Consider the following 72,089-nt stretch of genomic DNA (forward strand, 5'->3'; position numbering starts at 1 on the left):
GGAGTATCTGACTGTAAGTGCTGTCTGAGCACAGGTAGGCCTAATCCACACTTAAAACTAAATTCATACATAGCTGCTGCTCTGTGGTTGGTAGACCTATTTATTTTAAAAAAAAAAAAAAAAAAAGAAAGAATACTGAATGCAAGAATTAATTAAAATGGAAGCCAAGAATGTAATATTATTTATAGTAAATATTGGATAATACCAGAACTCCCTAAGATTTACCAGCATTTCAGACATTATCAGTACATGCGTTTGCACTAAATTGCAAATTTCATTGTTGCAAATCTGCAAATATGGTACATCATTTTACTGCTCTTCCCATTCATCATGTTTTAAGGAATAATGAACTATTTCTTATTCCAAGATTTTTTTTATAGCTTCTAAGGCTGAGTAAAGTCCCATGTAAGCTATCAGTGGGAATAATGGACATTTCTGCAAAAGTCAAGATTGCCAGTATGAAAGCTTGATTTTCAGGAAATTAATATATTGTTAGAGTTGCAAGTACATGGAGACAATTTTAAATTACATATTTTTTCTGTCATTTTAAGGGAAAACATCTCACTTGGTTCTTTTACTGCATGTTTTACTCCTATAATACAGTTGCAATATAAATAAGTTTAGTAGAAAAGATACCTTTCTACTTGTTTGTTGGAACAGATGGAAACATGCTCCATATTCAGATACATAGATTTTGATACATGTGAGAATATAAATCACACTGGTTAACTGGTTATGTCCATTTAAAGATTCTGTTTTTAACATTTTGTATACAGTATTGCATTTTCAGGGGTTTTGTTAGCAATAGCAGTTTAAGTGATCAATTTGGTTTTTAAATATTTTCACAGATCATGTTGATCTTTATTCCAAGGCATTCTTATGTTTAATTTTGCACAGCATTAGAACAATATATTGGACGCAATGAATCATACCCTGATCCTCAGGAAGCCCTGCATCTTACTTATTGATGTCAAAGTATTATATATTGACATTTTACATCATTTTTTATTCTTTTAAACTAGGTTAATCTGTTTTTCTGTATTTTTATTTGTTGTCACAACCACCGAACTTTATAAAATATGTTCGGCTTTCTCAAGCTTCTTAGCTTGGATATGGCATCAAATAAGCTGATGAGACTTATGATGAGGTAAATGCCTTCAGTGCTATAAACAACAACAAAGAAGCATTTCTCTTTGTGCTGTAGCAATACTAATGAATTTCGGGCAATGCATTATTTGAGCTTAATATTTGGCTAAATTTGATGATCAAATATGAAATTATGAGCATTTTATTCATTCATTCATAAAATATGCATTGATAGGAATTATCATCTGCAGCATCACTGTTTGTGGTCTGGTAATAACTGTTTGATGCGGTCCATCTATAGATGTCACTTGTGGCGTGAAGGAGTCCCAGAAGAACCTCTAATCACAGTTTGATCGGGCCCATTAACTGCATGAAATATATATGTATGACTGAACTAATCCACTTAAACTTTGGCAAGAGACAAATGTGCATGTTTAGAATTCAAGTGTGCATTTATGGGCCAAATAACTGAACCTTTCTCAGTGGCTTGTTGTCTCTCCAAGGTTTTACGGTTCTATGGCACTTTGCCTTTATTGTCAGATATGGTTTACAAGAACCATTCACTGAAACTCCCCATGCTTCAGTTGAATCTGTGCCAGTTTGTGTACATCTGCTGTAGCATTGGGTCTCCCCCTCTCACCCACCCCTTGTTTCCCCCTTACCCTCAACCCCCTGCGTGTTTCACATTTCGCATTACTAACAACATTAATAAAAACAAATATACCAAAAAAAGTGTAAAAAAATTATACATATATATATATATATATATATATATATATATATATATATATATATATATATATATATATATATATATATATATATATATATATAAATATATACCCTGCGATGGACTGGCGAGCTGCCCAGGGTGTACCCTGCCTGTCGCCCAAAGCCGGCTGGGATAGGCTCCAGCTTCCCCGCGACCCTGAATTGGAATAAGCGGTTCGGAAATGAATGAATATATATATATACACACACACACATATACACTACTCACAAAAAGTTAGGGATATTTGGCTTTCAGGTGAAATTTATGGAAAATGCAATATGTTCATGCTACAGTGATATAATATCATAAAAGTAAGACATTTAAGTAGAAGGATGCACTACTGATTTCCTCATCTCAAAAAATTCATTCAACACAAAACGTAACAACAATGGTAGTTACACCACAACAAAAAATTTGAACGTCTCAATATCTCGTCATGTGCCCTTGAGCATCAATTACAGCTTGACAACGACGTCTCATGCTGTTCACAAGGCAACTTATTGCCTGCTGAGGCATGGCATCCCACTCTTCTTGAAGGGCAGCCCTCAGGTCATTGAGGTTCTGGGGTGCAGGGTTTCGAGCCTCTACACGACGGCTCAGCTGATCCCACAGGTTTTCAATGGGATTCAGGTCTGGAGAAAGTGCAGGCCGTTCCATTTGAGGTACACCAGTCTCCAACAGCCGTTCCCTGATGATGCGGCCTCGATGAGCAGGAGCATTGTCGTCCATGAAGATGAAATTAGGCCTGTGCTGTTCATGTAGGGGCACAATCACTGGATTAATGATGTTATTCAGGTAGTATGGGCTTGTCACTGTACCATTCACAAAGTGTAGGGCAGTTCTGTACCAAGTGGACACCCCTGCCCACACTGTAACACCGCCACTACCAAAAGCTCGCCTGGTGACAACAGTGGCTGATGCATAGCGCTCTCCCTGACGTCTCCAACATCGTTGCCGGCCATCATTTCTGCTCAGTGTGAATCGACTTTCATCAGAGAACAGCACTGAGGCCCACTGGTTCCTCGTCCAGCGTAAATGCTCCCTGGCCCATGCAAGACGATGATGCCTGTGCCTGGTGGTGTGGTCAGGTACCCGTGCAGGTCGTCTAGCACGCAGACCACGCTGATGGAAACGGTTTCGAATGGTCTGACGTGACACTTGGGTGCCTCTTACCTCTCTTAAACGTGCCTGGAGTTGAGTGGCATTCATCATCCGGTTTCTCAGGGCAGTGTTCACAATGTAGCGGTCATCAGCACGGGATGTGGCCAAAGGACGTCCACTTCTAGGCCTTTCTGTGACTCTTCCAGTCTCTCCATATCTCTGTTGCAACCTGCTGATGACACTCTGTGACACTCCAAGCTCAGTGGCCACTTCTGTCTGAGAACGTCCTGTTTGAAGCATCGCAATGGCAAGGGACTGTTGTTCCATTGTTAGGTGTCGTCTTGGTCTCATGATGTCTAAATGTGAACAGCATGATGAGGACAACTGTTTAAACACCAGCTCTAATTGAACCAGGACATTTATTGGTCAATTCAAGGATCACACACCTGCCGTGATTTTTGCCGTTAAGCTCCTTGTTAGAGAACAGCAACTTGTGCAAAATTTATTGAAACATTTAACAGTTGGACATGTGCATTTAAAAGCTTAGAGAAGATCACATTAAGTTCACCTGTACAGGTTTGAATGCATTTTAGGCTTGTTGTGAAATTTCACCCAAAAGCTGAATATCCCTAACTTTTTGTCAATAGTGTGTATATATATATATATATATATATATATATATATATATATATATATATATATATATATATATATATATATATATATATATATATATATATATACATATAAATATATAAAATCCACAATGCAAAAAATGGACATCTTATAATAAAAGATCAAAAGCTTTTGTTGTCCTTTCCAGATTGTAACATGACTGTGTTCTAAATTTCACTAAACTGTAATAAAAGCGAAATTACAAAACAACGTTTTCAAAATGGCTCAAAAGTAGGCTGGATTGTGCCATCATAGATCAAGATTTACTGCAAAAGAACACAGTTTAAATCTCATCCAACCCAAAATTGTCACACAGGTTTTTATTTCATGGACTTTGTTTCCAGTCCCAATAGACAGTGGAGCAACATGCAAACTTGCCTTCAAGTCCTTTTTGTCCACTCTCACATCCAAAGTCTGCCATACCTAAAATTAAAACAAATTTTTTTTTTTTTTTAAATGTAATTCAACTATATAAATAAGTTGTAAATAACTGTTATCAGACAGATTTTCAAATCATTTGGTTAAGGCTTAAAAATAAATATATTGTTTTGAAAATGTTATATTTCCTAGATTGTTTTTAGTGTCACTGCAGTAATGATGCATTCAACTGCAGTTATTTATTTTGTGACAAGTTTTCTGCAAGAAAGAAAAATTACATCCACATGCAAGTGAGGTCATACTGAGAGGGGAACCATGTTGCAGATTTATAATTCATAATTCGTCAGCGGTAATGCACTATTCACATGATAATTAGAATTAATTTTTGATTGGTGCCTTAGGGCAGCTCTGCATTGTTATGCAGGAGAACCTGTGCCATTATTACCTTATTAGTGTAACTGTCAGCCGCCTGTTTTATTTTACAAATACGCATCTTGTATTTTACTATCATCTGCTTTTTGTCAGCGCAGAGAGGGACTGTTGTTATTTTTCAGCCACTTTAACAGGAGACAGTGTCACTTAAATGAGGAAATAGCATCTCTGTTTAGATCAATCAAAACAATTAAATAACTAAAAACTGCAATAACTGACCAGAAAGTAAATGAGTTTAAAACAATTTTTAATGCAAAACAATCCATTATTCTTTTACTGTTGACCAATCCTTTATGTTTTCTTTTTTTAATAATGTAGATGAGCTCTATTTAGACAATATTACAAGTCATTTGTCTAAAAAAAAAAAATTTACAATCTATTGTATACTTAAAAGTAATTGCAGCAAATTTTAATATACATTGTGTTAAAAAAAAAAGACAGTATAATCGGATTTCATGACCATTGTTGTATACATTTAGAAAATTCATTAAACAACTTTTTTCTATATTGTGCTTTTTTCATTCACTTCAGTGGAGCTGACTAATATCAGTGAAATGGAAAGCATTTCTTATCATTGTTGTAATGTTTGAGTCATTTTTCAAACATCAGTGTTTCTCTGATATGAGGATTTGAAACTTTTATTTATCTTTATTTATCATTTTTAGAATGTTGGATGTAAAACTGGAAAAAACTTTGGTAAATTTGTAGACTTTCAGCTCGCTGAGACCGCAGTATAAAGCATGACAGTTTAATAAGGCCAACAAATAAATGGAAAATGGAAAATTGACAATAAAATCAATTAGTTTTGTCTTTAGCATGAAGTCAAATCATTGTGTTTTGCATGTGGACAAGTTTAAATGGTTTTTGTGGCTGTGCTGACTTCCATCCTTCTCTTCGTGCTCTGTTGGATTCTGCTTACTGACCAGCTGACAAACGTTCTGTCGTGATCTGCTTGTTTTGTAAAGCACTCATGTTCTTACACCTGAGGGAAGCATTTCAGTGTGAAGGAAGAGGTTTCAGCATCACTTTGGGGTATTTTATCAACAGAACAGCAGGTGCATGAGTCTTTGACCCACACCCTCCTCCAGCTGTGTGTGTTTGTGTTTGTGTGGGCATGTTGAGCTGCAGAGCTGTGGGAAAACTAACTCAACTTGGCAAATCCACTGCAGACTCTGGTGAACCAAAAGTTGCCTACTGCTGCTTTGGTCATGTTTCCAGAGGAAACTTTGAAAAGCAAAGGGAACTGCTTTTTTTCTCTCAAGTGAAAAAAAAAGACCCTCTCGATTGACAGCGCCTTTCATACTGTATTATCCGGCCTGGCTTTTAACTCCAGGAGAACTGTGTTCACAAATTGATGCTCTGCTCCTTTGGGGCTGTAGCTGAAACATTAAATTGTACTGAAATATTCATATGTGAGTGCATTTAGCTGAGAGCAATTGATGTGCGACTCCCTAGAGACCAGATGGAAATGCTTGCAGGGCCCCAGCACGGGCTGGCAGACACCCTGTGCTCTTGCTGGGACAGAGATTGAGGTTTAGCAGAGGGTACCAAATCAGACAAAGTTGAAGGCTACTAGATCAAAAAGGCAGTGTGTGCCCCAGTAACCAGAGGTCCTGCAGAGTATCTGATGTGTTCTGCTGGGAACCTGTTTACAAACTTGTGCTTTTGGAAAACAAAAATCAGCCATCAGTACCTCATAACTTAGTTTTGGTGGGGGGTTCAAACATGCCACAAAGTGGATGCTAGCTGACCAGAATTACATTTTGACAGGTTTCAAATAGAAATGTTGTTCAGTACTCTGAAAATTAGTCTTGATTTGTTTACCTGATGCAATCAGCGTGTTTTGTATTCATGGCAGAAGCAGCACAAAGGAATTAAACATAAAGCTATTTGACCTACAAAGCATTTCAGAAAGGCTTAAACATCGAGCACTTTCCTAAAGATTTATGATTTCAACTTAAAAATGTGTTACTTTCTCTCTCTTGGCTCTCTTTTGGCCAGTCATGCATAGCAACATACTTACACATTTGATTACTGAATTAATTGTGATGTTTGGTAGCTTGTTTCAAAGAGTGATGTTGTGTTGTGTATCCCAGAGGACTAAGGCACTCGTGTCCCTGTGTTTATCACATGACTAACTAGAATACATCTTCTTCTGATTGATTATGCAGAGGCCATTGAATACAGCTTGTTAGCTTTTATTCTTTGTCTCTTTTTTGTTTATTTAAAAGCCTGAAAAGTCAAATCAGATTTAAGTGTTTTTCTAAACTTTATTTGGCCAATAATTTTAAAATATACTATTAAATAATTAATAATATACCCCCAGAGGATTGAAGTGATTTATTTTGATCACTTAGTGGTTCATCTTACTAGTATTTCTCTGCTCTTTTGTTTGTTGACCCGCTTTTTTAAAAAAATATATACATATGCACAACAAGCATCTTAGAGGAGGGTACCCAAGGAAAACTGCTTTAAGGAAATGTGAAAGAAAGAAAGGAAGAAAGAAAGAGAAAAGTCTTCTGTAGCCATGACAACAGTCTCTTGAGTGGATTTCTTCCACCAGGCGAACCTTTGGATCCTGAGCACTTAAGAAGTATGTTTCAAACAGAAAACGTGGGAAGCTTTTTAAAAAATGATTTATAATTTATTTGTATTTTTCTCCTGCTTCAGAGCCTCATGAAGGAGTGTCCTGCGTGAGAAGTGTTCTGAATCTGTCAGACCACAGCAGTAATGCCGTCCTAGTCCCCACATCTATTTGTTCTCAATGAGACATTTTCATTTATATACCCGGCTGCTTGGTGTCTGTCATTAAGTTGTGTTTAAAATCTTTACAACACACTTTATAATAAATCTGAGTAATAAAAAGAACCCCTGTTACTTTCAACAGAAATCACTAAATTCCTCTGTAAAAAATGTTCATGATTTCTTTTAAATATTCTTTTTTTTTTTTTTTTTTTTTTTAAATTCATTGAATGAGTTATCTTAAATTTATGCCAATATAAATTTCATGGACCAGACTTTGTACAGGAAAATGCAAAAAAATCTTTGAAATAATCAAGATAATTATTGGTTGCATGATAAAGAAAAGATTTTAGCACATGTTGCAATCGTTTTTATTTTTTTTATTGGATCATTTAAACATCTTTTTAAAATAACATTAAATGTATAATAGTTTTATTTTCCAGTCAACAAATGATTTTTTCAGTATGGAAAGCTGTAATGTACACTGAGTTGAAAATAAACTAAAATAATTGCTCCTATAACTTCAGTTCCCCTTCCTCCCCCTTGTTTTTACTGCTGTACCTGTATGCCTTCATAGTGATTTTATAAGGATTCCCTCCATGCAAATAGCAAAACACTCGACTCACAGATGTCGCTTCAACTATGTTTAGTGAAACAAAATATTTCAAATGCTTGACTGCAGTGATTTCACACTCCTCTTGATGATTTAGATTAAATAACTAAAGAAAAGAAATCTGAAAAAATCTCAGTAACATTCAGAAAAAACAATATGGCTAAAACTGAAAAGTCTATTTCTACGCAATTCTATTCTTAGATGCATGAATAATATTATAATTGTAACATTATGAAAAACAAATAAAAGGGATACTGGACAAAGACAGGATTTGTATATAATTTGTGTTAGTTGTCTCCACCAAAACCAAAAGGAAATATTTTCCTTTCTTAAAGATTTTTCCCTACTGCAGTGGCTAACTCTATTAAAACATTAGGAATAAATCAATACTAATAAGACCAACAAATCAACACTAATAAGACCAAAAATACCATAAAACTCCACAGAGCTGATAGAGTGTTTATATAAAGTTTGGTGAAAATACTCTGTAAGTACGATTTTTGAGATGCACATATTTTGCATGTGTAGGCCAATTTTTACAGCTAAGAATACCACCAAATATGAGCTCATACCTAAACCATTTTTTTCCCCAAATTTTTACCACTCAAAAAAAGACAAATGTAAATCTTATTTTGCTAGCTGTTGGTTTTCTCTGCTAATTAAAATGAAAACAATGATCATGTAATGTTAATGCTGTTAAAGTGACTCCCTCCGTGCCATTATTAAAACATTTAAATTATTAAGAATCTAATGGTCACTGTTAATTCACTTATCTTCCTGTGAGTGTGACAGGGACTGTACCTCTGATTTCATTGGAGAGGTCCCAAAAGTAATTTACTCTTTAGCATGTCTCCTAAAGGTCCTCACAGTACATCATACCTGTCAGAATCTCATTGTTAACCCAGACTGAAGGGTATGATGGGTAATGGCAATGTGAACCATTTAGGCAAACTTTAATATACCTTTTAGTAGAAAAAAGGGCATTAGGAACTCAGTCTTATTCTTCTTTGTCATGGCTGGCTGCTTTGAAAAGGGCTTAGAATAGAGGTACTAAACCTCCACTTGATACATTAATACAAAGGCGATTATGATAGATAGGGGCCAACCCAGGGTTTGGCACCCATATTCAACAGGATTCTTTTGTGTGAGTAAAGAGCCAAGGAGATCATTATTTATTTACTTGTAGCATGGCATGCAATAGGCACTGTTGTTTCTTTGTAAATGAGATTGGTCTAGTAATAGCTAGTAGGTTTCAGATATGGGTTATCAACTTACATGTCAGCTGTTTAATTTTCTGTCTTAACTTCTCTTTCTCTCTCTCTCTCTCTCTCTCTCTCTCTTGCTTCTTTTTTGCTTAAAAATTTAAATGTCTCATTAAGTTTACATGCCTGATATATGCTTTTAAAAGCAGAAAAAAATTACCGGTAAGTGACTAAGTTAAAACTATTTTGAGCAACATTTTATGTAGAAAATTATGTTGTTTTTTTTTTATCAGCCCTTTTATTTTGACTTGTTATGGTTTTACAATTTTTTTTTTATCAAAACAATTACGATACTGACAGATAGTAATGATTAAAGAATGATAAAGTTTGCAACTGTTTTAAACTAGTCTTAGTATTTTGAAGCCATGGCCAATCTAAACATGAGATAAATGCAACAGTAAGATATAAATATAAAAGTTAAATGACTATGTGGATAATATTTGTTCATCTGTCATTTCTACTCTAATGATTCTTTTACCTCAGATTTTAAACATATTCCTACTTACACTGTTTATAATTGATAATAATTGAATGCTATTTTTCTATTCAGAGAACAAAGGACATAGTTATGCAAATTATACAAATACAACACTTTGTACTTTGTACACATTGTTTCTCCTTTATTATAACATTGTATGAATGTAAATTGGAGGTTTAGTGCCTTAACAGTCCTCACTTCTACTATATTAATTATAACAAACATTAGCAAAATGATGGACATCTACAGGTTGCACGCGAAGAGGGAGAACTGGTGTGCTTCTTTCTAGCTGCAGTATTTTCAAAGTCAATAAATAAATTAGTTAAATTGTTTAAAGTTGTTTTTGATTCTGTGTTAAAGCTAAAATTTTAAGATGCTCAATGGTTAACAATACATTTTTAAAAAAAAATACAGTTCAAATTTGTGTTGATAACTTAATTGTTACAACTGTAATATAATTGTTATTAACAATTAAAATATTCTCTGGATAGTTGTAAACATTTGACAAGCAACAAAATGGTACAGCAGTTTTATCCTCTGAATTAATGATATGAGAGGGTAATTAAAGGGGGGAGGGTTGTTGTCATGACATCCAGTGTCATACAGTGCAGTGATTTCACCAATCAGTGGCTGTTGTGACAAGTTTAATGCTAATAACCCTAAATAATTTAGAGTTTTATAATCAAACGCAACTAAGAAGATGATGCTAATGAAATAATGCTGTACAATACACAGTGGAGTGTCCCATGAAGAGCCTGTGAGAAGAATATTTTCTAACGAAGTCTTATTAAAAGGCTTAAAAATTATTTACCCACTGTGTCTTTGATACAGTTTTAAATACCATAACATGATGCCCCAACCAGAGTCAGAAATCTATGAGCAGTTAAGGAAATACCACCTTTTATTTTCGCTGTTTTATTCAGATAACAAGACCTCAATTTGGCAACAATTCCTCCATATCAAGTTTACAAAAGTGTCTGTAAACATTAAAGTGCAAAGAAATTTGCTGGCCATGTATGGCACACATCTTTTAAAGGTTCATGCTACAAGCACTCCGGTCTAGTCTCATATGTAGAGTCCATTCAGATGCCTTTTTATTCAGTCCACACAAATATACCCATACAAATAGTTTTTAAAACAAACAAACAAACAAAAAAGCTATTTAGAAGGTTTTGATCATGTTTCATGGTTTCAAATCAAACAAACTGGTGACAGAAAGGCGAAGGGGGAAAAAAGAAGAAAGAAAAGGGATCATTTGAATGGTTAGTCCTGTGTTATATGTACCCTGTGGCTGTTTGTGCAAAGAACAGCATGTTGATCATTTAATATTGATCATAGAAAATGAAAATAAAGAAGATATGAGAAAAAGCAATAGAAAATGCTTATTTAACAGCTTGAAATTTTATCAGCATTTCTGTTCTAGTTCACTATAGGCTTGAATGGCCCTTTGCTGGTTTTAATTCTTGTGAAGTTCAGTGCATTTCTGACCTGTTCAAAGTGAGAATTCCTGATGAAAACTGTGTCCAAGAACACATACGATTCCCATGACTGGGATATTTTAGTCTTTGTTGTGCTATATCCAGGCTTATCTGATTTCAAAAATCAATTAAGCGGGAACAGAAGAGGTTGGACAGTATGGCAAAGGGCCTCAGGATTCCTGTAGTCATTTCTCCTAGCTGGAAGCTACAGCTTAAGCTTGCTCTGTATTGGCTAAGACTGGATTTACGCAGCAACAGAAAAATCCTTTTTTTTTTTTTATATCTAATGTGGTCCCTCTCATGAGGTTGGACTTGTCACAAGAGAACAAATATTGCCAATAAGGATGGCAGTAAAAAGAGAAGAAAAAATGTCCTGTTTCTGTGTAAATGTAGACTATGTGTCGGGCATATTCCCCAAAGGTGAGTCAGATGGGCCGAGAAGTCGGTACTTCTCCTCCAAAGATGGCTCAGTGGTGCTGCCCTGCAAGTGGATTAGTGGCTTGGTCTGCAGCAGAACACATCCTCTCCCACGGCCTCGTCTTTCCTCTTGGTTCCTGCGATTAAAGATGTTTATTCTGTTTTCCAGCTCAGGACTGGCATTCTCTGAGCCAGTAGGACTGGGAAGCTTAAGGTTGACGGGGTCTACCACCAGGCCCTTTTGAGCAAGGCAAGAGTCTTCAGAGAGGGAGGAGAGTAGCTCCTGTACTACCATGCTGGGGTCCCTGCAGGGGTCCTGGCCTGAGAAGGAAGGAGGGCAACAGTGATGGGAGCTGTAGCTCAGACTGAGGTCCTGAGCCGTGCTGCTACTGCAGTCTGTCATGGATGAGCCTGGAGTGTGGGTGCTTAGGCTGTGAGGGCGGGCTGTCAGGCTACCACCAGACCGTGATATGCTGGTGGAGGCGTCACTCACAGCACTGCCCACCCGTTCCATAGCAAGCATTGGATTTGACTGGACAGGGTTTGTACTGGTGGGGAGGTGGACATCGATTGCTGCTGTGGTGATGACCCGGGTCCCAAGGCCAGATGCTCCAGCATCTTAACGGCCAATCACGTTTAGGATGGAGGGGTAAAAAAAAAAAAAAAACACAGTCACACAGCCGGTCAAGAAAGTAACTATTTAACAAGAAATGTTACATTTAAGATGTTGTCAAGCAAAAAAAACTCACCTTTAAATGCTTATCAAACAGATTATTCTGGGGTGATGGTACACAAAATGTGTTTTATGAGTGATTTTTTTTTATTAATTGATCAAGTTTTGTCCAAAGACATGCAACTGTTTCTAAACAAGTAAAAAAGACTTTTATCTGAAGTTTTTATGAAGCAGCATAAATATTCAGTGTTATAATTACTTACCACTGCTGGCTTCACTGTAATATTGACTGATGTAGTTGTTCATGTCATCACGCACAACTGGATCTGATTTAGATATATAGACACATATATACACAAATCATATGAGTATGATCATGATTAGGATTATTGCTGTATTTTTATTTTTTAAAACAAAAATACCAGAACATAACTAAAGAAAAGGCACTGGGACCATTATTTTTGTAATACTTCATAATTCTCTCTCTTAAGCACTTGTTTCTGCTTTTCTTCATACCACGACTTTATGCTCCAAGTCAAACATTCACACGTGCTTCATCCATTTCCATGTTTGATTAATCTTAGTAAATCTTGTTTTGTGTGATCTCCAGATCAGCTGTTATGACCAATTATGCAAATTTGAATGATATATTAACCATATTGTCACTGAATACTGTTGACATCTTTTGAAAATTCTGATGCAATGGACAAGACATAGTAATTTAACTTAAATACAAATTAACATATACACATGAAAAATACTCTTTGATTGCAAATAATTCAATTTCACACCTTTTCTTCTGTACTGTGGGTCCATTTCAGTAATCACAGCACAAGTGAGTTCAAATGGAATATATCTCTTATGTTTACAACATAATATTGACAGAAAGGACTTGTGCCCCAGGCCATGGATGCTTCAAAGGGAAGTGGTCAGGATCATGCACACACTCCTCCATTGTACATTAGCTGCACCTTAGTGCAAGAGAACTAAACTGGGGGAGGGTGGGGTTGGGGCAAAAGAAGCTAGGAGCTCTTTGTTCGGACTCTGATCCCTGCAGCCTGGCTGTCCTCAATGTGCATAGCGAATGGCTGTGATCTGCTATGCTCTTCTGCTCGCTTGATTGGTCTTGAGCTCACTGTTCGCTGGCTGAGTGCGAGCCCAGAGTACCCTGAGTGCTAGCCCCTGTCCCGTGGGACATGCAGCAGACTCTGATGGGTAATTTCATTTATTTTTCAGTCTAAAATATTAATCCATGAGCCACCCCGGGAGAGGAAGCATTGCACTCACTAAAACACAACTGAGACAATCACTCCACAATTAATAACACATGAGTTTTAAGGAAAAAGAATGGGCTGTCCAGAATACATAAGAGGCTCTTCTCTTCTATCTATAACACTCAAGTTACTGGGCTGTCATCTGACGGTGGACAAGAAGAGGTGACATGCTGAGGTCCTCTTAGTTCAAATCTAATGTGTAATTTTAATGGGAGAAGCATTAGTTCTACACCACAGGTGAAATGGCGGGGGCAGACCCTGCGGCCAAAATAGAGATACCAGAAATTATGTCTCTAAAACAATGGATGTTAATAAGACAGGTGATCCCTTGAGCTTTGCTCATTTGTAATCAGCTGATCTAAATATACATTTGTTCAACATATTAATTTGCCTCAAATGTAGACACTTTTGTGTGAAAGACCAAGCTAAGCAGAATGAGAACAATACACACATAAAAGGTTCCCCCTGTACTGACATTAATCTTACAGATCTAAAAACATGGCAGCCTCTTGTAGTCTGATATGAGTTTCACTGGTTCTGCTGGGTAACACAAAGTGTCTCATTCAGTAGAACATGCTTTTCTGTCTCTGTGCAAACAAATCTGCTGTTGTTGAAGGGATATTTCAGCAGCGAGAGCTCCATAAGCACAATGCTCCCTCAGCATCTAACACTACTTGTTTTAAATGGAAACATCTTGAGCATAACATCTTGGGAGCTGTTCAGATTGAGTTGTCTACCCACCCCTCATGTGAAAATAACTGAGTCTAAAGAGAGTTATTATTAGCACAATGCACTTTACCTGTTAACTGTGTGCTCTGCCGTTGGTAGAGCAAAATTTTCATTTGTGAAAGTTAACACGCTATCTTTACCACTTGGGTGTGTAATATCCAGAGTAAGAGTTTGTTAAAACATTACTTAGCCATGTCTTGACTGTTTAACTCCTGTTACTATATTATTATCTGTTATCACTAAAAATATTGATTCTTTTAATTACTATTGTTCAAAACATAAACATGCAAAGAAACTTTATTCATGGCTTTTTTTCTCAGATTGAACAATAAAGGGTTAAATATACATTTAACTCATCAGTCCTGTGACAGGTTCACTGAGGCCCCTGATAGCTGAATGGCACCCTGCATGTAAGAGATGACATAAATATTGACAAGTACAAAATAAATTTCACTGGATTTGAGTTTGTCAGACTTGACTTGAGCCCTGTGGCCTCGGTGCTTATCCCAGTGATGATGTTTCTGTAGAAAGCCCTGCATGTTTCTGTGAGCCAGATTTGCCACTATGCCCTTGGGGTAAGATTGTGGTCACCGAGGAACCTCCTAGTGCCCTATTGTGATTTTCAGGTGGGGAACAGATGTTGACAGGAGCCCGCTCCCTCCAAACAAGACCCAATGCACAGAGCAGTCTGTACCTGTTCTGAGTTGCCTGAGTTGGGCTCACAACAAGAGGTCAATAGGAGAGATGATTGGGGCGTGACAGAAGCTTAAGCAGCCTGACGTAGTGTCAGAGAACATGCTTGTTTTCTCCAGGATTCGTCAGATCCTAAAAGCTTTTTTGCCCTTGCATTCATCCCGTAGCGCCTGCGGTCAGATGGCTGTTGTGTGTGAGCATGAAGGGCTAAGAGCTTGGCCTCAAAGAAGCTCCAGGGCTACTGCTCCAGATTAACTGTACACTGCTCTGGCATCCAGTTTGCCTGATGTTACCTTGTTTCAGACTTTTTGTTCCACATTTTTATGTGCATACTTTATGCTGCATCTGTCTGCCAGTTTGTTTTCACGCTGCTTTCTCAAGCAAAATTTGCATTTAGACCTGTGTGTATTCAAATTTACTAATACCACAAACTGTTGCTTTAGATGCACCCATCTTCGATTTTTTGATTAATCTTTCATAACTCACTCAAGTGATCTGTCATTTAAAGTCAATTTTCAAGGATTTCAACGTAATCCTAACAAGCGCTGCTTTCAGAACAATATCGCACCTGCACTGGCATGTGGCTCCCTGGGGTTTCTATGGCTGCCCTCATCGTCTGACTCCCCAGGCGTCAAACCTTCTACGACCTGAAAACTCCTGTCCTGCTTGCCCCATACGTGGTGTATCTGCATGGCTGCTTCACGTTCAGCAGCAAGATCCAGGTCCTGCTGGGCCAGATGGGCTCTGAGCTGCCTGATCTCAAACTGAAGATGGTTGGTGAATACATGCATATGGAGAAATGAAAAGTAAGGAATGTAAGCAGTGTAAATAATCAAGAGACAAATGGATTTAAAAAGAAAAAAAAAAAAGGTGGGGTGGGAAATAGGCTTGACAAAGATGAAAAATGGAGGGAGAGAGAAAATAAGAAAATAGAAAATTAAAAGGAGTGAAAAACAAACCAGAGAGGAGAGAAGGAACAAGTAAGAATAAAGATTAAGAAACACCTAAAAGACATTGTATTTATAACAGTTATTTAACCTGATTTTCTGTAAATTATTCTTTTCAGGAAATCTTTCATCATATATTCTAAAGTCTGACTTTGTGTGAACTCTAAGGAATGACAATGTCCGCTGAAAATCTCCACCTGTTTGTGGGGTTTTGCTGCCCTCTTCTGGTGACAGTTTGACTGGCATCTTTAGATCAGTAATACATGTATGACTAATTGAAATACGTATTCAAATGTAAGCCAATATTATTAATGTGTAACTGTATCCAAGGTGACTTTAAAGTCTTTTCCTCCCCCATTTTATGTATTTTTGTATTATATAAGCACCATCATAAAAAACACTGCTGCTGTAAAGGTTTTGCTGGATTTCAGTCAAAGTGAGGCCAGATTCAGTTTGAAAATTGTTCCCGCATTTCAAAGTACAAGAAAGAGCAATACAGTTTCCATAGTGCAATATTTTTAATTCCTCTTCAGTGCTGTTTACCTTGCGTCTCAAACTTTTTGCTTTTCAAATATTGCTTCTAAAACCTCAAAACTCTTTGTAAATCATAAACAAAGACATGAATATTTTTCTAATGTATTCTCCATTTTTTGTCATTGAATAAATGTGTTCATTTTCAGCAGACATGTAGGCAAACTGGTTGTAAAGATAAATCTGGAACTCACAGCCTGCTCCTGACAGATCTGAGTGAGATGTTCCAGCTGCTCTTCTCTGACAGCTTTGGTTTTCTCACACTGCTGGATTTCCAATTCCATCTCAACTTTGACTTGTAGCACATAAGCTAAAAGGAAAAGAAAGGAAAATTTAACAGAGAAGACAAAGAAATGAATACACCATAAGGAACTATGTATGATGCAGGATAATGTCTGCCTTGTGGTAATATGTATCAAGCAGAGGTCAGTGCTGATGGACAACAAGTCGTTTCCTCCCAAGATGTCTGTCATCACATAGACATCCATCAATAATTACTTGTAACTTGCAGCATCGGCTTAAACTCAAGCAACTCAAACAAACAATACAAATGAAGGTTTTTTTGTTGATGTTTTTTTTTTTTTTTTTTTTTTTTTGAATGAGCAACTCTATCATCTTTTGCTTATATATATATATATATATATATATATATATATATATATATATATATATATATATATATATATATATATATATATATATTCATGCTTCTTTATTAAACCCCTTGGCTTTGCCTGCAATCATTGAAATCATTGCCTGCAGGAAAATTTCCAGTGTCCCACCTGTGACCTATTAGAATGCCAGAGATGGTAAAAAAAAATAACCTCCAAAATATATAAAGTACAAGTACAACACTGAAAATGTCAGAAGGGAATTAAGGCTAAAATTGGTACATCACTGGCTTCAATTGTTCCATGATCAATCAGTAACTTCCCCTTTACAGTGGTGCATTTTATTCATATGTGACACAGTTTCTGGTGCAGGACTGAAAGATTTATCTTTAAAAATGTTTGAAAACAAATCTGGATACCTGCTACCATTGTACACCGTTAGTAATTTAAACCTCTCCATCATTGTATTTTTTTATTCAGTCACATAATACGTACAAGCTATTGTTGTGTCTCCTGATTCGGGGTCGTTGCAATAAGTAGCTACAAAAGTAATAATCTGATCTTATCCCTGAGTTTTTGAATTATTGAGAAATTTGACTGTTGGTTTTGCAAACACAAACAGGAGAATGAATCATTTTATGTGACAGGGAAAAGCAGACAAAGCACACAGGCATTGCCACATGCCTCTTGTAACTATTTATAGCCATGCTGGCAGACTCTCACAACAAAAGAAGGAGACTGTAGATGGGGTCAGTCCAGCCAGAATTCAAACTAGCATCATTGCTAAAACAAAAGGTTTTTTTTTTTTTGTTTTTTGTTTTTTTTATTTAACTACTATATGTCATATGTCTGTGTGTAAACTATGCTTCTGGGTCAAATGCATGTTATGCAATGTTTTGCAGTAGTACTTACAATGTCTTGCAGTGCATGTATAACATCACAATTTACAGACAACTGATTCTAACAACTCAAAGACAGTTCCCTACTCATCTTTCTCTACTCTGTCATACATGAACCTAAATCATAAAGCCCTGCATCCTGTGAGGCACATACTCAAGAACTGGACCTTTTTTTTCTATAGCAACATTGCTGATTTATAATCAGCAGAGTACTATATTTTTAATCACAAGCACATTATTATATCCGGCTACAGGTGATGCATTTTCTACAATTCAAGTTTTATTAGACTGATATGTTAAACTGAGGCTATTTATTTTGTATTAAAAAAGGAAAAGAAAAGAAAAGTTTTTTTCCTTCTTAGCTGACATAAGCTTTCAGCTGCTTATCAGTTGTGGGTCATATTTACATATTTTATTTTAAGAGGTCTAGACTGCAGATATGTCAGTTTAACACACAAACACACAGAATCATGCTGTTGTAAAGCATGAACATGGTTTGGCATGGTCTTGCTGAAATAAACAAGAACTTTAAAATAAAATAAAATAAAATTTGAACAAGAGAATGATCTTCATCTTCTGTTAGCCTTTACATTGTTGCATTCATAATATGCTAAAATGAATTTCAAACTTTCTATCAGAGCACAGGACAGTGTTTTACACTGCATCCACATTTTATGTTTTAAATAAATGTACAGAATTGATCACTATGAACATTTGATATCATGTCTTTATGCTATTTTAACTTTAAAGTATAATTTCAATTATTTTCAAGTCTAATTTTTTCTGTTTTTCACTCAGTTAAGCAATAAAAAGCTAAAATGTTAGCTCACTTTGGTTGCCTTTTATTCATTTTAGCTTTTCTTGGGGGGGGGGGGGGGGGGGGTATTTGATGTTTTGCTTTTTGAGCTACCTATTCTTGAAAGGTTGACATTTCCCATCTGCACTGCTAAAAAATTGTTTTTCATTTCTTTCTCAATTCACTCACCTTGCTTTCCATACCAAACAGGCTGACACAAATGTTGCCACTTAATACTTCAAGAGTATTCTGCAAGCCCCTAAGTCCCTTTCTTACAATAACTGAGAAAGTCCCTCAGCAGTGCATTTATTGGTTTGACTCTTTTTGGGTAGGAGGGATTTCCCCCTCTGAGATGTGCTGCTACCTTTCAAACAGGAAAGCACAATCACTCACAAATATCAAACCCAGCAGGCTGAGGTGATCAGCAGGGAAATCAGGAGTTCATTCCCTGGAAATCAATTCTGGACTTGCATGCTAGGAACCAAACAAAGGAAGTCCTGCTGGGTGCGTTCTAACAATGTCAGTCAATGTCGGTGAAGATTGTACTTATTCTTAAAATTTGCTGTTATGGTTATTTTCAGTAGTATAATCAATTCCATCAGTTCAATCAACAGGCATGAGTGGATGTTAAACAACATTAAAAATAGATATTGACCTTAATAAAAAAAAAAAGTAAAGTTCAGGTACTAAGACATCATTGATACAAATACATATGTATCATTAGTAAAAGAAGGTATATGCTGTCATTACCATAATCTCACTGGACAGGACTGGGCACTGACTGCAGACTGAACTCCTGTTTGCTTTGTATGCAGCTGATTCTGTATGCAGTCAGAGACCTGCTTTAAGGGTGACCTCTGAACAGATATTGAACCATTCTACATTAGCATAGGGGAGGACAACCATTATATTCATTACGGTTTCTTTGAATCTACTTAACCATACACTTACAATCAATATGAGTTAGATTGAAGAATGGCAGCAATTTACTCCCGGGAACGATCAATATCTGTATAGCAGGGAATAGCAAATAATTTGTATGATCATAGAAAGAACAATTATTTTTTTCAAGGCCAGCTGTTCTTCTTGCATCTGCATGACCCCTCTGTGTTCAGAAAGATTTGACTGCTTGACACTAGTCAGTCTCACATGTGGACTTTTTGGATTTTGATGGAAAAAACGGTTTTTCTTTTTTTCCTCCCTCACCATCAATGATCCTCTTGACTCTCCAGATGCGTAAGGTGATGATGAGGCTGATGGCATCCCAGGGACTGCTGGGCCCATTGGCCACTGTCGAGGCCACCATTGGAGCCAGAGACAGCACAATGACAGCACCATCAAATACCTGAGATTGTTAAAAACACAAGAACATATACATTTTCAGGACATGCCACTTTTGTTGTGAACTAGAAATCCCCTTAAATATAACCACTCAAACCTCCAGCCAGGGCTAACCAGTCATAATTAGGCTTTTATATTAGGTATTTTTCTGGTAATTCTGGGCTGGTTATAGGAGTTATTTCAGCATTTTGGAACATTTATGCTGTCTGCAATTAGTTAACTGAGATTATCATACATGGTGAATAAGTTGTGTTAATCTTTCCAAAGGCAACAAAGTATGGCTACAAGCACATTTTGGGTTAATAGTTAATAGTTGGTGATATCTGTTATTTTGGAGCACAGCTCGCTCTTCCTTTTTATTCCCAGTGCTCATGCCACAACTATCATGTTAAGCCAACTTCATGTATCCTGACCCTTACATATGTGTAAGATAAAACCTAAAGATTTTCTCATCAAGTCAAAGCGAGAAATTGTCAGAATATTAAATATGCATTGATATCTCCCTGAAATTGGCAACCAGACTGAAAAATAATACAGAATATCTTGAATATATATTTTGTATTATCAATATCAGTGGGAATATTAATACTAACCTCAACTTTGTTTTCTATGTAGTCCCAGATCCCAAGCACTACAATCCTGAAGACAGTCTGAGTGAGACAGAGAGATAAAGCAAAACTTTAAAATAGATAAATGAGGGAGCATGCTGACACATATCAAAAGCCATTTTGATGTACTCAGTCTTTTGAATTGTCACCACTTGCAAGAATCTAGTGAAGGAAGGTCTGCGCCTGCTTTATTCTTTAAATCACTTTCATTTTTCAAATAGTGTGGAATAACAATGTAGGAACGTTATATCTAAAGCTAGACTAAAAAGAGGCCAAAAATAAAATGGCCAACCATATTTGACTATAGTTTTTAGCCAAATCATTTCCATTCAAATCTCATAAAGACCCAGCTAGTTTTAGTTACATAAATATATTTCATAAATGTTGTTTGCACCATATAAAAACAGCTCATGATTTTTTTTTTGTTTTTTGTTTTGTCAGAATTAAACTAAAAGTTGAAACTTGACTCATAAGGTTATCAGCTACCAGCAGTTCTTTTGTTAATAAGCTAAGAGGATTAAAAGTCTGGATTTCACATGTAACACTTACATGCAAACGTTCAGTCAACATGCAGTAAAAAAAAAAAGGTATTTATTAAAGTACATAAACAATGAAATCAAATTCATCAGTTTGAACAGGGTTGGCGTGACTGAATCAACAGTTTGGATATTCAGAGAAAAACAAATGCACAGTTTAGCTCGACAAAAACAAACATATGAAAGATTAGATTAGATTTCTTTTTAACATCTTAAAAGGACTTTTTTTCTGTTTTGTTTCTTTTACAGTGGGTTTGTGTGAACTAATTATTGGTAATGAGTGCCTTAATTATGATACATAGCAGCCAGAGTGCTCTCAGTTCTAAAATTGAAATGATTTGAGCACATGGTTTGAATTGCACAATGCAACAACAGGGGGCTTCAAAGTCCTTTACAGAGACGTTGAAACATTGAAAATTAAGAAACATAAATTCACAAGCAAAAACAAAACACTCAAAGACCTCAGAACTGGACTGATGTGGTCCACTTTCTTGGTCTTAGTGAGGAATTGAGCAGCAGAGTTCTGAATGAGCTGCAGTCATCTAGTTAGGTTTTTAGGAAGATCCATAAAGACACTGCGACATTAATAACGCCAACTAAAGATGAAAGGATAGACTAGTTTTTCCCAGTCCTGCAGAGAGACCCTTGATTTAGTCCTACTGGTATAATAGTCTGACTTTATGAAATGAAGGTGTGAGTCCATCACTGCACTCAGATTTCTGACCTGGTTGGTGGTTTTTAGATGTGTAGAATGAAACCCGTGGTGATGTTCAATCATTTCTCTTTGGTTCCAAAGACAATAACCTCAGTTTTTGTGTTGTTTTTGTTTGCTTAGAACAGAAGTACAATTTTTTCACCACCTAAACACATTCTCTGGTTAAGAATCTTTACTGACAAAATACAGACCTGCCTGATGCGTCTGATTAAAAAAAAACATATATGCTGTCATCAAAAAATGTTCTATAAGAGAATGTTAAATAACAATATTTCTATATATAAAATTTCCTATTGTTGGCTTTGGGACCTTTTGTTGAGCAGAGACTTAAAACAGGATAAGCTGTCATATAAGAATCAACCTGTTAACCCATCATATGGAGCACATGTTGGACCACAGGTCTGTGCCACACAAGAAGAGCAGGTGATCCACCCACATGCCATGATTCTGTTCTTTGATTGGGCCAGCTGGTTATTTGTCATATCCCACACCCCTCCCAGGTGTCTCTCATTCTGTGAAGTCAGTAGGTGAGGAACATGGATGGATCCTATCGCTGTAACCCCATCCTTACTGCTCATTAAACTCAGTGTCAATGATTGTTCCTGTTGGCTTTTTGCTAATTAATGTTTTGTGACGGCCATTGGGGTTGAAGCTGTCAGGGTAATTGGTTTGTATTAGAGTGGAGGCCAGTGGATCAAATTTGACCCTTTCTATCTTTACCTCCGCCAAGAAGGTTATGTCTTTACCAGCGTTTATCTGTTTGTTTGTCTATTTGTGTGTGTTCAAGATCACTCAAAAAGTTATGGATGGATTTTCATGAAATTTTCAGGAGTTGTTGGAAATGTAAAAAGGAAGAATTAATTTAAGTTTGGTTTGGTTATGTGGAGAAATGTGGCCCTTGGCAGAGGTTTGTGCTCTCCAAGTGCTATTCTAGTGTTGCTGATAATTCTCGAGTAAAAACTTGACATTATTTGAGCTAGATTGACAAATATGCTTTAAATGGCTGACATCAAAGTAATAATTATGAAGCTGAGGCTTAATCCAGATAATAATGGCAAAGAAATGGAAATCACCATCTTCTTTAGGTATTCATTGGGCCAGCTCACATTACCATAGAAAGGACATCTTTAATCTACAGTTGTTAACATATGTGATATTTCACAAATGTTGTGCATTTGAAATGTTCTTGTGATTACATGACATCACATGAGGAACAAAACACGGAGAGGGAGGAAAATAACACATTTAAAACTACACTACATAGTTTCCCTTTATTTCGAAATGGAGGAAGTACACATAGTTTTTACAGATACAATATTCATGTCTTACCTCTGAAAAGAAGAGTGACAGGATGATAAGGCTGATCCAGTGGATAATGCTGGCAAATTGAAACGCATTGGAAACTGTCAGGAAAAAGCCACACAAAGACAAACGTTGAGATAGATATGAGACAGTATACGACACAGCAAAACACGGTAACAATCACTATTGAATTCTAGGTCATGTCTAGAGTTGATATATATTTATTCAAATGTAAACGGTCAATTTTATGAACATTTCCTATAATATTTGTGCCTGACCATTTTTATCTATTTCCATGATCTTAGAGTCCATCCATTGACCTACAGTGCCACATTACACATTATCACCCATCCCTCTATTTGTCTTGAAGGACTAGAAGCAGACTAAGAACAAGATTATAATAGATCTAATGTGACCAGAGTCTTGCAGCAGCCCCACTTTTGAGACTTGGGTATCATCAGAGCTGGATGCTGGCCAGTAATCAATGATGATGTGTGCCTGCTGCCATTGACAAAATACTTTGTTCATTATCACCTCGCTCCATCACTCTTCATCAGAACCATTTACCATTCAGCTGCACCATCTTTTCTGTGACAGACAAGCTTTCACACATATGTTCATTCTTATAATGTGCATTTAAACAGTTTACTTATATGTACAGAAATTAATATGTAGTAAACAAAGAAATATATAAAATGTTACATCATATTTACAGGTCCTGTATTCTGAATTCTCCTTAAAGACCCTAAATTAAGTTTTTAACTTGACATGTAACAGAGTGGTTTTTATGTGCTAAAGACACATTATAATTTAAATAGTTGCTCAACACATAGTTAAGCAGTTCTACATCAGAGCCATGGTCTACCAAATACAGCCTCAGACAATGTTAAAGCTCTCAAATACCTGTTGTGTTAGCTTTCAGTGTGCCTTACAGGTTAATAATGAAGGGTGAAATCAGTCTTTAGTTAACCTTTACCTGTCAAAGGCATCTCAGATAATGCAAATATCTAAGCTTTTTAAAGGGCAAAATAGAGTTTTAATTAGTTGCATTAATTGAAACAAGGTCTATATAAGTGGGAGCTTGTTATTTCTTCTATTTCAAAATGCAGTTATTGAAAAAAAAGTGCTATATGTATATGTCATGTTGCCATCAATACAAAGAGTTGTAACTAACCAAGTTCAAGCACCCTGTGATGAGTGTGATAAGTGAGTCAAACTCATGTTTCATAAGAAAATGTTCTAAAGAAAAATATACTTATACCAAGTTAACCCCTCTCAGTGTGGAAGTGTGAGTTTTTTCTGCTGTTGCATACAAAATAGTAGTCGCCAGTATTGTAAATGGAGTCTGATTTGTTCTGCTGGATTTACATTAAAGATAAAATCTCTAAATTTTCCTCATTTTTATCTGACTTGTCTTTTTTCATAAGGTTGATCATAAATGTATAAACAAAAGTTTCAATACTGATAGTTGTCAGACGACATATGCACACCTATCCATTCATTCAGATTGATAGAAAATCATCGTTTTGATTTAAGAATCTTTGAGCAGACATTTTTAACATTTATGATGGAGTGCAGATGTGCAGTAACAGAAAGGTTAATTATAAAGAAGGCAGCATATAATTTTGTACCTCTGAAATAAATTCCCTTTATATAATCCATTCAGCAGGTCGGGCAAAGTCTAGGAAAGGTGCCAATGGAGTTAATAAAGATTGAGTATAATGCTCAAGGACACTAAAGCATTTAACTCCCAGCTGTTCCAGTGGAGCTGCCGCTGTGAGTTGCACTGTGTGCCTCCCAGGTGTTTCATGAATGTCACAGCATATAGGTGAAGAACATGCATGCTCAGCAAATCTTTCCAGGCTATTTACATTGTAGTAGTTTGGTGTCAATGAGCAGCTCCAAAGACAGGAAAAGAACCACTAGGATAACACAGGCCACCAGGATGCAGTTGAAGCCGGCACTGAGCAAGCAGACCTGCCACAGGGCCACTCGACGGCCGCAGCATGGCTTCAGCCAGTTGGACCTAAAAGAGAGCAAAGAAAGAATGTAGGATTAACTCCAAAACAACGAGTACTAATTCACAATTCTAGTTCCATCCATAATTATTTGTTTTGCTTTTAAATAAAAAAAATTAAAAAAATCTAAAGAGGGTGAACTTGCCCTGGTTAGTTTCTTCCCACAATGCTATTTCAGTGTGTATTCTGTTTATTTGAACTTCCTGCAATGCCCAACAGAGGGTGTTAGTTTACAGTTATAAAAGGAGGCTTCTACTTAAAACCACACAAAGTCTGGGGGCAACAGTCAGAGCAATGGGTGGTCAGAGAAAGCATTGACAGAGGGAGGGACAGTGGGGCTCTGTTAACTGGTGATGTGACCATCACCAGTGTGGATGGAATTCAAATTAACTCCTTTTTATTTGGCAATAAATGGAGTCACTGAGGAGGATGCTACAAAGAGGGAAAGATCTTGTGCTGGATGAACACAGTAACCTGGGATAGAAGCGATAAGGTGGAATATTTACAAAAAAAGAAAAAAAAAATCTAAGAAAGAAGGTGTTGTTTTTAAAAAAAAAACATGTCAATAAAATGTCACACAGACTATTTTAGATGTCAATAATACACCAACTGATGAAAAATGAGAGACTATGCTGTATATAAAACAGAAAACAGCCTATAAACATTGTAAAATGTTTTCTCATTTTGACAGGTGCCGTAGAAATCTAGCATTTATGCTATTAAAGTATCTGGCAAGGTAGTTAGATGCTAATGTTTTAAAAACATGAGGCGGACATACAGATCAACTATAAGGGCGGACAGTCAGAGTCGAGAGAAAAGATATCTCTCACAAGCTCTCCATCTGGAATGGAAAGTTGGCTCTGCCCACTCCCTTTCCCTTCTCCCCATGCACTGGCATGGAAGACTCAGACATTGGCAGAGCATTTCCCTCCTCTGATCATGTCTTCATTCCTTGGCATGGTGCTAATATGAGCTGCAATGGTGGCATAATGGCTCTATTTTAACTGCAGCTCCAGAGTTGATTTACTGCACTCAGAAGAATGTGAATGTTTTATTTATTGTAATGCCACTCAACTCAAGCTCATATTTTTTTCTTAAATTATGGGGATTTATTTATTTTTTTTATACAGTGGGGCTCCAAAGTTTGGGCACCCCTGGTAAAAATTTATTTTAATGTGCCAAAAAGAAGCTAACAAAAGATGGAACATCTCCAAAAGGCGTCAAATTACAGATTAGACATTCTTATAACATGTCAAAAGAAGTTCGATCTTATTTCCATCATTTTAACTTTTAAAATAACAGAAAACAAAAAATGTCCTCTGCTAAAGTTTGGGCACCCTGCATAGTTAGTACCTTCTATTCCCCCCTTTGGCAAGTATGACAGCTTGTAAACACTTTTTATAGCCAGTCAATAGTCTTTCTAATCTTTTTTGAGGTATCTTCACCCATTCTTCCTTGCAAAAGTCTTCCAGATCTTTGAGATTTCTGCGCCATCTGTGACACACTGCTATTTTAAGGTCTGTCCATAGACTTTCAATTATGTCGAGGTCAGGAGATTGTGAAGGCCATGGCAAAACCTTCAGTTCATGCCTCTTGATGTAATCCACCCTGGATTTTGAGGTGTTTTTAGGATCATTATCCATTTGTAGAAAACAATCCTCTCTTTAACTGCAGCTTTTTCACAGATGACATTAGGTTAGCATCCAAAATTTGCTCAAATCCCATTGAATCTATTTTTTCTTCTACTCGTGACATGTTCCCTGTGCCACTGGCTGCAATACAACCCCGAAGCATGATTGATCCACCCCCATACTTAACAGTTAGATAGAGGTTCTTTTCATTAAATTATGTGCCCTTTCTTCTCCAAACGTACCTGCACTCATTCCGGCCAAAAAGTTCCATTTTAACCTCATCAATCCACAGAACTTGTTTCCAAATTGCACCAGGCTTGTCTATATGTTCCTTTGCAAACTTCAAATGATGATTTTTGTGGTAAGGACGTAAAAGAAGTTTCCTTCTGATGACTCTTCCATGAAGTCCATATTTGTACGTGTACCTCTTTATAGTGGAAAATTGCACCACGATTCCAGTATCAGCCAGATCTTCCTGGAGGGATCATGCAGTCAAACTTGGGTTTTGACTTGTTTTTCTGTTCTGTCTGATATTTTTCTTGGTCTTCCTGATCTTGCTTTAACTTCCACTGTTCCCAATGACCGCCATTTCTTGATTACATTCGGAACAGAGGATATTAGCATCTGAAAACACTTTGCTATTCTCTTACACCCTTCTCCTGCTTTGTGAGCATCAACTATTTTCAGTTTCAGTGTTCTTGACAGCTGCTTAGAGGAACCCATGGTGCCGATTGTTGAGGCAAGGTCAGATGAGTCTGAGCATTTAAAACCTTTGAGATTGACATCACCTGGTCTTTCCAGACACTAACTGTAAACAATCCAGGACAGTGTCAGGTCTCTGTTGTCAAATTTGGGGCGATTTGTTTTCTGTTATTTTGAAGGTTTAAATTATGGAAATAGGGTGTAACTTTTTTGACATGTTATAAGAATGTCTAAACTGTACTTTGATGCCATTTCGAGATTTTCCATCTTTTTAAAGCTCCTTATTTGCACATTAAAATAAATTTTTACCAGGGGTGCCCAAACTTTGGAGCCCCACTGTATATATATATTCTTGAAATCAAGTTATAAAACTGACATTTAAGGGACATTATTGAGAGAAGAATAAAACAAATGGGTCCATAAAATAAATGCTGTCTACTTCTGATGCACATATTCTAATGAAGTCATTCTGCAACATAAAGAATTAGGTGAAGGCTCCATGTTAAATTCCCAGCATAAACAATATGGTTTGTGGAGCATTTACTGCTGTTGATGTGATCCCGCATGGGTGACTTTTTAATACAAGCAATCAACCCATTTGGTGCATTTTTGTCTCTGCTCAGAAGGCGGAAGAAGCCACACGTGTCTTTTTTTTTTTACTTCAGTTGTGGGCTTCTCTGGTTATCTGAGTAAAACCAAAATCCCATAATATGCTAAGCTGAGGTAAACACCGAGGTTATGGATATTACTTACACTATCATAAGTCCATTAGTTCTTCCTCACATATTCATAAAAAATAAGATGAAAGAAAAATTCAAATCAGAGTTTTATTATGATGTTTTGTCTTTGCAATCTCCTTTCACAATAACATATTTATGAAGCAATAAGGGATACGTCTTCAGCTGTTGAGGAGTTCATCACTCCACCCTCCCACTGGTTTTCCCGAGAGAAGTATTCATTCAGCTTGGCACGCGTAAAGCCACAACTCTGCAAACAATGCATGGATAATCTAATAAAAACGTGACCATGCTGATAGCAATCATCTTCTTGGCTTTGGTTGGGGTGGCATAAGTGTACAAACTCCAGATGGTGTAGAATCTGCTCTACCAGCGCCTTGGCGAGACTCTGTGGATGCCAGGTATTATGCCATTACTTGTACAGGCCTACATGCCAGAACACGGCACCTTGCAGATACAATGCAGCAAAAAAAACAGCGATTCTATTCATTTATTTGTTTGTTTAATTTCACGAGGTCATCTCAAATTGATGAATATTTGACTTAAAATCCCACTGCAGGTTTGGTACAAGATGATATTCTGAAATCCAGGCTGAAACTGTGCCAGAAACTGATCAAGGAGCAGAAACACACACTTTATGTGCATACACAATGTAATGATGTGTTCACTGAACCTTGTGCTCCATCTTACTCATGCTAATAAGCCATGTGGTATAAATAAACAGACCAAGCTGTGATGTTTAAAGATCATTCAGGTATCTGAACTGGACGTCATAATAAGAGGGGTTTGATGCAAAACACCTGCTTTGTATAAATCCATTTTATAATCTGACTTGGTGACCAAATTACCTAAAGAGATCTTAAATGCTTTCTCGATCTAACTTTAATTTTCATCATATGGAACAAATATCTTCCAACTCTTCCAGCGCTGTGGATCTGCACCAATTTTCTCTCTGTGTTTACAACACCACCATAATATTTGAGCCAATCCACGTTTTACAAAAGAGAACAATTCAACTAAAGTTGTTTCATCCATGTTGTTTGCAGTTTGTGCTTCACAAAACCAACTTATGAGAAATTATTTCCTGTTGATGAAAGTTACATGATTATGACTACAGGTAGTTTTGATATAAGCTCTTTCTTAACAAGAAAGAAAATTTGCTTTGGTGATACCATCAGAGGTTAAGGTTTAGCTAACTTACACCATAATCAGGTCATCTTTTAAAGTGCACCTTTTATCTGATGGTTTAATGCTTCGTTTTATTGCTGCAAGGAAGAAAAAAGTTAGAAAAATTACCACAACAATAAAGCTGAGTGGGAGTTGTAAAAAGAGGCAATAAAACTGAAATACTGTCCTTACAAACTTTATAAAGGGTGCTGTCTCCTTCAGCTTTGATGGCTCCAAGAATGGTCTCATAGTGAAGTCAATAACAATAAACACCAGTGGAAGCATTGTGTAAAAAGGCAACTTATTGTCTAATTTTACAAGTTCCCTTCTATAAATTCTGAAAAGGACCACAGTCCAAATATAAGATACAATGAGATCATAAGAAAACTTGATTTTTCATTAATTTATTTATTTTCCTCATTTATATACTGAGAAAATTAACTAATTATAAACTTAAGCTCCCAAGACCCTGCATACAGAGTGAATTGATCTGCCAACTAATTCAAACTTTACTGACCTTTTAACCTTATTGAAAGTTTGGAAAGAGTAACTGTTTGTATGTAAGATTAATGCAGTTGTCTGGTGCCAGATATGAGGGTGATGTGGGAGATTTTTCAAGAGCAAGGCAGCTGATGGTGAAAAGTTATTGGCTTTAAAACATACATTTCCAAGGAAATTGCATTCAAAATCTTTATCATCAACTGTCAATGAAAGAGCACAGACATATCACTAGGATAACACAAAGTATGGCGTTACATTGTATCCTGCTGTACATGTAGTTATCACAACTCCATGAAATAATCGGCTAGTTTACTAGTTTTAATTGAATTCTGAATAACGGCTCCACACAGCTGGAGAATAAGCGTCCAGCTCTTTTAACAACAGGCAAAAAAAGAAGAAAAAGACAATATACATAAAGTATGCTATACACTGGTTCAGCCAAACAACACACAAAAGATGATAATAAGAATGGTTAAGCAGCTAATCGCACTGCCTGACGACAGATTTTCACAGCCCTCAGCCATCACATGATGATGTGTGTTGGGATGTTCCAACCATGTTTTTCAGCTATTACTATGTTCTTTCTTCAGCCTATATTTCTACAGATGCAGCATGGACGCCTAAATGTTCATTCTGTATTAGGAGTTTTCTTCACTGGACTGTATCTTCCAGATACATTCTGTCTTTCTGAGCTTTCATCAATAATATTTTTTTGCATTTCTTTAACAAATCAGCCACAATTTACAGTTAAAATTAGATCTGGGGTTGCTGCTGCAGTTGGTCAGGTCTAGGTTCAGCAGCATTACGTGCCCAAAGAATGAAGACAGCTGACTACCTGAGTGTACTGAAAGAGCAGGTTATTCCGTAATTGGAAATATTCTTCCCTGACGGCACCGGCAGATTCCAATATGACAATGTCAGAATTCATCGGGCTCAGATTGTGAAAGTGTGTCTCAAGGAGCATGACATCATTTTCACACATGGATGGGCCACCACAGAGTACAGATCTGAACCCTATAGAAAGATCTTTGGGATGTGCTGGAGAAAGTTTGGCACAGTGGTTGGATTCTCCCATTATCATTCCAAGGTCTTGGTGAAAAATTGATGCAACTCCAGATGAAAGTCAATTTTGTGAAATTGCAGTAACTTATCAAGACAACACCACAGGAAATGCTGCCATAATCAAAGCTAAAAGCAATTCAACAAAATATTAGTGTGTGTGTGATCTATTTTTGTGGTGGGGACTTTCTTTTAGGCCTGGCAGTGTATAGGCATACACACACACACACACACACACACACACACACACATACACACACACGCACACAATAAAATATTGACTGTGAGTTTGCAGGCAGTATGGAGACTCTGCTTTGATGTATATGACAAATAGGCTGAATGTGTGTGTCCTTACTTCATGTCATGCCAAAACCAGCCTAGCCCAGGGGGGACACAGTCAGACACTGCTGGTGACACATGCAGTATATTAATGAGTCTTATTAAAGCAACAAAACAGTAGCAAATGTTTTTTCTCTGACCTGGTCTGCCCTGACAGTCTGACAGAACCACCTGGTCCGAGTCACTGGTGGACAAGCGCATTCAGCTGACAAGGTCAAACTATCAAACTGGGTGTTTTAAAAACCAACTGTGGCTTCACAAATTTCATCAGTGTCATACTGAGTTACTGTCTGTGTTGTTTTGATCAGTCTGCAAGTGAGACTTTCAGAACTAATGTGGCTATGTTTATCCATATCGGAGTCTCTGTTTGAGCCTTATTTCTCAAGAGAAAAAAAACCTTTCTGGCACCAGTGTGCATGCAACAAGTTAACACAGTTGTTATGTTTTCTACTGTTAGTGATACTGAGTGCAGCTGGACAGAGGAACTGAGGGGGGAGATTAAATCAGGTAAAGTGATCAATGCCATCATGTCAAGTAAGCCATCAAGCTGTAGAACTGTCCCACTCACAGGAGATGATGGTCTCATCAGATAAAGTACTTCACTGCAGTGCAAAGAGGTATTGCTAAGACATTTTTTAAATGTTGTTGGGATTGTTTTTTGTTGTGTTTTTTTGTTTGTTTGTTTTACTTTTTTGTACAATGTTATAAAAAAAATGTACAAAGGACATTAGCTTTTTTCACATTTCTTTTATATTTTCTCTTGTAGTGCATTGCCTGTAAATAAATAGTACATTAATTCAAAAGCACAGAATGTATTCATTTCATTGATTTTTTTTGTTGTTGTTGTTGTTGTTGTTGTTCAAGGTATTCTTGATGAAAATTTTTGTAAATATCCCTTGATGAAAGAATTAAATGACAGGATCATTGTCTTTCAATGGTTTATCATTTAAACAGTACACAACCAGTTAGTCTTTTCAGTCTCTCCTCATACCTGCACAGTTTTAAAGTGAATCTTAAAGACCATGTATGTGATCATTAATTAGTGGTAATATCATAATTATGTGCATAACACTATCTATAAAAAAAAAAAAAGGGTTTTGACTGAAAAAAACAACTAAAATTGGTTTAATTTCCTCTTATTATGAGTAATGCTCTGTTAACAGTAGAAAAAGCATGTGTCGCAATTGCTGCTGCAGTCTAAGTTCAAACAAATTCAGTCCTTGGCAAACTCTCTTTCTGGACTAAATATAATTGTTTTATTCATAATAGAAGGCTTTTAGCTCTCATCAGACTTATATTATTGGGCAGTCACCTAAGGTGCTTTAAAAGAAGTAATAACAACTATACTTGGGGTGAGAAAGGCGTAAAGAGAGATAATCAACACGTTTTCCGATGCTGAGACAGTGATGTGACAGTGACCCATGTCGATGAAACAAATCTACATCTCTACTGAAATTCACAAGAAAGGAGAGAACAAAAACAGCTCAACCTTGTTATTAAGTTCAGTTTGTGTACCAGTCTGAGTTTACTTTAGATTGTTTACTTGCTTCTGTTTACTCTGACAACAAATTTGACTTTAGTTCAAGAAAATCTTTCCCGATTAGCAAAGAAAATGGCAGAATAGAAGCTGAAGGAGCAACAGTGTTACACTTTCATTCAAAACAGGATCTTCATCCTCTGACAAGTTTGCATGAGTGCAGAAAAATGTTGTTCCCATCCATCCCATACTTATTTTGGTATTTCATCATAACCCAAGGGGAAGATGGATGATGCAAAATTGTCAACATGACTTAGAATCATCTCAATAGTTTCAGAGCATTTTTTTTCCTTCTATTGCTGAATCCAGGTAGGTTTTCAGTCATTTGAAGCTATTCTGGGAAATTTTTCATAACTATGGGGCTGTAATTAAAAGCAATCTTTAAAAAAACTGTTTTATTGCACATTTTGTTACAAAAGATGCATATTATCTGTAAGAGTAACTGTCTAAATGTAAACAGTCAGTGACGGTTTTTAATACAGGCAATATGGGCAGCCGCCCGAGGCGGCGATCTCCAAGGAGCAGCAGTCTGTGCAAGACCGCAGGAGAGCAAAAATGTTTCATTTCTGCCCATTTTCATGTCAAATTATGGGGAAATGTGTTCCCTTTTTTGTGGTGAGACACATCTCACCTGCAGCTGGAAGTTGCTTCACAGCTCCTTGAAGATTCACCATCTTGGTAAATGTTTACCTTCAAAAGTCACCATTATGTCATTATGTTTTAGATTTAAAACTATTATATAGGCGTTTTCAGTAAAGGTTGTTTAATAGGACTAATTTCTGTAACAGATTTTGTAACAAACTTAAAGAAAAAAGTAATGTTTTTGTTACTTTTCTTATTTTTTTAGTTTTACTTGCTGTGTTGTTTCTTGTTTTTTCCAGCGCATCTGTACAAAAAGATGGATTTGAGGGGAGGGGTAATACCCAATCAACAGGAAGAAAAGAAGATATAGATACATAAATAAATAAATGGTTTTTTTTATGGGAAATGGAGCATACAACAGACTGTATAAAGCCAAACTAAAAACTTTAAAAGAAATATTTCACCACTTAAAAACTAAAACAAAACACAGGAACAGCGGTGGAGCCAACTGTTTATTAAACCAATTAGTTTCAATAGACACTAGAATTTTTAGAAGTATACTTCATGTCACAGCTGGAAATAAGCTGCTTGAAAAGGGTCTCTGCTCTAAGCACTTTTCTGTTCTTCGTCTTCTAGTTAAGTGGCAGAACTTTTGAAAATAAGTTAGAATTGAAAAATCTTCAAAAAAAAGTTTTGATCTTTCAGAGAACTGAAGCCTGGACTGTTTATCAATCACCGTGAAATCACCCTATAAAATACTTATTAAAACAGCATTTAAAAGATTTAAGACAACATGTTAAATATCTAGAATCAGAATCAGAGAGGCTTTTCTGTCAGGTGCAGTAAAGTTCAGTTACAGTGCAAGTAATTAAATGTGGGGTTAGGTGCTAAATTAATTCTTTTTCAAGCCTCAATCTGATTGAGAATCTGATATGTGACCGCTGACACCAGCAGAAACTATCCATCTTGAAGAAGCTGCAATCCTTTATGACCAGAGGAATGAACAGAAATCCCAGTGGCCACGTGTCCCAAACTTAGAGGCAAACACAAGAGACTTGGAGCTGAAACAAAATTACTTGGTAAGGCTAAAAACTTTGAAACACTTTATATATTATATTTCTTGTTTGTCTTTTTCGCCTTCAAACTACAAATCATCACTTACTGATCAAATAATCTTACAACATTTAATTTGATCGATGCACAAGAATGATGACATATCAAATTTATAATGTTTGAAAGGAAACAAAACCCAGATTTAATCTGAGCAGCTGCTTCTGAGCAACCTATAATGAACAAAGGTAACTTGTGTTCAGCTTTCCATCACTGTACTGTGAGAAGGTTGGGAAAGACTCATTTGTATGTTACAAGGGGACAGAGAGGTCAGTGTGTGTGTGACTGCACTAAATTTATAATCTGTATTCTGAGTGTGTGTATACCAGTTTACATACTGATACGTGAGCTGCCAATGAAAGTAATCCCTTGAAAGTATAATTTATAACAAACTGCGCATTGTCACGGAGCTCAGCTCAGAACCCAAAAAATCTGCAGTTTATTTAAGATGAAAACTACAAAAGTCAAAAGAATTTTCCCCTCATAGAGAAAATCAGTTATTGGACTGCATTGTTGGATGGTACAGTTACATCTAGAAACGACAGAAGTGTTTTTAATTATTCACAAATTAAAGGCACATGTTCATCATCAATGGTTTTATAGTCTGTAGAACACATGCAGGTAACACAACACTTTACAGAAACATTAAAATAAAAGCACTTCCATAACTACTTGGTCAGTGTTAGAAAATAGTTGTGGTTAAGATGAGTGTGTGCTTTTTTCATGGACCATTTTTACAGTTTAGACCGTTGCAGGTATGATCCAAAAGGTTGTCTGTTGTTTGACAGCAATTATACCAGTAGGTCGTTTTGGCTTGCTTGGGTAAATGATCCATTCATTCATTCATTCATTCATTCATTCATTTTCTGAATCGCTTATTCCAATTCAGGGTCGCGTGGAAGCTGGAGCCTATCCCAGCTGGCTTTGGGCGACAGGCAGGGTACACCCTGAACAGCTCGCCAGTCCATCGCAAATGATCCATGAGATAGAATTTGGGAGATTGGTCTTAAATTAGCTATAGGTGGATCAATATTATCAGCCATTTCATCGACAAATCTATGGAGAAAATCCTCCTGGAGAAACAAAACTTTTTGTTGTGTCCACCTTTTAATTTATGTACTAGGCCCAACAGTAACATGACCCATGTTGGATGTGAAAGACCACAGCAGCCAGAGATTCAGTACAATTAGGTATATTAAATCTTCAGGCAATTAATCTGGCTGGGCTTTACAATAGCAAGAAACTAACAAAAAGTAAAACAATAATTATTTATAATTTTATGATTTTTAAGATTAAGTTTTTAATTTCTTCAGATTTTTTTTGTAAAAATCAAATGCATACAAAACTCATTCTGAAACTTGGTACACACAAAGTCATCTGGTTCTTATTATATTTTGATGTATTATTAGTAACTGACCTTCAACCTGTCACTCCTACAACAGTGTTTGTACTTATTTTGGGAGTAACATAAAGGTTTCAGAGCCCATGAACCTTCTCCGTATTTTAAGAAAAAAAAAAATCAGAGAATTTGACATCTTTCATGTCAGTGAGAACCAAACAGTACACAACCCTGCTCCTTAAAGCCAAGTGTGGTTTTGGGACCGAACGCAAGGTTGACGGGTTAAAAGCTATAAAATGAATTTCTTATTTGTTTGTTTGTTTTATTTCTAGATTTATTGTAGCATATATGCACATAACCAAAATATCAACAGACTTGTTATTTCTCCCCAACTTGATTAAATCAAATCACTAAAGTATAAAGTCAAAAAAGCTGATTAACAGTCAGGTATGTTTTACAGGAAAACATACCCAAATTAATCTACAGAAGTCATAACGAGCAGCATTTCAAAGCTTTAAAGTAAGTGGGGTTTTTTTGTTTGTTTTTTGTTTTTTTTCAGAGGCATTTAATACAGTAAAGGTTTTAGGTTTATTTATGCTCATGATAGACAAAAATAGCTGTTTCTCAAACAATGAACTTTAATGATTACATGGGCCAACAGTCTTCCCTGTGGTAGAGGAATTAAGGAGCTGGGGAGATAACAGAAAGGCCGGTCACTCCCTGACCGCTGTTTCAGACAAACTTCCTGTGCTCTCTAATTAAATCAAGACAAATTGGCTTGACTTGATGAAAGCCTTCAGAGAGTGCATTACTCCAAAATGCAATAATTTAACATCACCTTTACTCCTCTTTATCAAACTAAGTTAAAGAATACAAATTAAAAAGTCAGTGCAATACTACAGTAAATGGTTTCATAATTATTGCTTAAAATAACAAGAAGAGACAGTTGTTCACATCTTCAGATTCAGGTTGATCTCTCTGGACTTTAAACTCTAAATAAAATAGTGCTTTAAATGGTCCGTGTGCAAAACAGCCACATTGCGGTTTATGCTACAACAGCCAAATCCAAGATTCAATATGAGCACAAAACCATTGTAATGTAGCAAATAGACAGTAGTATTTCCAAAATAGAACATTTGGACCCTTGGCAAAAAAAAAAAAGCTGGTAGGTGGCAAAACATGGGCGCACTTGTTATTTCCTCCACCTCCCCTCACCCCCCTCTTTGCTCACCACAGATTTAGATGAACCATCTGGTGTTGGTACCTAACCACGGACTCCTTGCACATTTGGACTAGTCGTATCAGCAACATATGCTTCTGTCTCAGCGTCTGGCAACCACACACTCATCACTAGGATGGGAGGTGACATCATTCCACTGCTCAGGTGTTCACTTGTAATTGCATTCTGGGGGTTGGGGTGGTTTGTTCAGCCAGTCTGGCAACTTATTTTTACAGTCAAGGTTTTTTTCCAGATCAGTAGTTTCCTCATATTTCATACACTGTCGACAAGTCTTTAACTTTTTGTTGTTTTATTTAAAGTATGTAGCTGTTATAAAATTGTTTGTGAAAATCAGACCCAAGAAGACTTTTCATGTATTTTATAAAGAGAATTTATTAGGAATCAGTAGCTTAAGCTAAAAACTGTCTGCCCTACAGTATGTGTGTCTTATTTGTTTTCTCACTGGGTTAGTGTGTGTTATAACTCAAAAAAGGGGGGGGAAAAAATCAGTCTATAACTTTGCTATCTTGAAGTGCAACACACCAGAATATAAATATTTATAATAATTAAATAAAAATTAATCACATTGTTTTCTTGACCAAAAAACTCCTCAACTTCCTCCCAAAACCATTAAAAAAGTTTAAAGTGGTGAACAAACAACCGAAAGCAGTTTGATGACTAGGGGAGGAGTGGATGGCCATGAAACTGCTGAACACAAGCCCACGCCACCTTGGTCCTCCCAGCATTTTTCCCAGACAGGAAGATGGATGGGCCCAACTCTAATAATAACTACACTCCACTTACCATGGCGCCAAAACTGCTAACACTGCAACTGCCCCCTAATGCTAGCTAGAACAACCACCTCCCACAATGTCGCCCACTTCTCTCCCGATAAGAACATTCTCTATGGCAACAATATGGGAAATGGGTGGTGAAAATCTCTAACCTGTCCAAGTTTACCACAGTATCATGCATCTGCAGACCTGAGGCGGTGCTTCAAGGCAGTTTTGGACAACAAGATGCACTAATAGGTGTGTATGTGTTAAGGAGGATTTACAGTGATGACAGGACATAGTTTATTAATTACTTGTATATTTTTGGTATTACAGAGCTCATCTGCACTCAGAAAAATAAATTAAATAAAGACTGAGGGCATACAGAGATAGAGGAGACAAGACAATGAATGTGGAAAAAAACCCAGCAATAATCTAAGGGAATATTAGCAGAAGCAATAAAACAGAGGAATATCAGCAGAGATGCACAAACAGAAAAATAGTGAAAGAGAGAATATAAAGAGCCTATCTGAATGTGCAGAGGCATCAATGAAGGAGCACTATTGTTCCTAATGAGGTGTGACAGCCCAGTATAAACTGGAATATGAAGTGAACCATGATTACAGAGGATTAGATAACAACCACTACGCAGCGCAGTGAGAAGGCTTTTCAGGCCTGGCCTTGTTTCCTGTCTCTCTTTCTCAGTGTACAAATCCACTATGTGCTGCGTTTTGTTCATGCATAAATACATATATGAGTGCAGAGCGGAGGAAGACTGCAAAAGAATGAGGGGTTGTGTTTGAGTGACTCCTTTGTCATTATGTGACATGAGGGCAGCACACTATACAAGAGATGGCGGTAAGGTCAGTTCCACCTTCATGATGCTACAGGCTATAATATGCAAACATGCCTGACAGTAGGTGCTTCATCACACAGTGGCAGCTTGACATGGGAGCTTTTTCTCTTGATTAATCCCCTTTATTCACTCCCTGCTATGATACATGCTGGGACTTCATAGTAACCATAGCTGTAATACCACAAAGCTATTTGTTTAGACACCAAACTATAAGTGTCTTAAAAGGAAAAAAGGCAACATGCACTCCTTTTCAATTATTAATGTAAATAGTTTTCTTTAATACAATAAAATAATTAAAAAAATTAAATAATTAATTTCAGAAAAACTGATTTAAACTGATTAGTTGGCAACTTTTAAAGGGATATCATTTAACTTTTGATGCAAACATTAGTTAAATGACAGTAACAATGGATGATTTCTGGGCTCATAATGCTTGACACGTGTTGGCAATCGGGAGGGGGGGGTGACCCCTTCAGAAATCAGACATTGCAACCTTGAGGAGCAGCCTGTCTCTCATGTGATCATATGACCTGGAGGGCTTTGCTTTTCGACTCTCCCTCTATAAACACAAAGGGCTCTGCTTTGTGTTGCTTTTTCTTCCTCTTCTAAGAAAAAGTTTGTAATGGCTGAACAAAGTAAGAGAGTATTTGAGGAGGCCAGGAAGAGAAAGTGGGAAGGGGATCACTCCAGATGAACGACACAAGTTAACCTTGGCAAATAATTAGCTGGAGTCTGATTTAACAGTTTGGATGCAAAACTCACTCTCTGTTTGCTTTATTATTTGACTCTTTGCCTGTTGTGCAAACATATCAAAATATGATGTATGTTTTCATGTCTCTCAGCCAACATTTATTCAAAACAATGGCAGTAAGTGCCTAGTGAGCTGCAGAAAGTTGCCATGTACATCTGTGTCTTTATTTTGCCATTTAGTAAAAGCCATCTGTGGCTAATCAGCTACAGACCAAAGCTAATGTGACTCCCTAAACATTTCAAGCAAGTTGGGCTGGTTTGCATGCAATAAATGCCTTTTCTGTAATCCATGTAAATGTAAACACTTACGACAGTGTCGTGTGGCCTGTGTTAGGGTACAAGTTTAGCGCCCCTAGTGGCCAAAAGTTACACGGTATACGTTAAAATTAGATTAAAGCTGGTACCTAACATTTATACAAAGCCATGTCCTTATTTGAGTAAAGTATTAACATATCAATCAAATAAGCATATTTTCATTTATGTTCACTTTTTCATTGTAATGAATAAATGTAAAAAAAACTTCAGCTGACATACTGACTTCAGCAGTATCACATTCTTAAAATACCCCTGAACATAAGTCCCCCAATGAAGCGTCCCAACACTGATGAAGCAGTTCAACCATGTTTGTGACAAACTCACTATCAGGAGCACATTTGTTGTGCCTAACGTCGCCATAGAAGCATGCCTAAATACTCCCAATGCAAGGTTTTCATCCTGACATACCTTCATTAGCTCAGAAAGCCAATGAGCCGGGAATTACAGGGGTGTACATATTAAGGGGGGGGGAGTGTTATTAATGGGATAATCCACTTTCCCAGGTGAAGTTAGCAGAGCAATCAACAGATTCCTCCACCACATTTTCATTTTGATGATTGTGGATTGAGCCCCACTGCTGCTGTCTCTCCTCTTCTAAACTTCACTTCATCATTTCACGCGTCCATAAAAAAAAGGTTCATTTCTTCTGCTCCATTTCCCTCAAGGTGAGATAAGCCATCACTCACTCTGCAAGATACACTCCAGCTTTTCCAATTTGCATTCTGAAAGCAAAGATATGGACCCAACAGTGTTTCCATGCCGTTATGACCCAACAAAGTCAACTCACAGGTAGGTGATGCAAAAGTGCTGATTTAAGAAAGCTGCCCATCGCCTCAGGAGGCTGTCGTAAAACATGATGATGGTGTTTGTGAATGTCATTGCAGAAAGCTAATGGACACTGTCTGTTTGAGAGGTGGATCAATACAGTAATGAGGAGACGAAGACATGGGCGTAATCACCAAAAGCCCAGTGGAGCTGAAATCAACAGAAAGAAACAGAATTGGGTCCTGCAGGGGAGTAAACTCAGTGTCACATTCAGAAACTGAACAACATCTCACTGATTGTGGGACTTTAATAAATGATAGATTTTAAAAATTGGCAAAAACACCTGACAATATGAAATATTGATACAATGTTAGATAATTCAACTCTCACTGCACAAAGAATTTTAAATGAAGAGATTACGGAATATCAGCCTGAAATAATACAAAGCCACACAAGGACAGATCGAAATGATTTATGTGAACGATTATTAGAGCATTTCTAGTAAATATGTAACTGAAATGAACACTAAAACTCAAGTCTCTTGAATTTAAAAGGGAATTTCATTAAAACTAAAGGATAGAAAGATAACTTTTATTGCTCCTATCAGCAGCATTTTTACAGGCAGACATTTTGCACTAATGACTTGAATATGAAATAGTGGCCCCATCACACTAAGCGCACATTCAGAAAATTGAACTCCCTGATAAAATAACCTTCACCACAGTGTCTCCTAAATCTGTTGTTTTGAGCCTTTTGGAGCAGAAGCTCTTGCAGTTTTTCAGCATCTGAACCACAAGGAGAGACCAAGACCTGAGTTCATTTAAACAGAATGATGATCTCACTTTATATCTGCTTAACAACAGTATTTAAGTGACCCAGTTATTTAAAACTTTTAAAGAATCAGCTTACAGGTATGTAGCATGAAAATACTGCATTCATAAATTAGCACTATACTGCAAAGTGTTTCCCAACAGACGGTCGAATCACAGCTGCACCAAAAACTTGCACATCAAAACTATTATTGACCCCAATATAAAATGTATCTCTGTGGGGTCGCATTGGTTATAATATTAGCGCAGTGAGAGCGTCAACACTACCTAATGTTGACTGTGCGTCTGTGAAATCTGTTTTTGGCTCTGACCAGCAAACTGTAGAGAACCAATGGAGTGAAGTCTGATTTGGTGTCAAACGGAGTCCTTGGATGAGATGGTGTGTATGGATTTGGCATGTATGTGTGTGTTGGATCCTGTACTACAGCTTATGGTGTTTATGTGCATCCTGGTGAGAGCTCAGACTAAAGACCAGGTTTGACTCATAATTGCTGGACAGTGTGCAGGTTTTACAAAAACAAAATTGAAAAAAAAGTTCAAATTTGTGGTCACCCAAACAGACTGACTCAAGCTACATCCATAAGCAAAACTGGCATTTTATATAATGATGATTAAGAGCAAAATACTGGTTAAATTAGTGCAATATCTCTTTGAGGTGATGATCATTTGTGATTATATTTTATCCTTTAAACTGATTGTTTTAATCATTTAATACAATGGTTCTTAAAAATAATCTTGTACTTAAAATCTACAGGGCCTATTAAATCAAGACCTAAGTGATAAATGCACAACGTGATGCTGGCCATCTGCACTCTCTAAAGTTTTTTATACCAAACATAAAGAAGTAATTGAACAAGTATTGCACAATAATTTTAATCAGTCTACTTCTGATCAGCTGTAAAGTAATTGAATTTAGTGGCTTGTATATAGACAGTACAGAAGACTTACAAGATATGAAGTGCATGATACTGTGAGTTTCTGGCTCATGCACAGTAAAATGTCAAATATAATAAAGACTCTTACTGTATTGTCAGCGAGCAGGGGGAGGAGGGTAGATATTTAGCCTGCAATAATGAATTGATCTCACTTAACTTACGGACAATGGACAACCCAGAGGATGTCAGTTAATGATAAATGGATGTAATACTGAACAACAGATACAGCACATCAAGGACTTAGGGAGGGGAACTTAACACATGATGGAAGATTATTTTGCATACTATGTAGTATTTATGCAAGCAGGGTGAAGCACATTAGTGAAAATGAATGTGTGTCTCTAGAGATAAAAGGTAGCTCCTATTCAATATGAAATATAAATTGATGTTGTAACTTGCTTAAACAGCAAGCAGGAGCTTGCTCCAAAATACTGTGATCACTTTCTTAAAAAGGGAATACTTTTTGTCAAAAACATGATGATATACATCACAGAGGTGCAGATGCCGTGCAGATAAAAGACACAACTGTTCCAGTGCATCTGAATGGAAGTCTACTTAATTTGCAAACCAAGCCAAATTGGTGAGCTTGCAGCTGCAACATATATTCCCATTGTATTTGGTCCCCATGCAGCTGACTTGTTTAATCAATAAAGCACATCCACCCATTGACCCCTTGCTGCTACTGCCTTTGAATTTTCTGCAAAGACCAACACAAGCGGTGCATCACTGTCTCGTCTTCTGAATCCTGTCACCGCTGGTGATGGAAAGATCAGTGAAGTTGGCTTTGCATCAGCCAGGCCTTCCACTAGCTGGCTATCAAAACAATACGAAAGGTGGACCTCTTCTCTGTGAAGCGCTGTGTTTGGATAAGACGAGTAGTAATGAATACCATGTTATTGCTCTCACTTACCATTAGGTTTGATGTTTTATTAGGTGTAATCAGTTTAAAGGAAAGATGACAAGCTCTGAATACTAATTCGGTTTAAAGACCTATGCTCCAAATCATTTCTCAGATAATGGACTAGCCATCCTGGATGTGAGAGGATGTTGTTTTCTGTGTTCTATTACCGCATGTTACCCACAAAAGAAATGCATCTAATGATTTTTATAAGATTTATGACTTTATGCTAAAGTGATGGTGTATATTTCATTCAAAACAGATAAAATCAATATAACTTGCCCATCAATACCAATTATTTGTTGATATTTTGACCATCAATACCAACAAATAAACATGCTTCTAGAAATTTTTAAAATGAACTGAAAATTGGGGAGATATCTTGCTTCCGGAAAGTATTCCGTACATTTGTTGTGGGATGAAATTGGGGCTCAAGTTAAGCCTGTTTGGTTTAACGGCCCTCAAGATGTGTCTAGATTGATGTTCCATAACACCCATTGTTACAAAGCCATTACCGTCACTGATGAAAAGATTTCTGATGAGATCATTTTCGTTTTATGTAAGCATATCTTAGACATTTGTCGAGACTATATTGTGCTACTGGTTTAGTACAGAAGAAGCACTCTCAATGTTTGAGCAGAAGAAGAGTTTTGTTGTGAGTGCAAGGTGTGTACATATATATATATATATATATATATATATATATATATATATATATATATATATATATATATATATATATATATATATATATATATACATATATATATATATATATACATATATATGTGTGTGTGTGTGTGTGTGAGAGTGTGTGTGTGAGTGTGAGTGTGAGTGTGTGTGTGTGTGTGTGTGTGTGTGTGTGTGTGTGTGTGTGTGTGTGTGTGTGATTATATATTAAATAAATAAAATAAATATTTTATAGAATACATCAAAATAAATAAAATAAATTCAAAATATTACTAATAAACTAAAAGTCTCATTGCATGTCTGTAGAGGTAAAACACTCTATTTAAAAAAAAATACTGCATTGGTTTTTTATTAATGCATGCATGAAAGGGATACCCACTTCACTATGATTTTCCTCCACTTTATTTAATCTAAATTTAAGTCCTCTGCACAATACTCAGCAAATAGATGATGTTTCTGTCAAGTGATTCAGTATGCATAGTTGTTTGGTGGCATAATAATAATTAGAGTTCTTCACAAACTGGTTGTCACAAAATGAAACAACTGATAGAAACTGCCAGAGTGTTTGTGTAAAAAACAACTCAAGCAGTTCAGATCATTTTTAGTCAACAACACATATCACTGTTTTCATTCTTACCTGCCTATCAACAAACAGTTCAGATACATCATCAGTAGGTGTTCTACTTTAAACCGATAAACAATCATATGTCCCTCAAAACACTGGCACAGGCATTGATCATATAAAAAAATTAAATGAATAGAGAACAACAAATTTCACTCACCCATCCCTATTTTCATCTTCATCTGCATTGGAAAGCAGCTGTGAGCCAGCCAGTGAGAGGTCCAGAGCAGCAAGGGGCAGGTCTCTATAGCCAAAGCTCACCAGCTGGACTGGAGGAGCCAGGCACTGGTTCTCATCCTCCACTGGCTGGGAGATGATCTCCAAGTCTGACAAACCTGCCTGGTCCACTTCCCTAGTTGCCAAACCAGCAACAGACAGACACAAGCAAACACACAAGCACGCAGAGAAGACAAAACAAAGAGGAATAAGATTGACTTAAAATATGCTCAAATTTCTTAGAAATGTACAGAAAAAGCATTGCGATTTGATTAATAATATTGATATATCAAGTAAAGAAGTTGGAAGTTTAAAAAAAAACCACACCATAGTGAAATACATTCATGATAAAAATAAATAAATGAATAAAAAGCAGATATATTGCCAACATAGCAGAGCAGGAGAAAAGGTCAAGCATATGTAGCACCAAAGAAGTGTACATTTAAAAGGATTTTTTTTATTATTTAGCTTAGCAACCTCACTAAGAGCACCTTCTTATTTACAGCGATGGCTGTAAATAAGAAGGGTCAGAAAGGTTTGCACACAAACATGGACTTGGCACTGGGAATGAGGCTGTTAAGCACTCCGGCTATCCTCCAATGACACAGAGCAGAGGAGTCGGCGCTTTGCAACTTTGACAGCACTGGATGCATTCAAAATTTGAGGCACCCTTCATGATCCATTAGCTGGCCACGGAAAACTATTCAAACACTGAGATGAAACAGAACATACTTATTATGTTTCTAAGGCTGGTTTTTACAAACAATGCTCATTAATGAAATGCTCATTCATGCTTTTATCTCATTCCATATTGATTATTGCAATCGGGATTTCACTGGCTGCGATAAGTTGACTCTCAACAGACTTCACTTTATGCAGAACTCTGTCACCAGACTTTTGCCAGGTACATTCAGAACAGCCCACATCACCCTTATTTTATCAAGTCTTCATTGGTTTCCAGTCAAGTTTCATTTTGATTTTAATATTTTAGTATAGACTTCACATGATCTTGCCCCCCAGTATACTGCCAACTTGCTGTGTCCCTCTCCACCATTCGGTCTTCAGACCAGAGCCTCCTGAAGGTCCAAAAGATCCATTTTAAAACCTGGGGAGACCTGGTATTTTCAGGCTACAGATCCCAGACTCTGAAAGGACCTGGCCCTGGCCCGTTCTTTTGCACTAAGTTAATGTGCAGCACTTTGTTATTTTTATCTGTGAAAAGCTCTTTATGAAAAAAAAACTTTACTTACTTATGAAGCAAAGACATTTTAATGACAAGCAACAAAGTAAGCAGTTCAGTACTGAGAAATTAAAAACTAGTTGAATTGTTCGGTTTTCCTAGTAACACTAAAGATGATGTAGTGATACATTTTAAAAACTAGACACACAACTCTAAGTATTTCTCACTTAACATTTTTGGCTGCTATTTCATTCGAAATATAATTCATTATTTTATATGTGAATTAAATGGTCTATTTTTAGCCCAAATTCATCTACAAAAAAAGTCCTTCATAGGTCAGCAAAATTAGATTTTTATTTAGCAAAATTATATTTTTATTTAGTGCCCAAGAAAAAGCAGTCATACTGAAAGATATTGATCATAGCAAGGTCACCATAGTACCCCTGTAATTACCAACTGTGAACTCCTAGCAGCAGGATACTTTTTAAAGTGGAACAATGCCCTCATCTATACCAGTGTTGCCAATTTAGTAGATTTGTTGCCTGATTTTGGTACTTTTAAGATCCCTTGGTAATTTCGACTCAGTGATTTTCAGGTCAAGCCTTAGCTAAATAAGAGAGGTGTCGCCAGTACTGACCCATGAGGACAACATCTAATAATGTGCTGTGTGTGCACTTTGTTGTCAAGCAGAGGGCAGGCTATAGCTGGAGATAGCAGATTCATTCATTAATAAAATATTTTACTTTCATATCTGTCGTTTCAGTTCATTCCTTAACGTAGGAGAGACGAGGAACAGTGTCTGTACACTGTGGAGATAATTTGCCACTTTTAACATTCATGCTAAGTAATCATAAAACATAGTGTCTTAAACTTAATCACATGGATTCAGAAGACAATACTGTCTTTGGAAAAAGAAAAGAAAGACAAGAGAAAGACAAATAAGACAAAAATCAAAATTTTATTAAATAGTGAAGCAGTCTGGCAGTGTTTTTGATGTGGATGAATGGGTGAATGTACACGGAAAGCTTTTATGTCACATTTTCACATTTGTTTTGTCATCTGACAACTGAGGCATGAAATGTGAATAAGAGCAGCTTTACTGGGAATTTGGATGTATTGAAATAAAGAGCATGGAAACAGAAAACAGAGCATAAACAAACAGTTGTTAAGAACTGACTGAAAGCATAACGCAAATTGAAACTGAATTAAATGTAACTATTTTTTAATGATTTTTTTTTTAAAAAAAATACTGACTGTAAACCTCAGATGTAAGTGAAAAAGGGTGTGGGTTTTCCACCCATCCAACTTCTTGTCATCCACCTTTTTCCACCTAAAGTCCTAGGTGGAAAAAGGTGCTGCAGGGCTACAACGCTGCTCAGTTGTAGCCCTGCAGATTAAGCCCAGCGTGCCCACAAGCCCCAGTTGTGTAAAAGCTGGGCCATTTCAATAGAGCGTGGAGGTGGAAACAAATGCTGAGTGCAGCTGCAGACTGACTGTGTGTGCCCTGTGGTGTGTATTTTTAGACCAGAGCAGATGCTGGTGTATCATGTCAGCTGTGACGTCATTGCCTCTCCCTTTGTCAGCTGAGTGGATCCCCACTCTCCTTCAAACGCGAAAGGAAGTCAAGAAAAAGGTGGATGGGAAGGGAAACTACAATGAGTGGGAGGAAAAGGGGAAGATATCAGGGGTTACACCAGAGGAACCTGGGAGGGGTTCAACCAGAAAGAAAGGAGCAAGGAAAAGTGAAATGGAAGGAAAGAAGAACAAAAAGGCTGAGGTGGAAACTAGAGCTGAGAAGTCGATGTAATGTAATAATCTGAGAAAAGAGGATAGAGAGAAACTGTTAGTGACAGAGGGAGAAGGGTGGTTGGCCAAATATAGGGCAACGTGGAAAAGAGAATACCATTTAATTCCAAAAGCACAACTGATTGCAGTAATATTTAAACACATAAAGAAATCCAAGAAGTATTCCCTGCAACCAAATGTGTAAAGATACACTCTTCACTGTAAGTCATCTTCAAGCTGTTGTGACAGACAGCATAGTTGACCTAAAACACAACCAAGGGAAGATATGCAACCTGACAGTAAGGACAGATAAACATGCAGGTAACAAGGAACCACATGCACTCACAAACTATAATCTTCCATCACACAATACAACCGTGGTTTATTGAAATAAACAGCGACAGTGTCAATGCCAAAAGAGCTTTGATGCTATCTTAAATGACCTAAGCTCTTAGAGGGCATCCTGATCACCGTGAATGGGTCCAGTGTTTGTGTGTTTTACAGAGTAGTAGTCTTTTATGGGAACTGTGATTAGGTTAAGCACCACCAAGGCCGATCTCATCTCCCTGATGACTCACTGTGGCCACAACAGCAGGAAGCAAATAACCAGTTACAAGCAAATACCTAGTGGAAGAAGGACGGAAGAAGGACACATAAATACAAACAAACATAAACATAAATACAAACAAACATAAAACATGACATTTTAATTCCACTTCAATACAAGCCACTAAACAGCACCTCACTCAACCATAAAGATACATTTCAAACATGAGTGAACACAAAAGGACTTAAACTTACAGTCAGACACAATCTGTGGCATCATTTATCTCCATCCTGGTCCTTAACAATTTCTACAGCATCAGAACATAACAAACTAACTGGCTCGCATTGCTATAGTAGCATGTTAACCAAGAGTAACAATACCACCGCAAGCATGCACTGAAAGGACGGTAAAGCAGAATGGCCTCGACCCATAAAGCCCAACGGTAAACAGGAAGGATGTCAGCAAAGAATCAACATCCCACATAAATACATTGAATGAGTTACAGTTATCGCCAATAGCCCAAGGAATTCACGCATGGTGTATTGATATTTAACATTTCGCACTTTTGAGAAAATAGCTGTTTATCTTTACTCAAAAATGGATGCCGTAATTTCTGGGCTTTAAATCGCTACTTTTTTCACATGACTTAAATCCTGCATCTTAAACAACAATGCGGCTAATAAATGGATTTTTACTGGCTAACGAGTCATTTCAAAGAAATGCGTATGATGCAGCTTTCAAGTTAAAGATGATCAATGGGGATGTTGAAGAAGGAAATAGAGCTACTGCACGCTCAGTGAAACCGCGGCTTACTTTAAGATGCAGCTTATATTCAGGTATGCCTCTATAGCACAGAAATAATGGTAGAATGCAGCATTTCATGGAATTCTGACTAAGATACTAATTTAGCTGTAGTATAATCATGTAACGATACTACTAAAAGAAAAACCTTTATTTTCACAGCAGCTCTACAATTAGTAAACCACAAAAAATGTTTTTTACAGGTTAGCAAAACAATAAGTAAGGCAAGTAAAAGTGACTAGTTTTAGAAATTATATGTAGTCAGCGAGTAAATTTCAAACAGCCATGCCTGAACATATTTATTTTGAAGCACTTTGTGCTTTAATCTATGAGAAATGCTATATAAATTTATGTTACTTTGTTACATCTGACTTTTTACGCCAACAGTTTATGACAAATTGTAAACCTCGCTGGTTTCATTGTCCAGAATTCTCAAATGTCCCATTAAATAAACACAAGTTGTGAAAGCTTCAAACACACACATGTGGTTAAGTGAAGCTTTCTGAACAGACAATAGCGAGTATGTATTTACTGAACTGAACATAGGTGTGTCATTGCTAACACATAACGGAAATTATATACATCAATGAACTTAGTTATTGACCTCGTTTCAATCAAGCCTTGTTGTGGTCCTGTTGGACACGCCAAGAGCTGCTGTCTTTGTTTCACATTTCAAACATATAAACTTGCATTAAAAAAAACATTCTGGCATAGCAACTGTTATGAGCTGCACACTGGCTGTCTGTGAAATCTGCAGGAGATTACCTGCTGTCTTTAGATTTGTTTCTACTTTGCTATGAAGAAGCTGGTGAGGTGAACCATGTGAAGTTTGAACCAAGTGTTGCAGTCGACAGCTCCAGAAAATGTCCAAAAAATCCCTATGACAGGGCAGTAGTTGACGCATTCAAAGAGCTGATTCCTAAATTATTAGTTAGGTTATGCAGCTTAAAAAATAAAAACAGTGATTAAAGTTCCTAAGAGTCGTACACTCCTGCATGCACTGCATAAAATCACACTTCCTTTTGTTTTCCGTTTATAAAAACATTATTGCATCCTCGTCTCAAGAGCTTCTGGTTACATTCCAGTTTGACGGGATTATTTCCCCTGACAAGAAGGTCTGACTTTTCTGTGAAGATACATGTTCTATTATGTCAAAAAATAGAAGTCGCCAAGGACAATGATGTTTTTGACTCATGAAAAATAATGTTACATATATGATGTGAGTGAGGCAAGTGAATATTTAATAATAATAATAATAAAAAAAATAATAATAATAAAATATAAAAAATAATAATAATAATAATAATAATAATAATATTAAAAAGCATCAGATTTTTTTTTTACCTGTTGAGACTATGATTTTGGAAACACATGTATGCATACAAATGAAATAATGAAGTAAAAGATGAAAATCTGTATGAGTATATTGAACTTTCTTAGATCTAACTATTTGGATGTTGCCCAAGGCCTTTAGACAATGTTTTCTTCTAAAGAGAGATCATCAAATTTACAGTGAAACATCACTACTATTGAAACAGTTCTTCTAAAAGGGCTGTACAAAGAAACAAACAAAAATAAACATTACTTGGATGAGAATGCAATTGTTTAATGTGCAATATGTCGGAACAGACAAGTATATTTTTGTTCCGTGGAGGTTTTCAGCGTGCCTCTATGACAAATTTCCATGGAGAAGATCTGTACCCTGAAACTGTAGATGCGTACTGTTATGCCACAGTGTGTAGGCCTGAAAGATGCTGTTTTCTCCACACTTCTCCTACAAGCAACATCTCATCTATACCACCTCTCATGCACAGCACAGCAGCAGGTTTGGCTCTCTTCCCAAACAATCAGGGCTGTACACATAACTACTCATGACAGACACAAGCTGTCCAGAGCCCGCCAGCCCACAGCTTGCTCTGATGGGCCTGGTGCTCTGCCTGGCTGACAGTCAAGATATCAGGAAAAGGTGCTGACCTCTGCATGGATTTGTAAAATGTTCAGCGATTTTTTTATCTAAGGAAACAAAATCAAAGCTGGGTTTTGGGTTCTTTTGTTCTCTGTTCTACACACAGAAACATAAATTCTGCCTCTGTAAGAGCATAAGTGAACTGTAGAGCAAAACAACCAGCAGGTGAAATGAAATAAAAATAAGAGATAAGAACATTTTAAGAAAAAGAATAGCACCCAATTAGTAAATAGGAAATATATGTAAAATAATCATACTTCTCCTGTAGCTCCATCCTGAATATCTTTATTGTAAATGTTCAATGAAAAACATGCTAAAGTTAGATTAATTTTACATCACCAGTGTCAATGAACCCAAAAGACACAGGCACATCCACTTCCTACCAAAGTACATATGAATACATTTTAAGCTGTTTTTTTTTTTATACAAATATTGACCTTTCTCTGTGTTCTTATCTAACAGAAAGAGACAATTGAAAAATTCTGAAAACATTTTTTTCATAGAAAGACTAACAAGACTGCCTCTGCAGAAAAGCAGCCACAGGACAGAAGTGATATTCAGGGGAGCAGGTTTCCCTGAGGGTGGCAGATAAAATTAAATGGTGGACTGTGGTGTTGCGGGCCAGGTAGGAAAGGTCATTATGTGACTAAAGTTGCTCAAGGGATTTCACTGACCAAAACAGAAGGTCATGTAAGTAACTGCGGGCCAGTGGCATGAAAGAATGTTCTTTCTCAGACAAGTGCAAGTACCTTGCTCTTGAGCTTCCCAATCCCATGCAAATAGGGAGACTTATGAGAAGCCATGGGACAAGGACAAAAAGAATCATTTGGCTTTGTATGCTGATTTGCACAATTTTAGGAATGCTCAGTCTATTACTGCGAGTATAAAAAGCAAATGTCAGCTCAACATAGTGCCAGAGTTATGTAGTCTTTGGTATAGATAACCTGAAATTCAGTGAAAAATATACAGTCTTTGTTTCTGATAGACTCCTATTCCTAAAATAGAATAATGACTTAAGTGAAATTTGAACACTCTGGTGGTCCAAGAAGTTTTAGGTCCATTTGTCTACAAAAATAAATCAAAAATTTGACAACAAAAGTAGAAACCCCTGAAAAAAAGACTGCTGATGTAGTTTAAATACATTGCCTTCTGTAACGTTTTACAATAAACTCATTGGATGTTACTTCTGAACAAACATATTAAACAGAGATATTTTGCTGTCTATGCTTCCTCTTTCAATCTTCAACAGCAGCTATGAAAACACACTTTCTGGGACATTGGACAAAATGCCTTCACATGTAGACATAATCGATCCAGAACTTCAAACGCACACACTCTCCTGTCAAACCCTTAGTTGATTTATAATATTAAAACACATCTAAGATGAGTCTTTCTGATCGTAACTGAGAATCTAAAACACCTCTCACATTTGGCCAAAACACTGAGGATAAAGCAGATGTTTGCTGCTCCAAACGGCTGCCAATGAGGACTTTGAAGAAGCTGGACATCACAGTATGTTAGTGTTACAAGCTCATCGTTTTATGCAAGTCTGAAACAACCAACTGGAAGCTTTTTCATAGCTTTAATCCCCCAAGAACATGTGAAACTTGTATTGTGATGTCTGTAGTAGTTGTGCAATTAAAAGCTTTTTTTTTTTTTGTGGCATTGTGACTGAAAGACATGTCTTCCTCTTGCTTCCAAGAAAGTTGAAGTGTCAGCTGCACCTACCTTTGCTGCTGACTCATACAGAGAGTGATATGGATTTTAAAACGTGTGTTTAACATAATTAATGTTGCAGCACCTGTCAGTTCTACAGAGTTTAAGAACAGCCTCAGGTAATTTCCGAGAAAAGCCTATTCAACTTCAGAGAAACTTGCATTATTTCTAGCCAGTGGATATTAATGAAGTCTGCCAAGCACATTAGCTCATTAATAAAATTACAGATTAACTTATGATGAATTGGCAGACTGCACAATGGACTGTTCTGGCCCTGGTGTGACCAGTCTCTTATCTGACCTTTACAGCTTCAAGCAGCAGCAGACACAGGAGACAAAGAGACTCTTGTGGGGCAGGACTAAGACAGCAGATGTCTTCTTTAGAAAAGAAAGGTCCATAGACCTTTTTATACTGTGTCAGTGTCAAATCATAGTTAAATTTAATTTTTTGTGATGCATAAGGGAAATAGGTTCTCAGAGACTTAATGACTGAAACGATGGATTTCTGTTATATCGTAAGACACTTTACAGGGTTGTTTTTTCTGTATATAACTGAGGAATACAACAAGCTTATCTATAGCTGTACATTTGTGAGATACTACATTTGCATTTTACATGAAAGAAAAATGTGTGGCTACACTTTTTATCTTAATGTTTCTGTATGTAAAAGTCAGGCAGAGATCACTCAAAGTAAACTAAAACTCACAGAAGACTGCAGCATAATGTGTCATCTTTTACACCTATTAGACCATGTGTAGCAAACAGAAGTGTGTCAATAATTATGACACACAGTTAAAGGAGTTACATGATAAGGGCAAGTCAGAGGACGCAAGACACAAGATACAACATAAAAAGAAATAAAGTCTTCTGCATCAAATTTTTGAGCCAATAAAACTTAGAATTTCTTCCCAACAGGAAGTAAATCTTCAAACTGTTCAACCTCTCAGAAGCACTGCATAAAAACAGATTTATCAGCAACATGATGAGAAAGATGAATGGCCGTGTCCCGCTCTGAGGAACAGTCTAACAGTTTTTGCTTTATTTCCATGAAGTTAGTCTTCAGCTTGCGGATGAGTGCATTTCTCTCTAAAGCTTTAGCTGAATTCAAACACAACTTAAAGCTGCGGGTAAAACCAAGTAAGAAGTAAATGTATGCACTGAAGTCTATAAAACTGAAGCTGTACACTTCAAGATATCTGTATCCTTCTAGAGTTTTCCTGTACTCCATAAAATATGGAACATTACAGTCTAACAGATACAATTAATATATTTGATATATAAATTATATCTGGGGAAAAAAGAATGCATCACTAAAGCTAAGAGTAGTTTCTGCCTTTTGGGGATAACGTTTAGGAAATACAACTTGCACAAAGACGAAAAACAAAGATTGCTTAAAAAAAAAAAAAAAATCTAAAAATCTTTTTAGATTTATGCACAATTTTATTTTATATAACTTTTTGATCAATTGTTGACACTTTCACAGTCAATCATAGTTTTAAATCAGTGTAGGGACAAAAACAATTCTAGATTTAGGCTTATGAAGCTTATGAAGGCTTATGAAGCCAAATGTACTCTATCGTATTTCATATATACATTTTCTGAGACATTTTGACTTTGGGAAAAAATCTGATACTTTCTCCTGCCGTCTATAAGATATCAGGAAGTGGAAGACTACACTACAGTCATTTTAACCAATCACACAGAAATAAATGGTAAAAATAAAAAATAAAAAATTTTAAATTTCTTTCTCAAATTTTGTTAAAGGACTAAATACAGAATTCATATTCAAAAAATAGTTTTTCTTAGGTCAGACTTTAAAGCTTTAAATATTTGAAAAGAATATGTTTCTGTTTACAGAGTAAAAGCATCTTAATTTCTTGCTCAAAGTAAAAGGTTAGTTTAAAAGTAAATGGTTTATTTCAATGTATCTTTGTTGTTTGCACCTTAATACAGACATAAAACATAATAATGATAATAAATATATCTTTATATTGAATTGAAACTGCATGACAAATGTCAGCACAAAAGTTTTTATTGTTTATTTTTTGTTTTTCTCCAAGTTCATTGTTTAAATCGAACGCAAGTCACTGGCATCTGTCTTAGGATGCATGTCACCTTAATCATGGTTCAATATTCCTTTGCTGCTGAGTGCACTGAGCAGAGCTCCGTATGGAACAGCAAGCAGAACTGGTTTTCTCATAAAAGCCCAAATGGAGCAATGATTTGGGGCCATTCATCTAGGTCAAGAGAATAAATGCAGCTAGTTATGATGAGACAAATTACAGAGTCATGCTACGCCAGCAGAATCACAAACAAAAAAAAAAAAAGATTTTCAGTGTTTTCTCTGAGTTCTTATTTCATTCCCTTCACACATACAAACATACACACAGCACACTGGACAGTCCTTTAGTGCATCAGCTTCACAGGACATACAATGGACACTGGAGATTAAAAGAGAAAGCTGGTGGAGAAAGGCCGCATGACTTCCTACAGTCATGACAATATTAACTTCAATAGCAATAAAAATGCTATCAAAGAGAAGAGGGCAAATATAGCGGATAGTCTAAATAAATAACATAGTGATCAGTGTTTATAACTGCAGAATAAGTGACCTGTGGTCAGTGGTGTGCAGGTGTGTTTGCATTAATCTGCATCCCAGCATGTGCATGTTCATTCAGAGTAAGGAGACTCAGCATCCCATCAATGGGAGCAGTGTCTGACTGAATAAAGGTCATTATTGTACAACTGGCAATATGTCATCCTGGTAAATAGCAACAGAGGAAAGACTTTATTCTAGATGAGGAAAATCACAGCAAGAGAATGATAGTGGGAGGAAAGTGCAGCAAGAATATAAAGAATTTATTTTAGAAAGAACGAAAGACTCCTACAGGAAGTGTATGTGCAAATTCCTTTCTTGCATTTAATGGTACGTTTCTACTCGTTACCTTTTCCCACATGTGGGAAAGCAAACAGAAACTGAGCATTTTAAATGGGTCAGCAATTTAAATTGATAGCAAGAGAGGAAAAGTGGAGGTATCAGTAGTAAACACTGTGTGTACACTGTACTTACTCAGCGTTGGCCATGATGCTGGGTGGTGAGGAGAGTGGTGCTGTTGTGGTGGTGCTTGTCAGAAGGTCTCCTCTCACTTCTGCCTGTTTTAAAGCTGCAGTTCACCTTCCCATCTGAGAGATGCCACTTTCATGTTGAACCTGAGGGAAAACACTGAATTTAACAAAGCACAAATAATCCCAGTAGCACCTATTTACCAGAAAATCTGGTGAAAGGTACAACAAATGCAGCCTCTTGCGAGACTGATAAATTCTTCCCAATCAAAAAATAATTAACTCTTTAACATGTCAGAGAGTTGATTGTTTTAGAAGGAAGCATTTTATTCCTTTTAAAAATCAGCAATTCAACATTACATCAATCTATCATTGCAATCCAAAATCTGAAATTTGTATCAAATGATGCAAGTTTGGCGCAGTAGTCAACTATGTACAAGTTAGACATTTTTCTTTAAAAGTTTCAGTCAAATCAAATATATAAAAGAAGACATTGCTGAATCACCAGACTCTTTTTTTTTTCCAGTATGAACTTTTGAGTAGCCACAAAGCTGTTTAAAGCTGTCAAACATTTGGCAGTGTGCAGGATTGGGTTTATGTCACAGTTCCCACGCTCCTACCATCTGGAATATTAGCTCCACTGATGAAACTGCACTGATTTACTTTCACATATCAATGGTAGTTGTGGGTACAACAACCAAAGAGCTCCTGTCTGTGCATCGATTAATTATTTACACGGAGCAAAGGACTTACCTGTGTAAGATTTACATTGTTGACGGGTAAGTGTGCCTGCCGTTGCCCCCGTGCTGACAGTAATGTCTCCCTCGGTAGAGATCAGCGTAAGTGAAGCAGCAGCAGGCTCGCGGTGTGTGTAGGCTGTAGCAGTCCTTAGCACTTTTGCATTGCTCGAGCACCACCGCTGCTTTCGCTGCAAGGATTTCAGTGCAAAACCCACGAGACGCTGGAGCTCAAATACAAGAAGCATCGTCACTCGGCAAGACCATATTAGCTTCTAAGCGCTATCAGAGCGATCAAACACTGGCCCTCCTGGCTGAGCATGTTGGGGAGGGAGGGGGGTAAGGGGAGGGGAGAGATGGGGCGGGGGGGGGGGGGGCTGATCCAGATGCAGATCCAGGTTGTGCTCCCCAGCCGAGGGTTTCCCCGGCGTGCGCAGCAGGGAACCCTGCGAGGGGAGCTGTCCAGGTGCTGAAGTGAGCCCGACGAAGCCTCGGCTCCTTCACGAAGCCGCTCCACGGCAGCAGGGGACGCAGTCACTTGCATCCAAAGGCAACCAAAACATTGACGTTTTCGTGCAGGGGAGTGACAGTAACCAATGAATCGAGTGACATTTGCATCGCTCCGGTCACGACATAGCGGTCTTAAAAACGCTGGCCGTGGGGTGAATGTGTGTGTGTGTGTGTGTGTGTGTGTGTGTGTGTGTGTGTGTGTGTGTGCGCGCGCGCGCGCGCGCGCGAGTGGAAAAGCGAAAGCCTGTGAGTAAAATCTGCTCCCGGTTGAGGCCAATTTGAGTGCGGATTATCGCTACAAATGATTTTATTAGCTTTATTCCTAGTTGTTCGTTCCTCGGTGTCATGAGCAGTGTTTTTCCTCTTTTTTTTTCCTGGTTTCCCAAAATAAGGATACTATGTGGGTGAAAAGTGTCTGAACAGCAATTGGTTTAACCGTTTGTCATTCATCTGGAGGAGCCAGTCGATGGTTGAAACGCACATCAATCAATGTGAAGTGCGTCTTGTTTTAGTAAAACACGCCTGGACGTGGGCTGCTGGGTTGCAATAGGCTGAGAAGCAGATTTCAGCCTGTGTGAAAAATAAAGGAAAGTGGTGATTTAGATTACCTGGAACAAACCTGCACTTTACAACCAAGGGAGGCTACGTTTGGTACAGTGGGCTCGGATTCTCACCATTGAAGGATGCGACGAGAGTTGTTTCAAAATCTAAAATGCCAAAATCACATTGACTGTACTTTGAGTGGAACAGAAAGGACATGATTTGACACATGTAGAAAAAGTACAACAACTTTTCTTAGAGTAATCTACTTTCCATTTAATCTTCAAAAACTATTCAGGGCAAATCAATATATTACAGTATAAAGACAGTAATAACACAAGGAAAGAATTTTTTTTTTTTTTTTTAAAGTCGAAATATTGAGACTGCAGATCATTCTAAAATAATTGTTGCGTTTTTAAACACATAAAACTTGATTTAATACCAGCAATTTTCAACATATAACAGTCACTTCCCCTGCAAAGTAAAGAGTGGACAGCACCATTATAACATTGTGACGTTCCTTTTAGCAGGAATAGAAAGGACTGGGCCATCTGAGAAAATTTTTCATATATACATATATATATATATATATATATATATATATATATATATATATATATATATATATATATATATCTCAAGCAATAGCTCTAAAATTGAACCCCCCCGCCCCAAGCCAGCATTACTAAAGAGCAGCCATTATGTCCTGTTCTTATATGTTAAAGAAATTCAGTTTGGGTTTTTTTTTTATTTCTACAGAAAATCAAAAGATGATGTGACCAATGAACTCCAACATTAACATTAACCTGACAAGTGGACAAAAAACAGTATAATAAAGTTTGAAAATGAATTATGCTGTGACTACTTGTTACAAGGGTTAGTTTATCCAGTGGTAACAGATGTATAAATGCATAAAGTGTAAAAACCAACATAGGTTTACCCTGTTTTTGTGGGATGAGTACCACATTTCTTTTACTTACATGAGCTAAAAGTGCACTTGATTATTGAGCAACTTTAACTTGACAAACACAACTGAGGGGAAGGGGGTTCATGAGACTTGCCAGCTTTAATATAAAGTTCTGTGCTCACACAGCCTCCAAGGGGTAATATCTCCCAAACACTGCCATTCAAAGCTTGAGGAATCATTCTGCTTAGTAGATCGAAAAACTGGAGAAAGCAATATGAGTAACACTCTGTACAAGACGTATGTTGATCCCAGCAGTTGCTTCAAACAAGAACATGGCAGTCAGTCTTTTATACTGCTTATTTACAGGACAGTCAGCCTAGATGGACCAGCGTCATGACAGTGGTGTATTCATGCTGCAGGATGTCCGTATCGGTGTCACACAATGTGTAGTCATCTTTGACGATGCGATCGCAGCCAATCTCCCCATTGCCGAAAAGACCAAAGAGCGGTATGTTGGGGAAGGCCTTGTGAAAAGCATCTGCCTCTACGTTGGCCTGGTTGTAGTAGTAGTTCTGGCCTCTCCCCACGCAGGCGAACATGAACCCCAGGGTGTTTTTCTCTGGAATTTTGGCTGCTTTTAGTCGCTGGACTGTTGCTTCGGCCGCCTTTACAGTCTCGACGTCTTGGTCCAAGAGCACGGATGCCCCCTGTACTTTAGGGCCGCTCAGAGCCAGGCCCACCACACCACAGGCTCCCTGGCTGCAGCTACAGAGTGAGAAATAAGAAAAGGTGTCAAGCATCATTAAACGTGTAATGACAAAGAAGCTCTGGTCCTGCTATTATTCCTCAAATTTAATCAAAGTATAGTGGTATAAAGAGATCAAAATTAAAAAATATGAAACTTTAAAATGATTTTTACATCATCAGTAGAAATGTGCTTTGTCAAGTGGCGCTTGGCTTGACAGCCTATAAGGTTTTCCACTTTTCCACAGGATTGATGCATATGTACAAAAACATTTATCACTTTTGCTCATAAAGAACCTGGACTGCGTGTGGCATGAACTCACCAGTGTCTGGGAGGCGAGAAGACACTTTCTACCAGCCCTCCAGCAATTAAAGCCTTGCTTTTGGCCAGCGGCTCGAGAATCTGATTGAGGAACCGTGCTCCTCCAGGTCTATATGCCTCATAGACAAACACTAGAACTACACGCAGCTCTGGATTGTCTACTAGTCCTGTAAGGCAAGAATACAAAGTAAAGACAAAAATCAACAAACTATGGAAGATTTTTTACATATGTTCCACATTTCTCATCATAAATGACCTAATGAGTACACTCACCTGCTTCTTTCAGGGCTGCCTGAGAGATGGTCTTCTTACAAAAGTGAAAGGGCTTGATGTGGACCCCCTCAGTACTGGGGAACATGAGTGCAAAGCCAGCCTCCCCCTCCTGGTACTCCCGAGGAGGGCTGGAGCAAGAGCCAGTAGGAGTCACTGTGCAGAAAGCCAATCACAAAATACCATGAAGCTACACTTTATACTGTATGCAGTATCCTAACTTACTTTTGGGCAAAATACTTTGATTTTTTGTTTAGTACTATTAGGTTTTCTGTTTGTTTCCCATTGATTAGATCAGTGTTTCTCAGGACCCACTGCCCTGCATGTTTTAGAGATATTCCTCCTCCAGAACACAAGTCAGATTATTGACCTTCATCATCAAGCTCTTTGCAGCCTGTTAATGAGCAACTTTACTCAGGTGTGTTAAAGTAGGGCTACTATAAAACACGCAGGGATGCGTCTAGAAGACCATGTGTCCTCGTACACAGGGTCCTGAGGACCTAGACTGAGAAACATTGGATTAGATCTTCAGTTGTAGTTGAAGATGAAAATGAACATTTCTGAGTAAAATTCAGGAAAACCCGCAAAAGTCGTAGCCTTATAAGTAGCGTTTCTTATTTTTATTTTTTTTTTTTAGCAAAAGTTGTTAAATTATTGTAAAGCAGACTTTGATGACCCCCATTTATTCACTACGGGATCTGATTTAAACAATTGTTTTCAGGTTCTCAAAACAACAGTTTCATGTGAAGCAAATGTACAGGAGTTAAAAAAAAAATGAGGAGACACAGATTAACTCATTTCTGTATGGACGTGACCTAAACTTATTAATCACAATGGCTCTGAACGGTCATAGTCTCGGCAGACCCCATGTGCTCTTTTGGGGACAACCTTGTAGGGGGTAGGGTGTTGCAGAAATCAGGTATGCTTTATATTAAATGCAGGGGAGTCTAAAGAAAAAAAAAAACAAACAAACAAAAAAAAAAACACTTGAACAAATTTTAATTTCACTTTTTAACTGAAAAAAAGGTAAAAATGGTTTCTGAACTCATACAGTCGGCCTCTGAGTCACCATCTAGTGGCTGTTGGACAACCTGCAGCTTTAATGCATACTGGCAGTGGCTTTCAGTCACTGTGCCATAGCACAGTGGTGTGGCTTGAGAGATGTGTGAGGTGTGCCATAAGAAATTATCTTATTCGAGATATTTTGACAAGAACAACCTCATATTGAGAGTTTAATTTTTCAACATTTTCACTTTGCGGTGTGCCCTGTGATCTTTTCAACAAAAATACCGTACATTGGCTCAGTAGGGGTTGAAAAACACTGGACTACATTGTCACAAACTACAGCAGCGCTGCTGCTTTTACAGAAGCTACACAATGACTTTAACAATGAATAGACAAAGACTTCCATCAAAATAAAACTCAACACTTAACATGTAATTTCACCTCTCTGTATTAATGATGCAATCACAGCCACTGACAGTTTAGTAGTATGTTACAATGCAAATGGTAAAACATTGGGCTTCACTGCCATAAATAAACAATTCATGAGACAGGCAGCCTCATTCGCCGCTCCTACGCTTTATTAGATTCAGATTTAGGGCTTAAATTATTCCTGAGCATAAGCATTGATTTAAAACCCAATTTGTACATTATAGAAAACCTACTATTGTTCATTCAAATCAAGCAAAATTATTTCCATTTATTCCAATTCCCCACTGCGCTCCAGATTATGGCATCAATTATGATTTTCAAGAAAAAAAACTACTGCTAATCACCTTTTTGATTTATGTACACCATATCTAACACTGTAAATTTTCCCCTTTCTAAACACACTCAAACTTCCTAAACCTCATAGCGATTCCAGCTAATTGTATTTATGCTGACCTGTTTAATCCAACAGGAGTTTATCTCAAGATTTAAACAGTGGTTCAGTGTTTGCTTTTTAAGGCTTTTCATTTATTTTTACTGTCTCATACTGTAGTAGTTTGTTGTTTTTAATCAGAGGTGTGGATTTGTAAGTTACAACTGAGCAGCTGCAGAACATGTTGGGTAGTCACATTCACGCAATGAGGCGTAGCAGCATTAGTATCCTTTTCTTGATGCAGTAGTGACAATTTAAATACCTGACAGCAGACTGACTACTGGTACATGCCTAATATAACCTCCAGGAATCAATTTTAGAGGAACAAACACAGGTAGACGTTTACCCTCAGGACTTTCAGTTATGTGCTGTGAAAGGACTACATTTAAGTTAAACTTTTTTTCCCCCTAAACCTAACAAGGTAGTTATGATACTTAAATATTAGATGGTATCTGGACTGAAAATGTTAGATAGTGATCTTCAGTTACCAATATTGTATTGTATGTGGAGAACTCAAAGTTATTCTGTTTGTATTATCAGTTAGACCTAAGTGCATTAATGTAAGCTATAATTCACCTGACAGAAACTTCCTTTACTGATTGGCATCCACATGAGAAAGTAAAACACTAATCTGGTTATAATAATTTCTCAAAAGTCAGTCAAGAAACAGTTTCAAATTTTTACAAAGGCTGTCCAAAACATAATTTTGCTATAACTAGTTTGAGCTGCAGGACACTGTGCAAGTTATCTGTCTGTGTTTCTGGTTTCTATTTTCTGCTTACGTTGTCCTGATTAAAGCTAAGTTTCATATTTCACAATTTCTTCCAAATGAGTCACTTACTCTGAGTAACACAGCCCCATTGTCTCTTAGCATTAATAACCTAATAAATGTTACCTGTTGTGCCGCATTAAGCTGGACAACATGGAAACATATTCACTTCAGTTGACTGTGTTTTTGTTGTCTGAAATAAAAATGCAGGTTGTTCTCTGCCATGATAGCATTTCTTCTCTCTGTATGTCTGGTGGTCAGCTCCGCTCTGAGGCAAACACAGCCACCAGCAGACAAAGAACGTCCACCACGCTTCCCCCCTCACTGTCACACAGACATACAGCAGCAATCTTCATAAAGTAAAGGTCTGTGATCTTTGCATTTACTTTTTACCACAATTAAAGTATTCTGTTGTTTGAACTGCAAAGAAACACACAAGTTCTGCCAGATTTCCTTGACATTCTTAAGAAAGTAGTCCGTTCTCATCTGTTCCACATACACATGCACAAACATGCCACCTCAGCAATGGCAGATGGTCTACTTCTGGCGTTTACCAAGATTAGTTTGTAGGAACCATTCGGTGACTACAACTGTTTTTTGGTGGACTTTGTTACGATGTTTTACTTCATTTGAACAAATGAAGCTGTTCTGGCAGAGTGTTGATGGCAATCAACAATTTACTAGATCTGCTATTCAGAAATAGATTAACCTGACTGGTTCTGACAGGCCCACCTTCAAGCAGATCTTGTCAATCACTCAGGGCAGTATCCTAATCTGATGTTTATCATGGTAATCACCTGTTTAAATGCGAAACTGAAGCTCTCACAAAGGACAATAAGAAAGTTGTGACAACAGCAAACTTATTTATCAGATATAGTTAATAATCTCCTTGTGAATTTGTAAGAAAAAGTGTGCAGTAAACTCAACATGGGATAGCAGAGCTTCCAAACGTAAACGGGTCAGTTAGCGGATCACACCTGTTAAAATATAGCCAGCTGAAAAGCACAGGATAAATGTGCACGTTAAAGAAGCTTTTTTCACCACTTACTGAGTCAGTATATCTATACACAACACAGCATCAAAAGCATGTAATAAATCATTTCATGTAATAGCCAAAAGTAGCTTGAATCCATTTTTTATTAAGCACTGCTTGATGTCTTTAAATGGATAGGCTGCCCCCCCCCGCTACAGCCTGAACTTTATCCAGTTAAAAGATTTAATTCAGCTCAATCAGTTGTGTGCTGAAAACCCCTGTAGTGCCCCCTGGCTGCAATATCACAACTATGTGTTACCACAAACAGCAGAAGCAGTCATTAAATTAGACAGATGATGAGATTGCGATAAGCCATCATCTTTAGGAAAAAGAACATGACTGATGGAGAGCCACTACTCTGGAGGGTTAGGAGAAATGAGGAGTGCAGCATCAGGCATACTCGCCAATGTATCAGTGTATGAGGCAGTGAGATGCCAACCACCAGAGGTGCTTTCCACATAGGCAGCAAAAGAAGAGATTTATGTGTAGTCTTCTCTGGTTAAAAAAAAAAAAAAAAAGTGAAGGATTTGACTTTATAAAAAAAAAAAGAAATTTGTAATGCTGAGAGATGGGGGTGGACTCATTTTCAGGATGGTCAGAAGCTGCAATGTTGACTGGCTGCCCTATTTCAGACTTACTCAGCATCTATAAAAATACTAATTTAAGATGCAATAAGGATATTATTAAATATATAATATTCCACAGTATATTAAAAAACAAATCATAAAATTATCGGAGAGTAGAGATTTTAGATTTTCCTTAATAAAAGGAGAAAATGGTATAAAAGAGGAACACTTACACACTATGCCTGGCGTAGTGATGCCCATGATGTCACAGCCTTTGGGGAAAAGCAGTTTCAGGTCTTCAGCTGTGTCTGGAGAGTGACGACTTCTTTTTGCTTCAGTTTAGTAGGTAAAACAATGATAAATAAAATAAGCAGAAGTCACTCAAAAGTAGTATAACAATGCTTTAATTTCAATATCTGGATATTAAACCATCACACAGTAGCATTAAAGAGGCTGGTGATCAATTCTAAATGTAGAAATATTGTAAAGCATGAACAGTGATATGATCTCAGCCAAATTATTTATATGCAACCAAGATAAAAAGCCAAGGAAACAAATAAATCACCCACTAAAGAAGAGTTACTGTTTTTACAACACTTTTATCAAGGATGTTAGACTTTCGCCAGCCTGTGTACAACGTGTGATATCAAGTTTTTCAAAAGGACCGACAATACCAAATCCATAATTACCATTATAATAAAATGTAGTCAGCAATCATTGCACTTTTATTATGTTTTTTCCCCTTTCAATTTTGACAGCCCAAAATATGTCTGTTCAATCTTGGCATATTGTGTGAAACCAAGTGCATTTTCATCATTGATGTTCATTTGCACTCAGACAAAAATACCCAGTTATATCTGAAAAAGTTTAAATATCGACACAATTTTTTTATACAACTGTTTACATATTGAGGTTATAAATGTGTAATTAAGATAGAATCCAAATGCAGACTTAGTGTTCATTTTATATGAAAGAATAAAGCTTTAATATGTATGCTACAAAATGTAACTGGATCTCTGCTTGATAAGCTGCTTCAGACATAATGTCATGTCATTCATTAAATCTTTATTATTGATCCAAGTAAAATATTGAGTCAACTCATCTCTCAGTGTGAACAAATTGACCATGCACATCTTATAAAAACTAAAAAAAAAATGCATGAGCGCAAATTCATGATGTGGTCGAATTAACAGTGTTTTAACTTAGAGTAATACAAAACAGGAAGGACATCTGAAGAAGACAACACTGGTGCGTGATCTTAAGATAGTTTCCAGGCTGGTGATTAAAAATCCTAAAAATATATATATATATATAGCACCATCACCAAAGATTACTTCTCCTGATGAATAACAACTGAAGATGATCAGATTCAGGACATCTGGACACTCACTTTCTGCAAATATTTCACAAATTGTGAATTTTATGTTGGTTTTTTAATCTTTATGTGGCTATTGTGTGTGCTTTATTTAAAAACTTAAATAAAAATTGCGTGAGTGAACTGTACAACAGATGCATTTTCCTTTGACCTATTGTGTCAAATAAACAGTAGGTTATATACAGTTGTACCAACCTTTGTTTTGTCTGTCGCAATAAGCTTGTCCATTGAAGGCCTCGCAGTCTACCATTGCTAGAACTGTTTTAGGCAGGAGAAATACTTTCTGCAAGTATTCGAAAGAGATAATTACAATATTAAAACACCCGTTTTTAAAATTTTAAGTAAAATATAACATTAATCTCCAATAATATAATTCAAGACATGTTCAAAAGGCAGACTTTTTTTTTTCCCCTCTTTGTGAATTTTCTCTACGTCATGATCAATAACTAGCCAAAGGTCCAGAAGTGTTTTTCCTTGGTCAACTTCAACACTATAAGAAATGGTATAAATGCCGAATTTGCTCAAATGTTTCCCAGAAAATGACACCTCGAGCTAACATTTTCTTACGTGTTGCTATGATGAGCAACGAAGCAGCCACTGAACATTTCTACCTTTCTTCGTCATGTTACTAATGTGTCCCGCTATTGTAGTTTATTTTTGTTTCATTTCCGCATCATTTCCTTTTACCATTAATTCCCTTCAGTCACGCAACTTCAATGGCTTACCTCCACTTCTTCCACCAGGATGCTGCAGAGAGAATGGAGCTCTGTGGTGGAGGGTCCACATGCGGACACCCAGGCCAGCTGCTGCTGGGTCCTGAGCACTCTGCGGGCGCTGTTCCTCCACAGTCTGCACACGCTGACAAACAAAAAAAAACCACAAACACCGTCCGTTTCACCTCACATCCCAAAACCAACTTAGTTTCTTTGCTTAAACCCTGGTTAAAGTGCAACGAGAGAAAACACAGCCCCGTTATCATACAAAATCCCAATTGTATGAGTGCATAAAGCTGCTGCTTTACCTTCCCTTTTCCCAAAATCGCAAGATTTTACATATTTAGTTACGTTTCCATTCGACATTAGCCATCAGTTTAGCATGTAAATATTTCCCATTACCTCGCGATCCGGAGAAGCGATTTGGTTGGTATGAACGTCAGAATTCTCTCAACTACTTCGGCAACATTGCTGAGCACGTACGATGCTTTGCTGTCTTGTAAAGTCTCACTTAACTCTTGATTCTCACTCATATTTCGCCCTTAAGTGATGGGATTTCTAGCACAGCTGCCCAGCTACGAACTTTTACCTCTGCACTTCCACCGCTGTAGTGACGCTTTAGTGCGCTACTGCCCCCCTGCGGCGCGGAGGGGTATAGCGATCAGAGTGGGACTTCATTACCAAGTTTTCACATGCAAGAAATTTCTCCCGTTTTGGCAGGAAGGTACGAAAGACAAAGGCTATCAGGATGCTTCAAATCAAGATCTGTTATACCGTCTTATTAAACTAGTTGCAGGACAATTTAAGCAAATAACATTTGTGCTGATATGTTTTCATAGACAACACCAGTTACTTTGCTTTCTTGTCCCTTTAGAAGGCTGTTCTGAACATTTGTGGAAAGCAAACATGACACTTGCCTTTTACAGTATTAAAGGTTTATCATTGCTACATATTACACTCCTAGGTGCTCACCTAAAGCATGTGTAGGTCCAAAAGTGTCATGAATGCTAAATTGTAAGCTATTAAAAGGTTTAAGGTATATTTTTCAGGTTAAGCATTTGCTATGGTTGCACTTAGAAAGGAAAGGCTCAGTTTTATTTTCTATTGTGTGAAAAAGTTTCTGAAACATTCTTTCAAATCCCCCCCCCCCTCAATATTTCTTCAAAGCATGGAGGAACAGATAAAATGAAAAACAAAAACACCAGTAAAAGATCTTGGTTCAACCATTTATTCATGATTTTTTTCAAAGATAAAATGGGAGAAAAAAAAAAAAAAAGCTTTTTCAAGAGAAAACATCTTCATAAGAGACAGTACAGAGCAAAGAGATTTCTCTCACTTCACTGAAAATGCAGTACATTCTAAACCGTGCTGAACTGGGAGAGAAAAACATCAATACTACATGTGTTTATAATACAAAAGAAACTGACAAAATCAACTTCACTAAAGTACATATAATAAAAGTCCCTTTTATATAACCTTGGCTTAAATTATGGCTTCATTCAAAATGATCATGTGCAGTATGTTTACCACAAAAAGTGCAAAGTCCCAACATATATATGTAAACAATTCTGGATTATCAGTGAATTTAAACCTTTGAATAGAACATGTAATACAAACAGTAAAGTTAAATTGCTGCTCATAAGCTAGTAACTGCTACTGTGGGTAGAGCACGTGTCCTCGAGTTGACAAAGCCAGGAGAGACCAAAACCCAAACCTCCATAACATCTGGAGCAGTCGCATGTTGGAGCCAGCCATATTCGGTATGTGATGTAATGTGGGTAGAGGAAAAGAGCTGGGTCAAATATTAACCATCTCCATTAGAGTCTGATCCAGCATCTGCTTTATGCTCAGGCCCTCTTCTTTAGCACGTGTGAGTTTATCTGTTAATATAGTATTACAACAGTTAAAAGACCATCAAACAAGCCAACAGAGCAGAGAAAACAGACAAGGTTCTGGTCCAGCATAACAGTAACTAACATGCCAACATTGTAACAAACCCGACGAGTTTGAAATTTTACCTCACTAGATCTTATTTTTAGACATTACTGACAAGCTTTGTTATTAAGTACATATCCTTGTTTCATCAAGCTTAAATCCATTTTGATAAAAAAAAAAATTTTAGCTTGGAATTGATATAAGTTATTGACAGGGATGAAGTGTGACTGCACAAATGTTTGCAAGACAAACTTAGTCTAAAATATCCTAAACTGCTTTTAAAAAAAAAAAAAAAAAAAAAAAAGTTCTGTTAATATGTGAGGCTTATACCCATTTGAGGATCAGAGGGGGTGTCTTGAGTCAACATGCAGTCATTCATAGGGACTTTTCTACCACCACTAGTCAGCCATCAAAGGTCTTGTTGCTACATCCTAAACATACAATCTTTGCTACAATTCAGCTTTGTGTGACTTTTCCTGATCAACTAGGGGCTGCGAGTTTACCTAGTTCACAGTGGCTCGCAAGCATCACAGCATTTAAATAGGACTAAAACCAACTGAAATAACATGCTTAAAATTTTTTTTAAAGAAATTACTGACCTGAGGCTGTTCACTGACAGGCTACAGAAAATAAATGCCAAGTTTTTTTTCCTCAAATCTGCACTGCAACTAAAATAGTCAGTTGTTTGATTTCCACATAGACTCAAACACAAAACATCTTTTTATATTAGTTTTTTTGTGAAAGCTCCACTTGGAAACACATGTAGAAATTTAAACTCTTAGAGTCAAGCTTCCCAGTGGTTTAGAGTAAAATAAAATCAAAGCTGCAGCCAATGCGTGTATTCCAGCTTTGACAATAACTGAAGAGATCCGTCAAATCTGTTAAAACTTTGCCAAAGCTAAAAAAATTACTCAGCATCCCACTTAAGACTGTGATTGGAGAAAAGAATGGAAATCTTATTAGAGAAGATTGCTCACATTATGTGTCGCAGACACCAGCATTTTTTTATCATGTCATAATATTCCTGGACTCTGAAGTGTCAGGAAAAAAAAAGGTCAGGTGTGAGAAGCCAGTCCAGTTTATGCCTCGTTTAAGGCTACTCTCAGTTCATTGGTCAGAATACGATTTTTCTCAATCTGCTTGTAAAGATGGTCTTGACCGTCGGAAAGCAGTAAGAAGAGAAGGAAAGAGACAGAAGGCAGGTTAGTACAAAAGACAAAGTGTTTGCTTTAATCTAATCTAAATTAATGTGTTAGTTTTTTCAAACGGAGGAGCTACTAACTTCATGAACACAAGTTAAAACTGTCCATCTTTCCACATAAATGTCATTGCTTTGTAAGAATTGAATTTTCATTTGTGCCTTTTTAAAAATTGTTTTACAAAATGGGGGGAGGGCATGACGAGTGTTAGCCTGAGACCTCTAAAGTGATCATATTAGATTTGAAAAATGAAAAAGATTTAATAAAAAAAAAAAAATCCATGTACACTTTTTATATTATCTTTGATTATAGTAAAAAAATTACCCTTTTTAAATGCCAATGGCTGCATTGACATCCAGATCATTTTTAATGTTTGTGATGAAGTTACATTTCAAACATATCTAGTTTCTCTTCCACCACATATCCGTCAATGCAACTCCTCAAGCGGCATAAAAGACTTGCTCTTGTAAAGGAACATTAAACTTCTACTGAACTGGGACTGTATTTTAAAAGACTATGTTGAGGCCCTAAAACTAATACCAAATCAAGATGTTTTGGTCATTAAATTTACAATTCCTAGAGGTTCAAATGATCTGTTCAGACACAGCACAATTACTGAATAAGCTGATTATCAAAGGGAAGGAACTTATCACGACTATGGTAACTTACCATAGCCGTCATTTCCATGACAGTCCTCTCAAACAGAAAAAGAACAGTAAATGGGAGAGGAGCTAAAGAGTTTATTCAAAAGCTACTCAACAAAATAAATTAAAACAGACAAAAATCAAGAAAAAAAGGGGGGACAAGTGGAAATAAAGAAACATCGCAGGAGAAAGGGAAAGAGCTGACAAAGATGTAAGAATGTTTATTTTACAGAAAACATTATGGCTGAAAAGTCTGTATGAGAAATGGAACAATGGGTGCTGGCAGCGATGGCCCAATGTGCAGTAGTGGCAGGGTATTATAGAAACAAAGGAAACAGAAAGTTGGGCTGTGCTGCACAGGAGAGAAATGATGACGCTCAACCAGCTTCTGGAGGGAGGGGTGAAAAAGTTTAGCTGTGAAAACAGAAGAGCACAAATGTTGGAGGGAGAAAAAAAAAAAAAACGAAAAGGAAAAACAGCATGCAAAACAGAAGATAAGGATGCAGGAACAACCAAGAAAAGCTAGGAAACGAGAATGAAACTTCAATGTATCTTTGATGCAAGAGACTGCGGAAAGACTACAACTCACTATATCTAAGAATTAGATCCAAAACGCTGAGTTAGGTCGCAAATCAAAGTTAACGGAGAAATAAAAGAAAAATCTGTCTTAGAATTAATCTGAATAAAAGATAAATAATAAAGAATTAATAAATCAGTGCACTCAAACATGCCACAAGAGGGAGCTACTGTAACAGTGGCTAGGAGTGTTAGCATCTAAGGCACAAAGCAGAATCAAGCATGTTGGGAATTACATGGAAGTCATGTCGTTGAGGGCGTGGTCCAGCTCCTCGCTGATGGCCTTGTACTTCAGTTTCTGGGCATACAGCTCATCTATCATGTGGTAGTTATTAAGTGGCAGATTTGAAAACAAGAACACAGGGAAAAATACACATGACAGGGTAAGAGAATGGAAATAGAAATAAAAAAATTTAAAAAAACAAATGAAAAGGAGAAAACAAGAAAAAGCGGAGGACAGAAATAGGAAGGGCATATGAACAGCTGCTGATATAGTGGTCAGATTCCTGAGGAGTCACGGAGAAACTGCTTCATGTTCCATGACCGTGTGACGACCGCTGAGGACGAGCTGGCCTTGAACAGTCTACACCAGAATGCTACACCACACTGTGGTGAGAAATGTTGCCAACATGAATAATATCATGCTGGCCTCCACAGATCGCTGCTTTGTTACCCCGTAGACAACTGACTGTGCAGATATTTGTTTTAAACACTATTCAACATCCTGGTTATCATCATTTCTCCCTGCTGATTAGTTTTACTTTCAGATATAAAATTATGGAAGGACACCCAGTTTCTGTCCACTTATGAGCCAACAGAGTTTCTTCCTGCACGGACTGGTTTAGTAAGTCAATAAAACCAAAGTCCCCCTCTAGTTTGTTTTAAACAAGTTCAATGAAAAGCTTTTCAGAGAAAATAAAGTGTAAAGGATTCATACCCTCCAGGTCATCAATGGTCTTCTCAAGCTTGGCGACTGATCTCTCAGCGAACTCAGCACGGGTCTCAGCCTGAATGGAGGAGTACGGTTTAACATTAGCAACACTCACTAGGAAGCTGCTCCGGAAACAAATACTGTTTGAGGGTTTAACTGAAGTAGGTAAAAATTTATAAGTAGTTTATTTTACAAAAAGAACCTCTTAAAATTTCAACACAGGATGGATAATTTCTTTTTTTTTTTTTAAAGTATCATTTGTTCATAACTCTGGCTCACTCACCTCCTTCAGCTTGTCTGTGAGAACCTTGATCTCCTCCTCGTACTTGTCCTCCTTCTGCGAGTACTGTGGTTACATTGCAAAAGATCAAAGTTAGAAAATGTTACAAGAATCACTCAAACTTCACAAGTTTACACAGAGAAATGTGGGAATGAATCTTCTTGATGAACCATCCTACCTTTTCTGCCTGAGCCTCCAGAGACTTCAGGTTGTTCTGCACGGTTTTCAGCTCCTCCTCAAGCTCGGAGCATTTGCTGTCGAGTGCGATTGAAGAAGTGAATTACGCATTAGATCTCTGCAAGTTTTGCTTAATAATCATTATAGAGAAAAAATATGAGGAAGAGGAAGCTACCCTTCAGACAGCTCAGCACGCTCCTCTGTACGTTCCAAGTCACTCTCAATGATCACCAGCTTACGGGCCACCTGAAATCACAACA

At 37.1% G+C, this 72,089-nt stretch overlaps 3 protein-coding genes across 4 annotated transcripts in view; all 3 read right to left on the reverse strand.

Moving 5' to 3' along the window:
- Positions 1-11,411: 11,411 nt before the first annotated feature.
- LOC306770827 (transmembrane protein 266-like) lies at positions 11,412-56,722 on the reverse strand (the record flags this gene model as incomplete). Its single annotated transcript, XM_079259817.1, has 11 exons — positions 11,412-12,052; positions 12,371-12,433; positions 15,372-15,567; positions 16,476-16,591; positions 19,794-19,932; positions 20,522-20,578; positions 23,117-23,190; positions 24,961-25,115; positions 44,625-44,816; positions 45,230-45,323; positions 56,491-56,722. The coding sequence occupies 11 exons, from the start codon at positions 56,720-56,722 to the stop codon at positions 11,412-11,414; spliced, it is 1,959 nt and encodes a 652-aa protein (XP_079115943.1).
- A 1,471-nt stretch (positions 56,723-58,193) lies between these two features.
- Positions 58,194-66,649, reverse strand: fbxo22 (F-box protein 22). Its single transcript, XM_079245498.1, has 7 exons — positions 66,490-66,649; positions 66,100-66,232; positions 65,570-65,657; positions 64,233-64,331; positions 59,771-59,923; positions 59,499-59,664; positions 58,194-59,196 (listed from the first exon to the last, which is right to left on the reverse strand). Exons 1-7 carry the CDS (start codon positions 66,618-66,620, stop codon positions 58,803-58,805), a joined length of 1,164 nt encoding a protein of 387 aa, XP_079101624.1. The 5' UTR covers positions 66,621-66,649; the 3' UTR covers positions 58,194-58,802.
- Positions 66,650-70,060: 3,411 nt separating this feature from the next.
- LOC306759608 (tropomyosin alpha-1 chain-like) overlaps positions 70,061-72,089 on the reverse strand; it is a 6,047-nt gene continuing 4,018 nt past the window's right edge. Inside the window, exons 5-10 of one of the 2 annotated variants that reach the window (XM_079245296.1) lie at positions 72,005-72,075; positions 71,831-71,906; positions 71,656-71,718; positions 71,379-71,448; positions 70,678-70,756; positions 70,061-70,279 (exon numbers count right to left, since the gene is read on the reverse strand). In XM_079245296.1, coding sequence (XP_079101422.1) covers positions 70,276-70,279; positions 70,678-70,756; positions 71,379-71,448; positions 71,656-71,718; positions 71,831-71,906; positions 72,005-72,075 — 363 coding nt within the window. In that variant the 3' untranslated portion in view covers positions 70,061-70,275. The remainder of the gene's footprint in view (positions 70,280-70,677; positions 70,757-71,378; positions 71,449-71,655; positions 71,719-71,830; positions 71,907-72,004; positions 72,076-72,089) is intronic. The other variant, XM_079245297.1, reaches the window with a different exon arrangement.

This window comes from Telmatherina bonti (genome assembly GCF_933228915.1).
Source record: "Telmatherina bonti genome assembly, chromosome: 1".
NCBI classification, from domain to species: domain Eukaryota; kingdom Metazoa; phylum Chordata; class Actinopteri; order Atheriniformes; family Telmatherinidae; genus Telmatherina; species Telmatherina bonti.

Coding starts and splice junctions, on each gene's coding strand:
- fbxo22 (XM_079245498.1), bottom strand. CDS start 66,620: ATGAGTGAGAATCAAGAGTTAAGTGAGACTTTACAAGACAGCAAAGCA. Junction 65,658..66,099: donor TCCTGGTGGAAGAAGTGGAG/GTAAGCCATTGA, acceptor GAATACTTGCAG/AAAGTATTTCTCCTGCCTAA. Junction 59,924..64,232: donor CACTACGCCAGGCATAGTGT/GTAAGTGTTCCT, acceptor CTTTCTGCACAG/TGACTCCTACTGGCTCTTGC.